Raw genomic sequence first — 72,089 nt, 5'->3', positions numbered from 1 at the left:
TGACTGGAGCGTAAGCAGTTAAAACATTTAAAGCTCAGTCAAAGATAAAACAGTTTTTCTGTTATGGTCCCAAAACAAACAATCGGTTGTTTCCTTGAATCAATCGGTTGTTTTGGTACTTAACAGTTCAACCATTTTAAAAACAGTTTTCAATCTTTTTCTCAAAACACCTAAGTATAAACAATCGGTTGTTTCGACAAAACAATCGGTTGTTTTAACTTAGTTTGAAAACATTTTACTTTCACAAAGATTGAGAATGCCTATGCTTTAGATTTAATCAAAGGGTGGATTACAACATCCAAACTACCCCAGAACTAAACTAAACCAGCACAACAACATTAAGCACAGCAGAGGCTTCAACATCCTTCAAAGGGTTTGGATTCTTCAAAACTTGAACACCACTTGGTTCAACAGTATAGAAAGAGGTTTCATTTAAAAGATCATTTTTTGCCCAGGGGTACATGGCATTGTAATCCATTACAGTTATATCTAGAACAAAAACACAAACCAGGAACGAGTACAATTCAGGACAGAGAAAATGGACCCAAGGGAAAGCACGGTTTAGATAAATAAAGCAAATTGAAAGAAAATCTAGTTCAGACAATGCAATCAGTAAGTTGAGTACGTATTCGACAATAAAGATTGGCACAAGGGAAATACCTGGTGAGATGGCTGGTTGAAAGAAGAAGTGTGGAGAAAGAGTTCTCTAGTGTGGGAAAGGTTTGAGAATGCAAGGAGTTATGAGGAATGAGGGTTACGTGAAGAGTAAGTGAGAAATAGGTTTTTTGATGTTTAAAGAGGGAAATGAAGCGGCAGTTCTTCCTGGCCGTTGATGCATGTGCCACGTGGACGTCTCCGATTTAGTGTGGTGAGATGTCTTGTTAGGGACGCTTCGGTAGTCGTGCCTCACCAACCCGCTGGGGAAAACGTCTCATCAGTCGCCAAACGTTAAGGAGCCTCTTCGCCAAGTCAAGCTCGGCTTGAGTTCGAGGGGCTTCTGTACTAGACAAGAGTGCTCGGAACCTCGGTCCAAGCATTCGGGCGTGGTCGGCTCGGTTTTGGGCTCAAAGGGCAGGTCATGAGCCCAATCCAATTTTAATGGTAAGCACGGTGAAGGGTAATTAAAGTAGAAAATATTAAGTTTGGTCATACGTAAATATAAAAGTTATTAGTTGAATATATATTAATGAATATATAAGTTGTTAATTAAATATGAGTCAAAGTTGTTAGGAATAAAATAGTTAGCACCCGAGAGTGATGATGCACACGTAGAAAAGAATGTTTTCTTGTTGTTAGTACCAGAAGATAAGAGATGCACGTGAGCAGGTGATTTTTCTGTTATGATTAAATGCTTTAAGTTAAAATCATATTCTCGTGGGTGAAAGATGTTAAAGGGATAACTATAAAAGGGATTTGAGACCCTCATAAAAGGAATGTTGTTTCTGAGTACTAGAGACTGAAACTGATTATTATTTTGTGTGCTCTCACTAACTTGATCGTCGGGGTGTGATTAATAGGTAGAACCCCCTCTATCTCAGCGGAGCGTTGTTCCAGTGCACTAAGATGAGACTGACTAGAAGCGGAGCTTGCCCATCTAGTCAACCCGAGGTCAACCGGCAAAAACATTAACAATACTAATAATATTTAATAATATTAATAATATTTAATAATATTAATAATATTTAATAATATTAATAATATTTAATAATATTAATAATATTTAATAATATTAATAATATTTAATAATATTTATAATATTAATAATATTTAATAATATTAATAATATTTAATAATATTAATAATATTTAATAATATTAATAATATTTAATAATATTAATAATATTTAATAATATTAATAATATTTATAATATTTAATAATATTTAATAATATTTAATAATATTAATAATATTTAATAATATTAATAATATATAAACATATTTAATCATATTTATAATATTTAATAATATTTATAATATTTATAATATTTAATAATATTTAAAATATTTAATAATATTTATAATATTTAATAATATTTTTAATATTTAATAATATTTTTAATATTTTTAATATTTAATCATATTTATAATATTTAATAATTTTTATAATATTTAATAATTTTTATAATATTTAATAATATTTATAATATTTAATAATATTTATAATATTTATAATATTTAATAATATTTATAATATTTATAATATTTATAATATTTATAATATTTATAATATGTATAATATTTAATAATATCTATAATATTTATAATTGTTCTTGCCGGTTGACTTGGCCGCCGGTTGACTCTCGCGACTGGTTCAAGCTCCGCCTTTCCCCTCTGGAATCTGCTCTTCTCTTGGTTGTTGAATGCTTTTACCTGTAGAAACAGAGGACGCCCTTACGGTCGTTTGCACTCCGATGCTCAAGTTAGTAAGGGTTCACAGAAGCAACAATAATTCTCAGTGTAGTGTGTAAAAACAGCGTCTAAAAACAGCGTACCTTTACCTAAGGTTTTAGCCCCTTTTTATAACCGCACATGTAGCAATTGCCCTTGAGATAAGCAAATAACTTGACTCCAGGTCCATGGCTGAGTTGACCTCTACCCTACCCGAGAACCGAGTAGTAGCTGGTCCAAGACCGAGAACCGAGTAGTAGTTGGTCCAAGACCGAGGACCGAGCTCCAGTCTGGTACAATAATATTTATAATATTTAATAATATTTATAATATTAACAATATTTATAATATTAACAATATTAACAATATTAATAATTTTAATAATATTAATAATTATATAATATTTAATAATATTCATAATATTAATAATATTTAATGATATTACGAATATTTAATAATATTAGTAATATTATAATAATTAATAATGTTATTAATTTGAATAATAATAATATTAATAAAATTAATAATATAAAATATATTAATAATATTTATATTATTAATTATATTAATATTGATAATCATATTAATAAATATAATAATAATTCTAACACGAGAATAAAACTCGGTGTAATGTAAAGAATTTTAAATAATATGTTTCTCATATTTAAATTATTAAAAAATTAGTAAATTTATCGAGATTCATAAAGCTCTTTAGAAATCCCAAATGAATTTCTTGAAAGTTTGTATCTTCTTTTGCTTCCTTACATAATTTGATGTCTTTGTCTCTTTTTTTGTGTTCTCTTTTCTCAAATGTTATAGAAGCTCTTTCTTTCGGTTGAAACCTCTCTTTCAAATTACACTTTTTTAATAACAGAATTATAACTTAAATAACCTTCAATGATTTTAATTTAACTTGAAACTTAACCATTACATTCATGATTTCTTATTAAAGTCAGTGTATAGTTAAGTTAATATTAACTTAAAAGAATCTAGCGCTATATATCCGGACAGATAATAGGTTTTAATGAGTTTTGCCCGAAATTCTTGCTAAATAATCCTACCAACGACTCCACTGTCAAGTAGTACCGACTATAAATATTATATTCATATTTATGAATGTATCTTTCAAAACTTAGTTCGAACGGTTTATATAGTCGATTGTTTATTAAATAATCATATTGTAATTTTCTTCAATTTTTAGTTTAATTAAGATTTCAGTATTTGAAATTTATTACAATTTGTGTTCTAAAGTTAATTTTTTTTTACTTAAAATTGAGAAAAATATATAATTTCATCTTTGAACAATAAATTTGAGAACTAAAATAAGCTTTTTAGAATTTTAGTATTTAAAACTTAAGGTTTAAAATACTTTTAATACTTCAAATTTAGTGTTTAGAAACTAAAACCATATACTTTTAAATTTGACGAACCAAAAGATCTTTTCAAAAACCAAAATCAGAATTATCCCAAAATTTCAAAGGTTCAAATTATAATTAAACCTAAAATTTTACCGTAATAACTACTTTGTGTATATTGAAGTTGTATTCATTGTGAGAAATAATTGATAGTTATATCATGAACCATATACATACAAAATGATATACTTAATTTTAGTGTATTATGTTAATTTTTATCTATTTTATATTTAATAAAATACTTAATCTCAAAGTTAAAAAATAGAATTAAATTTTTTTTTATCTATATGAAATTGATTTTCATTCCTAATTCAAACTTTAAATATTATGCATAATTTAATAAAAAAATTATGAAAACAAATTTTTGACAAAAAAATTTACATAGTAAATAAATTTTAAATATAAAATAAAATACTAAAATATTTTATATTTACCTCATTATATTATAATTTATGCTGAAAATTTATTTATTATTTAAAAAAAAATTGATAACAACTCATTTTATTTCCTATAAGATTTAAACTTTGGATTAAAAAAAATAATAATTTCACAACATATCAAAGAAAAATATTTTTAACCCTTAAAAATATAAAATTATTTTTGCTTATTTGTTTAACACGCGAAGTTCGTATTGGAGTCACAGAAAAGTACACAAAGAAAGTCTCAAATGCAATGCAAAAAGCACATGCAGCCATAAAAATAATGTTGAAAAGATTGAAAGATCGTTTAGAAGAAGCAGAAGCTGCCTTAATTGTTGCCAAATATTTGGTGAGCTTGTCAACTTGAGACATTATCCATAATTGTGAACCGTTGGATATCCACGTGTACCGACTTAGTTCAACCGTTAATAACCTCCATTAACGGCTACATCAACGAACAACACGTTTCTCAAATTCAATTTCCTTTCACCACGATTTTGTAGTATTTTCTTGAAAGAGACAACGTCGTCCTTATACGGCTACATTAACCTACCTATGTTGCCCTAAAGATCGAAGTGGGTCCACCCATGTGCTTTTGCCCCCTTAGTAAACCCTTCCACCAAACACGTAAATGATGTTAATTAGTTTAAAAAGTGACTTATTTGTTGCATTTAACTCTTCAAATACATGTTTGTTTATGTTTTCTTGGTGATATTTGATTTTTTAAGATAGTAATTGTTCTTGCCAGACTTGCTCATCGGTTGACTTCGTCTTTTCTTAAATTTGTTCCCTACAAGAAATAATAATATTAGTCTCCCCAAAAAATTCACACAAAAAGTAAAAAGGAGACACTAAATGATACTTAGAGCGAATTTAGTATCTCATTAAGTTGACACTAATTCAAAGGTTGCTAATGAATTAGTGGGGACTATGGGGAACACAACTATTTTTTTTTTTATGATTTTAGTGTCCGTTTAAAACTTATTTGTCCACACTATAATTAATATTTAATTTTGTGTCTCAATTATGTAGGATTTGGGGACACTAACAATGTCCCTTATTTGACCCTCACTTTTTTTGGCAGCTAATTACAACTTTTCTTGTAGTGGTTATGCTGGAACATAGCTCCGTTGAAACAGAGGGGTACCTACCTGTTGATTGCACTCCGACGATCAAGTCAGTACAAAGCTTATAAGAATTTAAGAAGTAGTAAGTTTCAGTCTTAGAAACAACGTATATTTACATGGGGTCTCAAGTCCCTTTTATAGTTTACCTCTTACAACAACTTTATATCACGAGAATCTAATCTCAATTGAAAACATACACAACCGAAAAATATTCTATTCAAGGACATACCCTCATGGTGTTGCAACAAAATCGAATCTTTTCTACAGGGAGCGCATAAAATAATAACAGAATAACCACCAGGGCACCAACTCATGTACCAACATTAGGGTCCAGCCTGTTTATGTAGGCACCTTCTCTGTGGTGCTACGCTACTTTTCATTATACATGCAACATAACCACTACGTGCCCTAAAACACATGAACTTAGGTTCAAAATTAAACTCTTACTTAACTTAGACCCCTTATGCACTAAACGTACCCACAGGTCCACAATTACCCTTCGCTAGCTGCTTAGGTTTTACATGCGAATGATTACCTTAATTATTCAAAGATTGAATTACTTATACAACCGGGGCCCAATCACATGGACCATTATACTAGTCCAATAGCTGAGTTGATATGCTTCTTGTACCATATGTACGGAGATTCGACCATCTAGTGCTGAGTTCTGAGCGATCTGGTCCAATACAATACTAAAAAAAATATAGAATTTAGTACTATTTAGATATGTGTAATATTGAAGCAAACCATTTTATGCTGTTAAATCAATTAAGAAAAGGAAAAATAAATTATCAAAGAAAATAAAAATCGTGAACATAAACGGTAGTAATTCTGTATTAATTGTTTAAAAAGAAAATATTCACTTTATATTATCTATGTTTAACATATCTATTTAACGTAATAATCATTATTTTTTTCCAACAGATATTTATATTAAATTTTATTTTACTAAATGAAATTTATTAACTTTAATTTTTTTAGTTGTATATGGCATATGATTGACTTGATCGAGACCGTGATTAATCAAATAATACAATTTAAAATATAATAATAGTTCAATTAACTCAAAGTCATTTATAAAAAATATTTAATTACAAATTCAGATTTATAGATTATCAACAAAGATAATTGTGGTTTTAATAGTTCTTACCACTAAAACAATCAATTCAATAAAATAGGTCGATTTCTATCTTTTTGCATTGGATTGGATTGAAGCAGTGTAAAAATAGATCAGTTTGATTAAATCAGATTTTTTTTCGACCCTTAATCCTAAATATGATATTAATTGATTAAATCAAATTGATTACCTGTATTTAGACTCTTAACCTTAATCACATTAATCAAATTAAAAAATGATGGTTAAGTCCCGATTAATAAGTAGTTGACCCAAATCACTAATACAGGTATGAAAAAAGATAAAGGTGTTCCAAATGAAATTTTGTAGCACAATTTCAAAATTAAACTAAAATATTTTGTTGTCCGTATACGCCAAGTTCGGGTTGGTCCAATAATCTAATTGGTTGGCTTATTTATTTTAAGGTGTATCGATATGCACTTGCTAAATGTATTATTAAGTATGCTCTTTCATTTAACTTTTTCGATTATGAGGGAGTTTAGGAAAATAAATAAAAATATTGAATCCTAATTTTAAAACAACTAGTAGAAACGTTTCAACTAATGATGTTTTCGATGGTGCTTTAAATAGGACTACACTATAGAAATTTTACTAATAGATCTTTACTTGTTTTAACTATATATGTTATGAATATGGAAGACATTAATAATATAATTGTTTCAAGTAATATTTAGTCTAAGATACATGATTTTGTTGTATAATGCATTTTTTTAATATTATTTTTTCAAAATTTTGGACAATCATATCGCATGATGTTTTTGTATGAATAAATTGTATTTTTTAAAAATTTATTAGGTAAAAAATGACATTGATTTATGATCAATATAACATAGAGTTAGACTATATTAAAATTTATGGTTGATTTTAAAATATATATTACTACTAGAAAATTATTAAATAAAAATTAATTTTAGACATAAAAAATAGTTAGTTACTTATTTTGACTAAATTAAATATTATTTTAGAAACTAAAAAGTTATTGGTATCTAAAGTTGTTTTTACTGTTGATAAATAATTTTTAAATTAATATTGAATTAGTTATCAAAATTTTAACTACCAATTTTAGAATCTAAATAATTTATTAATAATAAAAATTATTTATCAATAATAGAAGCTAATTTAGATATTAATAATTTTTTTTAGTCTCTAAAATAATATCTAATTTAGTTAACATAACAATTAATTATTTTTTATTTCTAAAATTGATTTTTATGTAATAAATTTTTTTAATAATAAACTTGATTTGATTCATAATTTTTTCTTTTAATTTGATGGTGGAGCAGGCTGAGCCAAAGTCAATGGTAGCCTTACAAATATTAACAATTTGAAATTAAATTTAAGTTCAGTTAGATAAATTTATATTAATAAGTAAAATTAATTATAAATATAGTCTAAAAACTAAAATTAAAAACGTTAAATATGAATAAAAATAAAATCAGTTATAAATGACTTGTAGTTTCTTTTACTAATGATTTATTTTGAAGTCATTATAGTGTAAGATTTTTCTTTTTCTGTTGGTAAATCGAATTTTTCTTGTAATGACGTAATCATAATGTTTGGAAAAATAATATGTAATTAATTAAGGTGTAGGGATAACCGATTATCTTTTAAAAAATAATCTATAATTGATTATTGATCATTTGAATGACTTCAATAATAATTATGAGTGTTTTTCTCTTAATTATTCGGAGGTCATGTGACTTTGTTAAAAAAAAAATAAAGGATACCAACATAAATGACTACGGGTTTTCGCTACTTTATGCTCATTTCTTTAATTATATGTGAGGATTCTCTTTTCAATTTTATTAGTTTTTTTCTCACTCACAAATGAACGCAAATAACTGGATTCAAATATAATAAATCATGGCCAATAAATCGGGTGAACAATATTCACCCGAATAAAAACTCATCTGAAAAAGAACATACCGTTTTTAATTTTAGTTTGTATATGCGGGTGGGTAGTGTTTTATAATCTAAAGGCATGATTGCACCTTCCATAGACGATTTTGGAAAAGGAAAATAAAAATAAACAAAGGTTTATTATTTACTAATTTAAAATATACTTAATGAAAAAGTAAAATATTATCAAATTAAATTTAGGCATCGTGATTTTATTTTTGAAATAAGAGTATCTTGCGTGGATTAGCAAAAATGATTAAAAATTCATACAAATTTCTACATATGTATCAAATCTCCTATATAATGTCCTTTCTCATTTTTGTCTACAATTTTTCTTAGGAATACCTTAATATATAGAGTAGTTAAATAAGTGCAATCAGATAAAATTACTTATATGCTACCAGGTTCCTCTAGGGGTTCCTTTCATTCTCTACCACATTTTTTCAAGCAAAACAAGCAAATAGAGTGTGTTTTTTTTTTTTCAAAGTTAATTTGTTTCATCAAATTTATCATAACTTAATTTTTCTTTGAATGATCTTACAGACATATTTAGACCCATTTAGAATGTTGTTTATATTTCCAAGCATTTGCAAAACGGAAAGAAGTTCTTTAGAAAAATTGGCTTAGACCATCTTCCCAATTTGCAATAACAAAAAAGTCTTATACAATTAGACTTTTAAGTATTGGTCTAATATTCAAGCACGAATAATTATCATTTTGAATAATATGTTTATGACATTGGAAATCTTCAATAAGATATTGTCTAGACCATGAAGGGTGATGAATACCTGATAGATACCACAAATTCAAACATCACATTTGTCTTATTCTTTGAAGAAAGTGAGGCACAAACCTCTCTCTCATGGATCAACAATATTCTTTTATATTGCCCAGTGGAATAATTTTACTTGGGAGCAATTAAGAACCCGGTTACTTCTCTATAAATACCACACTAGCCATTGCAAATACATCACACCATATTCCACAGTTAGCTACAACCTACCAAAGAAACCAAAAAAGATTGCAGTGATTTGTGAATTCTGATAACATGGCTCTTACACTTCAACGTGCTTTATTTGATCTACTTACCCTTGTAGCTATACTCTCAGTATTCCTAGTAGTCCCTTCCTCTTGTTTCAACCCCAAAAAGCTCCTTAACGCTTCATATTATTCTCCATCTGGTTCAGATTGGTCACCTGCAGTGGCCACTTGGTATGGACCTTCTAATGGAGATGGAAGTGAAGGTAATAAATAGCTATTAGCAGTTTCAATGATTAGTATATATTAATAAGACGTTTTTTTGTCAAATAATGCTTAAGTTATGATTGAAATAGTTAATTTCTATGATTATTATATGTTTTGTACTTACATATATATATATATATATATATATATATATATATATATAGGTGGAGCTTGTGGATACGGCAACGCTGTTGGGCAACCTCCATTCTCTTCATTAATATCTGCAGGAAGCCCTCTGTTATATGACTCCGGCAAAGGGTGTGGTTCTTGTTATGAGGTGAGAACATTATTACGTCTTTCACAAGAGGAAGGCTAGCACAATTCTAACACTATTTCATGACTATTCGGGACAAGTGAAATGATGTGTGATGATGACCCAACTTACAGTTTTATTAAGTTTAAGTAAACTACACCAACTAAATTACAAAGTGAAATTTTTTTATTATCAAATTGTTAATCCCAATATTACTTAATTCAAATATATTAAAAAGAATTGGTTTTAGTATTAATAAGATAAAAAAATAAGAAAAACATAATTTTAAAGGAGAAATTATATTAAATTTGACTAGTCATATTTTTTTACCAGAGATTATTGTTTTCAATAAAATTAAGAAAAAATATATATACTAAAAATTTATTAATTTTTAGCTTAACTATCGTAAAAGTGATACTGTCACACTGCTAAGTTCTCAATTTTGAAATAGAAAGTGATCATGCATGCAAAGGAGAATCATATTCACAAGACTATGTCCATGAAAGAAAATTATTTTAAGTAGTGCAGTTTTTGTTCTATTTTCAGGTGAAATGCACAGGGAATTCTGCATGCTCAGGCAATCCCGTGAAAGTAGTGATCACTGATGAGTGTGCTGGGTGTGGCTCAGATGCTCAATATCATTTTGATTTGAGTGGCAGTTCTTTTGGAGCAATGGCAGATTCAGGTCAGGATGAGAATCTACGCAATGCAGGAAAAATAAACATTCAACATAGAAGGTATGCTCTCCAAATTCCAATAATTAATTAATTCCATTTTTAGACAAGCAGACTAATTAATTCTCAGTATCCTTATACTTTTCTATAAATATTTCAACATTATTGACTTTCACTTATATTCTTTTGACATTTATTTGGTTTATGTTTTTGTCATTACCATATTTTATTTTCAACCTTTAGGTTACAATATTGTAACTGACAAATTAGAGACGGGTTTTTGCTGCAGAATTGAATGCAACTATGGTAGGTCAATAGCTTTTCACGTGGACTCTGGCTCAAACCAAGAATATTTTGCTGCCTTGGTTGAATTTGAGGATGGGGATGGTGACCTTGCCAAGGTTGAACTCAAGGAAGCACATGATGATTCAAATTCATGGGATTCAATGCAACAATCATGGGGTGCAGTTTGGAAACTTGACAAAGGCTCACCACTGAAGGCACCTTTCTCTATCAGGCTAACCACACTTGAGTCTGGCAAGACCATTGTGGCCAGTAATGTGATCCCTGCAGAATGGACTCCTGGTCAGACATATAGATCAATTGTGAATTTTTGAAACCTAAAGATTTATGTGACCATCATTTTGTAGCTATCCTACTTATCATATTATATATATAACCCAAGATATGTATCTAATCAAATGTCATCCTGTTAGTGGACTTTCGATTGTCTTCTATAATCTACTATGAATGAAATTGTGCTTGCTACTAGCCATTTTAATTATTATATATAAAATTCATTAGTCAATAAATAGACCAATTAATTAGATAAACTTTAAAAAAGAATTAACTTTAATTATTATATATAAAGAATTCTTTTAAAAAAGAAAACAACCACTACAAGAAACAGTAAATTAGCATATGCCAAAGCAAAGTCAAATGTTGGATTATGGAGGCATAACTTGGACTGCTGAGCAAAAACTAAAAGGATGGAAGCTAATCTTCATGCGAGTGGTTGCTGCTACTAGTGTAGGTTTAACCCTCTCTAGTTTGAAGCTAGTAGAGACGACCTAACTCTCACTGTTAGAGTAAGGTTAGAGTCATTTCATCGTTGTTAAGAGCAAGCTTCCTCTTAAAATAGAGAAGGTGAAGCCCTCACTTAGTCTAACCTAGAGAGGGTTAGACCCTTACTGAATTGTAACCCATTATGAACATGCATGCGCTAAACCATAGCTAAAGAATAAAAAGACAAGCTAGAGAGGGTTAAACCCTCTCTAGTTTGAAGCTAGTAGAGACGACCTAACCCTCACTGTTAGAGTAAGGTTAGAGTCATTTCGCCGTCATTAAGAGCAAGCTTCCTCCTAAAATAGAGAAGGTGAAACCCTCACTTAGTCTAACCTAGAGAGGGCTAGACCCTTGCTAAATTGTAACCTATTATGAACATGCATGCGCTAAACCATAACTAAAGAAAAAAAAAGACAAGCTAGTGGGAGCTAAGCCCTAGCTAACTCATTGCGACTTAGAGAGGGCTAAACCCTAGCTATTGTGAAAGTGGACTTGGTGAGGGATTGGCCCTTGCTCCCACGTATAGCATAAAAAAAATAGTTGATGATCCTATTTAGAATCTCATTCTCACATTCATAATAACTTGCACAATTCCATTATCACATCTAAAATAACCTATCCATATTTCATTCACATTTAAATATCGCCTATCCATCCATTTAAAAATTTACCATGCACCATTTACAAATTTACAAATATCCAACATTATGCATTTTCAATCATCAAATCATTGTTTTCAATCATCCAATTACAAGAATGTAAGAAGTGTTTTTTTTTTCAAGTGAATGTACTAATTGAAAGAAGTACGAATATTATGTCAATATTACATATTTAAAAAAAAGTATTCAACTTAATACATATGATGTTTCCCAAGAATAAGATTGAGTGAACAATGGAAACAATGGAAAGTACCTGTAAAAAAAATAACAATAATTAAAATGAAATAAAAATTATATTTAGTAATATAGAATATAGAACAAAATGATCAAGTAATTTAACTTACAGTAGAAATGGTAATCAAGGAACATGGTGATCATCAAAGTCTTTGGCATAGTGGGGGTGAACCTGACTAGTACTTGTTGAAGTGTCTGCATCATGTTTTTCCATCATCATAGCTAATTGTTGTTGCATCAACCTCACTGTGTCCTCTAACTGGACACTCCTCTGATCAACCATGTCTGCTTTTGCATTTGCCTCTAAGATTTGTTGTTAAAGTTGTGCATTCTCAGCTAGTTGATCATCATGATCAATACTAGAAGCTAATACAGAGGGTTGAGTGAGGGATGAGGTACCATGGCAAAAGTTAGCAGCCAAATCCCCAGTCTCATAAAATCTACCTCTACTATTCCCTCCAACAACATCTTTCTAGCACTGAAGCTTTATCGTTGCATCAATATGAGAGATACTAGAAGTTGATCCTTCTAAACTCCCTGATCGCATAATCCTTAACCGCTTATGATAGGTTTCCTAAGAGTAAAGGAAATTGCAAATGTTCGTAATTTACATTTAAAAATTTAATGAAGTATTAAATTTTAAACAAAACAATTACTTACACAAGTCTCTCGAGAACGATCATCTACCCAATCACCCTTCTTGTTTGTGTGAGTAACGAGGAATAATTCATCCGGTTCAACAAGTCGCCCATATTTACGTTCCTGATAAAGGTATTATGGTTACAAAGAATTTATGTCTTAGACTATTGAACAAGATGCTTTGATGTCTCCAAATCCTAGTGGAAAGCTTGAAGACCTTGCTGTTGTTGTGTGTGTGTCTAGTTGTTTGAAACTTGTTAATTCACTCCTTAAGTTGATCCAAGCTCAATTGAATCTTTAACATTTTGAAAAGATGGATTTTCTAAAAGGAAGTGAAATTTCAATAGGTTGAAATTTCGAATCAACAGGTTGTTTGACACTTAGTGGATTTCAAAATGATTTGGAAAAGCTTTGTCTTTGCCTTTACCGTCAAACAAATTTCATCAGGTTAAAATTTCGAAATAATAGGTTATTTGACACTTAGTGGATTTTTATGCTGTCAAATAAAATTCAATCAGTTATTTCGAAAAATCAACCGATTGTTTTGCTGAAAACTTTAACAAAATTCTGTTAAATGGTTTTTCTGTTTTAAATGAATCCAACTGCTTTTGGGCTTTTGTTGTAACTATTTTAACCATTTGATTGAAAGATAAAAATGTGGTTTTACGCTCCTATGCATTAACTAAGTAAAAGAGATAAAATAAAAAACAGTTTTGAAGTTTTGAAAGAGCTTTGGATAATCTCAAGTGTGGAATAGGATTGGGTCTTGTATTTTGATATTTGATCTTGTGATTTACCCAAGTGTATTCTATTCCCTTCCTTCTTAATAATTGTATTTCTGTACTAGAGTTGTCAAGAAGTGTTGTGTGTTCTTGAGGGGATCAAGTTCAACATTCTTGGAGTGGTGTGGTGTTTGCCAAGAAGTGGTGTGTGTTCTTGAGGGGTTCAAGATCATTACTCTTGGTGTGTGTAGTTTGTAATATGTGATTGATTACATAGAGAATTCTCAGTGGTGTCTGAGGACTGGATGTAGCTCAGGTGTTGAGTGAACCAGTATAAACATTCTGTGTGAATCTCTTTATCCTTACACTCTTTAAATTGCTTTAAATCTGTTTTGATAAAACTGTTGATAAAAACAACCGGTTATTTAGTAAAAACAACAGGTTGATTTTTTGCATCAAGCTTAAAACAGTTTTATATTTGGCTAGACAGTTTTTCCATTGATTAATTCTTCATAGCCTTTCACTTTACCTTCAATACTTGTGAAAATATTTCAAAAACAATTCACTCCCCTCTTATTTTAGCCTTATAATTCTAACTATCCCGACCAGTCCTCGGTCATCGACTCAAAGACTGACGTGAGGTGGGCCCTAAATACACTTACCAGGGGTTTGGTTAGTCTTTGATATTGCTATCCTTAGCCCGATGTTGGAGATCGATATCGGACCTCGCCAGTAGAGGGAGAAGATCGGACATCGGTCGTTTGAACGTTGTAAAGGGCCATGTAAGGTGGGTCCAAGAGTCATGATAAGTTAATAGCTAAATACATGCACGTGGTGTGTATGACGCAAGAAGGCGCAACACGTATGGATAATCCTAGGAGGCGTTAAGGCCCATTAGGGTTAGGATTTCCAGGGAAAGCTGCACCCACGAAGCAGATGGCGTTAGAAATTAGGTGCACAAGTTGGTACCCAAGCGACCACTCTGTTATTCGTTGCATTCCAGTTAAGGGAAATTCATGTGCCAGATACGCTAAGATTCTATGAATAGCGGCGCAAGGACATTCTCTAAGGAACCCTAGACAAGGGTAACGACACAAAGGTAAACCCTAGTTTTAGCCTATATAAAGGGTGCCAAGAACCCTAGTAAGGTACGCAGTTTCTAAGATTGAAGCTAATATACACACTTGGTGTTTCTTTGCCCTAATACTGACTTGAGCGTCGAAGTGCAAACGGCTGCTAGGGCGCCCCTTTGTCTTTGCAGGTGAGAGGTTTCTTGATCAAGAAGGCAGGTATCTCAGGCGGAGATAGAAGGGCCAAAGCAGCTGTTAGAGTCAACCGACAGGAACACTAACATAGACATCTAAATTGAATTACATATAATGTCTTACATATAAGGAATGAGTAATATTTATCAGGCCTAATGCAATATCCAAGTGTGATTTTGGGCCACTTAAATGCAATGCTTCACCTTTAAGTGAAGATCGATTGATTTTGTTTTGGGATGATTTGTCTTTGAACTTTTCAGTATCCTAATAGTTCAAAAGTTCACCCATGCTTCTTCTCCTCTCCAAGTAGGTCTAGTGCCCTTTACGCGAGCTTTACTAAGCATGTCACAAGCATTTCCTGACTTTAGACTTGTAAATCTTTCTAATTTGTCACTCATCATGAAAGACCCAAGTCACTCTAGTTTAAAAAAATAAGAACAATTATATAAATATCATAATATTTAAGCATGAATAAATTGTTATTCATTGTAATTAATAATAAAACTGACCTTAAATTCAATCACTTTAGTATAAAAAAATGAAGAACAATTATATCAATATCATAATATTTAAGCATGAATAAATTGTTATTCGTTGTAATTAATAATAAAACTAACGTTAAATTTAGTCCACAATTTAAGTTGGGTGTCCTCACCCATTGCTTCATAATGATGGTAGGACCCTTTGAACTGTGACCTAATTGAATGCCCAATGGCCTCAATAACATAATGATTAGGTGTCCATCTACACATTATATAAATGATTATTTTAAGCATATCATTTTTAACCATCAATTACAATATGAATAAAAAAATTTGCATACCATTTACCCACTGGTCGAATGATGACCCTTCCATTAGCATCACGCTGCACTTCCTCATGAGGGAGATCATGGTTTGCACTAACAATAGTGGAATGGACTGAGGCCTCATGGATGGGGTCAGAAGAGGGAGCAAAACTAGTGTGGACTGGGAGAATCGAGCTAGTGTGGATTGAGGGAGCATGACTCGTGTGAACTGAGGTAGCATGAGTCGCGTGGACTGAAGAATAGGACTATACTAGTGGACCTGGATTGGGAGTGACTAAAGGTAATGGAGCAATGGTGGCATGAAGTGATAACATAACTGTGATTTTGTGATAAATTGGATGGCGGGGGTGATTAAAGGTAGGTTGTGGTAAAACATGTTCCCTAACAGCGATACAAGGAACTGAAGTGGTGCATTACAAAGATGACTGATCAAATAGGTGTTGCTCACCCGATGAAGGGGGGGGGGGATGGTGAAGGTGATGTGAGTTGATTTTAGATTGACACATTTCAGAGGTTTCACTTTTGATTAAGCATTTTAAGATTAACAATTTAAGGTGAGAACCAAAAGAAGATCCCCACTGGACATGAACTTATGGAAGAAGAAGGGTTATCACACCACTTGGAGAAAGAAGGCATTCCAAGATGAGTGGTGAAAGAGCCGCCACTTGAAGTGCTCACACACTCAAGATAAGACCCACTATGAGAACTCTCAAGTCTCACAAAAACAGTCATGCAAAGTTTCTTTACTATCCAAATTCAATGTGTGAAATACATGAGGCTTATAGGAAAGAGTGTCTTGGAGAATAAGTTAGAGGGGTAGGGATGTCATTTGTGAGAATCCTTCTAGAAGGTAGGTCAAAAAAACCCTAAACATAGAAGCACTTGTCATGAAAGGTGGGTTTGGCACAAGCCCAAATTACTGAGCATACCCTACTCAAATTGCTAAGCACACTCTACTCCTATTATTAAGCACACCCCACTCAAATTTCTAAGCACACCCTGTAAGAATTGATGGCTTAAACAAGAGGGCGGGGGGGCGAATTGTTTGTCAAAGTTTTTCACAAAGATTGTTTAAGAATGAACCTTTATCAAACAATCACAGATAAGCAATTAAGGAAAGCAATCAACCAACGATACAGAAACTGTTTTCAAAATTTTAACCGATTGAAATTGCGTTTTAATCGGTTGTTTATATCAGCAGCAGAAACGTAATTAAAACAAACAGTTATAAGGAGTTAGAGATAAAGAGATTTACACAGAGAATTTTATATTGGTTCACTCAACTTTGAGCTACATCCAGTTCTCAGAACAACCTCTGAGTTCCACTAGTAATCACTTATAGATTACACCAACACACCACAAAGAGGTGACCTTGAAAACCACAAGACCCACTCACCATCTTTGCAACACCACACACCTCAAGTCAAAACACCCTCTGACTTTGCAGGATTTCACACACTTACAAGTTTATGAAAGTACAATTACAAGAATCTTGAAAGGAATAGAAAACACCTGAGATTACAGAAACCAGGAAGTCATATGATCAGATCTTATACCAGTGCAAAGCTTAACAACAATCTTGCAAACCTTTTGAAAACTTCTTTCAAAAACTGTACCGACCAGTCCTCGGGCGTCGTTGAACACTAGTGGTGAAGAGGCCACGTAAGCTGGGTCCCACGAGCGGCGCGGGTCAGTGTCTCGGGAGGCACGTGCGCCAAGGTACCGAAGAGTGGTCAGACATTGGTCACCAGGATGTATCGATGTGTCACTAAGAAATGTAGAGAGGTCGGACATCGGTGACTCGAACAACAGAGCTGGGCCACAATGGATCCCAGACCACACACCAGTTATCAGTTAGGGAGAAGCCTAGGTCACGAGAGTCCATGCGTGTGGTGTGGATGACGCGTTCAGGCGTAACACAAGTATAGAGCCACTGAAAAATATATGACCTGTGAGGGTCACGTTCCAAGGGTGAGCTGCATGTGTGGCACGTGAACAGCTCAAGGCGCTCCCAAGACGGGTGACCCCAGAGATCAGGTGCACAAGGAGGCATCCAGGTGGTCATCCTATTAGAGGTTGCACTCTAGTTAGGGAACCCCACGCGCTAGGTTATCCTAAGAGTGGGTAACAGTGGCGCTGGGGCCCACGTCCTCAGGAAGCCTATTTTGGGTAACAAAAGCAGTGGAAACCCTAGGCTATATAAAGGGAAGTAAAAAACTTAGTAAGGTATGCTATTCATTTGCGCCGCTTAACACACACAGTGACACAGAGCTTTACGTTTAACAATTTTGGTGTTTCCTAGCCCTAAGATTGACTTGAGCTTCGAAGTGCAAACGACCTCTAGGGTGCCCTTTGTCTTTGTGTTTTCAGGCATTCGATCAGAAGGAAAGCATGTGCAAGCGCAGGGATTCTGGGAGTGAAATTGACGTAGACGCACAAAGACGTTTTTGGTCAACCGGTAGGAACATTTGACACCTACCGTGGGGCACGATCTAAAACACTGTCCCACCAGCAAGAACTAGAAAGATCCAGAAAATGAGAAATACGAGGCAAGCACCTGTTGCACCAAACGGAGGGGAAAGCCTCACCCTGCAACAGGTTATGGAAACAATGCAGGCCCTTCAAGAAGAAGTGAGCCGTCAAGAGTGAATCAAGAACGCATCCAGGCTGATTTGGCTGCGTCGCGGGCGACAAACGAAGAACTACGTCGATCAAATGAAGAATTGCGCAGGGATCTGCAAAATTAGGCAGGCGAACGTGGGGAGGAAGATCAAGAACCTGCGATGCCGCCCAGGGAGTTCCCGATGCCGTTCTCGCAAGAGATCATGGATGCCGTGATACCAGCCACGTTCGTAGGACCCAAAGTTACCTTCACTGGTACGGAGGACCTAAAGGCCCATCTCACGGCTTTCCATACGCAAATGATGCTGGTTGGGGGCTCCGACGCGGTGAGATGTAAGCTGTTCATGACCACCCTGGTGGGAACAACGATGGATTGGTTCATCAACCTCCTTGATGGCCACATGACGTCGTTCCCACAACTCACTAAGTTGTTCAGAGCACAGTACATCGCGAATCGAGCCCCCCCCCCCCACCTATCTCTTATGATCTCTTTGACATAAGACAATATTAGGGAGAGTCCCTGAAGGAGTTCCTTCACCGCTTTGGAGCACAGGTGGTGAGGTTGAACACCAAGGAAGAAAGGATAATGGTGCACTCGTTTAGAAAGGGCATTATGTCAGGATCTTTCAGTGAATCACTTATCAGGAACCGCCCCAAGACTTTCGCCGAGATAAGGCGTCGTGCGGTGGCTCATATTGCGGCGGAAGGGGAAGTTAACGAGAAGCGCACGTGTGTGGTACCCACGCGCCCGCGTGCATCAGGTCGACCTTAACCCCTAAGGGTGCATGAGGCGACGACAGAGAAGAAAGCCCTCGCGAAGCAGCAACCCTACCAACCAAGAAAGCCTCCAACCAGGGGGCGCGAGAGAGAGAATGTGCCGCCGAGGCACGACTTCATGGTAGAGTTAAAGGATCTCATCGCTATCCCCAACATAGCGGAGAGGCTGAAGATACCCCCTATGACCGACAAGAAGCTCGGGCCCAACAAGAATGCCAGGTGTGAGTTCCACCAAGCGTTCAGTCACCCCATACGCAACTGTCTGGCGCTGGGACACCAGATAGATGAGTTGGTGAAGAACGGTTTCCTGAGGGATTACTTGTAGGAAAAGAAGAGTGTCGAGGACGTGGCGGTGACAGGGGGTGAACGGGGGCATGAAATTCCCGTACATGGTGAAATCCACACCATTGTGGGAGGATTCTCAGGAGGAGGTTGCACCGCTTCCCAACAGAAGAAGTATGCGCGGGCGGTGATGTCGGTCGTGTTAGAATGCATGGCTTTAAACTAGAGGGGGGTGAATGGTTTAAAGAGGGTTTTCGCAAACTTTTTAGTCTAGAATGAAATTCCTTCGAGAAAAACTTGATTTAGAATTCAGTTTACCAAAACACAAAGCAATTTAGCACAACACCAGAAAAACAATCGGTTGTTTATACCAGTTAACAAATATAAACCGAAATTAAAGAGTTTAAGGGATAGAGAGTGATGGAGATCAAGCTCAAGAGGACATGGAGGCCAATCAACAAGATCAAGAAGAGGTAGAGGCACAAATGGAGGACGCCCATGGAGGTCAAAGCCCACCTCAAAGGCTTACAAGAAGCATGTTCAAAGCTTTAGGAGCTAGGGGACATTTATTTTCTCTTTTTGTAATTTCTTTAGTTGAAGGTGCTTAGAGGGAAACATTAGAAACCTCTTTTGTTATAGCATCTTTTAGGATTTAGTTAGGAGCTTTAGGGGGGTGTGTGTTAGTAGATAGGTGTAGAAGTAGAAAAGGAGGTACCAAAGTGAAGGAAGAGGTCACACCTTCCTCATGCATGGTTTTAGGCGCCGGTTCTAGAATAGGTTTAAGGGGAAAATTTGAATTTGTTTAGCTTGCATTTTCAGCACCTTAGGCTATAAATAGAGGTGCTCTCTTTGTAAATTTCAGATTTGAATTTATCTAAAGAAACTATACTCAAAATTGGAGTGAGCATTGGAGAGCTTTTGAGCCTTCTTCTCTAGTCTTATCTTGAAGGATCTATGGTGTCCTCAAGTGGCGGCAGCACACTCATCTAGGAGCAACCACACTTCTAGTGGCGTGATCATTCATCATTCATCCATCTTCATGAGCAATTCTCTTCTCCTTCCTTTCTTCTTTGTTAATTCCTTGTCTTAGCTTGTTTCCTTGTTGTTTTTGGTTCGGCTTTTTCAGTTTTAATTTGTGTAGCTTCGGTTCTTTTATGTTCCTTGTTGTTCTTCATCTTATTCTCTTCTTTTTCCAGCTTTTGTTCAGTTCAAAGTTGTTTTCATTCAATTCTATTCGGTTCCTTTGGTTTTTACCTCTTTTTGTTGGTTCAATTTGACAATAATTGGAACTTCTATATGAGTTTGTGTTTTGACACTAGTTTTGGTGAGTTCTTGTTCATAGAACCTTGATCCATTTCTATGATAAAGTGCCTAGCTCTTAACCAACTCAAGATGATTCCTAAGAATTTCAAGAATCATTCTAATTGTGCTAGTGGAATCACATCATAGAGATTGCACACACAAGTTTATATTGGTTCACTCTTAATCCAAGAGCTACATCCAGGCTTCCAAAAAACCACTAGGGAATTCACTAAGTAACCAAACCTAGATTACTTACAACACCACCAAAGAAGTGACCTTGATCCCCTCAAGACACACACTTCCTTTGGCTCAGCACAAACACCACCAAGAATGTTGATCTTGACAACCTCAAGAGCACACAACACTTCTCGGCTTCACACACAGAGTTTACACAAAGTACAGAAGGATTACACTTGTTACAGAATGATCTGAAATCAATACAAATGAAAATCCCATTCCACACTCTCTTGATCAAAGCAATCTTCAACTCTTGAAAAGAAAAAACAGTGAAAAACTCAAATATGTTTTTTTGTGATTAAATCTCAGTTCTTGTTTTTTTACATAATCTGAAAAAACACTTTTATTGTTTTCAAAGACTGGTCAAAGTATTTAAAACTGGAGCGCATTCAGTTATAAAATCATTTAAAGCCCAGTCAAAGCACAAAACAGTTTCCTGTTATGATTCCAAAACAAACAATCGGTTGAATGCTCGAATCAATCGGTTGTTTTGGTTTGACAGCAAGTCAACCACCAAAAGTAGTTTTCAACCTTTCTCAAAACACCTAAGTATAAAACAATCGGTTGTTTCGACAAAACAACAGGTTGTTTTTCACTTAGTTTGAAAAACACTTTCAATTAAAAAGGTTTGAGAATACTTAAGCTTTGGATTCAATCAAGAGTGGATTTATACAATTGTGATTGTGGTGTGTCAAAGGAAGTGTGTGTTCTTGAGGGGATCAAGATCACTTCTTTGGTGGTTTTGTGTTTGTAATCTGGTTTTTGATCACTTAGTGGATACCAAGAGGTTTCTGGGAACTGGATGTAGCTCTTGGTATAAGAGTGAACCAGTATAAAACTTCTTGTGTGATTCTTTCTCTCCCTTAACTCTTGTATATCTATTTTTAGTTGTTTTTATACTCTGCTAATAAAAACAACCGGTTGAATCGCATAAACAACCAGTTGAATTTCTGGATTCAACTAAAGTTGTTTTATAACTTGTTTTCTTTCATTCCTTTGGCTGTGATTCTTCTTTGACTTTCATTATACCTTCAAAGTTTGTGAAAATCATTTATAAACAATTCACCCCCCCCCCCTTGTTTAAGGCCCTCAATTCTAACAATTAACACAACTTGTAATTTACAAAATCGTATTTACATAAAACCATGGCAAATAAGACTCCTTATGAAGTGTGTCTAAAGATTATATAGAGTATACAAATCTAGAACTGAAGTGGTAGAAGAGGTTAATCATGTGAGATTTAATGACTATATGCCTAATAAGAAATTATCAAATCAAGAAAACTCCTTTGGTTTTAACTTGCAGAAATTAAAGGAAAACCTACCAGACGATAAAGATAAAAGGCAAGACAATCTCACAGAACCTCTTGATGATCCAAAAGAAAAATCAAATGATTCTACAGATGATTCAATAGAAGAGATCAACATGGAGGTACTCAACGCTTATAAAGAACCACCATGTAGACGCTATCATTGGTGGTCAAAGTAGAGGTGTACCAATAAGATCCAAATCAAAGAATGAATTCTCTATGATCTCATAGCTTGAGCCTAAGATTGTTAATGAAGCTTTGGAAGATGAATAGTGGATAAGATCAATGAAGGAAGAGCTAGAACATTTTTAAAAGAAAAATGCCTAAATGCTCATTGAACCCGCACTGGGAAATCAATCATTGGAGCTAAGTGGATGTTCATAAACAAGTTGAATGAACAAGGAAGAGTTGTGAGAAAGAAAGCTAGACTTGTGGCTAAAGGCTATTCATAGAAAAAAGGTATAGATTATACTAAAACTTATGCTCTCGTAGCTCGATTACACGGTATTCAAATTCTATTATATTTTGTTGCCTTCAATAAGATAAAATTGTACTAAATGGATGTTAAAAACGCCTTCCTAAATGGATTCATCAAGGAAGAAGTCTATGCTGAACGACCCCTAGGCTTTATAGACAATGCCTTACCATAGCATGTCTTCAAACTCAACAAAGATTTATATGGACTAAAGCAACTAATTTGTTGTGCAAGCAATTTGTTAATTTTATGCAAAGAGAATTTGGAATGAGAATGATAGGAGAACTAAATTTCTTCTTAGAACATCAAATCAAGCAGTCAGACGATAAAATCCTTGTACATCAAACCAAGTATGTCAATGAATTGTTGTATAAGTTCTGATTATACGATGTTATGTCCATGATCAATGAAAAGCATGCCACAACATCCCTTGGACATAAGAAAGAATCTAAGCCAATAGACATCACTGAATATAGGAAGATGATTGGATCCCTACTTTATCTTACAACATCAAGACCTAGCATAATGTTTAGTGTATGTCTATGTTTTTTATTTCAAGCTGACCCAAAAGATGTTCACCTCAGGGATGTGAAAAGAATATCCAACTGTCTCAAGAGAACTTCTAATCTTGGCCTCTACTATAGAGCTTAAGAAAAATACAACATGCAAGGTTATTGCGATGCTGCCTATGCTGGAAATAAGGTGGAATGAAAGAGCACCAATGGAGGTTGTGACTTCATCAGAGGTAATATCGTTTCATACACTAGTAAGAAACAAGAGATGATTGCTTTGTCCATAGCAGAAACTCTGAATATGTGTTAGTAGCAAATTGTTGCACACAATTGTTGTGAGTCAAGAATTAACTTTAGAACTACGATGTTCATGAGTCACACATCCCTCTTCTAAGTGATAACAATGGTGCAATACTTTGTCCAAAAACTCTATTTTACATTCAAGGACTAAACATTTTAAAATTAAACATCACTTCATAAGAGATTATGTCTAAATATAAAATGTATATCAGCAATTTGTTCCTACTGGGGACTAACTTGTAAATATCTTCAAAAAAACATCTTGTAGAAGAAAGGTTTTCAAAAAAACATCTTGTAGAAGAAAGATTTTCAAAACTAAAAGATCTTTTGGGCATGAGTTTTACTGAAGGATAATTAAAATCAATTAGTAAAGCCAAAAATATTCGTTTGAGTAAATAGTATCATTCATCAGATGATTCAATTTTTTTTGTACATACATTAGATGATCAATTTTATTGACCATAGAAGAACGTTTTTCTCCAAATTCGTAAATTTTATAAGCGCCTTAGATATACTCATTTTTTCTTTTAATGCAAAAATTTGAATTATTTTTGGGAAAATATGTGTAAATATCTTTTGGGCCAACCAATTGGACAAGGTATGGAAGGCGTGAATGACACATGGCAACACCTCAATGGAGAGTCTTATAAACCAATGCCAACTCACCCCTTGTCAAGGTAGGAATGGAGAGGAATTTCCCCAATTATAGAATGCCATTTTTCATCCTATGAGTGGAAAGGATTTTCTGAATTTTGGCAACAATTAGTAGTATAAATAGAGGTGTTAATCACCTTGTAAATCAACTTGCGTTAGACTAATGAAATATTGTCAAAATTCAACGTCACTTGTCTCCTAACTCTCTCCTAGTTAGCATCTTTGTGAGAGTTTAGTTTGGAACTTCTTAGAGGTTGACCTCAGCTCTTCTAAGCTTCAACATTCATACACCAAATTCACCTTCTTCACACAAAATTCTTCATCCATCAAATCTAGAAAGTGCCTCCATCAATTCGTTCAAAATCAACAAAAACACAAAGATCAGCATGGATGCAATCTCGGATTGCATCATTTTGTATCTAGATCATAGGTTCACAGTCAAGATATGTGCTCAATATTTTATTTTCGTGTTTTATTTGAGATATTTTACATGTCTTAACATTATTTTGATTCGGTTTTACTGATTAGTTTTATTATTTTTATGATTTAATCGGTTTAAAATACATGTTCTTCGTTGAACGGTCCATGCATGCTTCATAGGATCTCTACTTGTGTAGTTTTGAAACATTTTATTCTTAATAGATGTTATTTGTAAGTGAAAGTGTATCAAGGGGCTCAAAGTGTCACTTGCACTTTCACACACTATAAGAAAAAATGGTTTTAACGGAGGTTATTTAGCGGAGGTTAATATAATCCCAGGAATGAATTTAGTTAACGGAGGGTTTTTTATCCTTCATTAAGTTTCAAAGGTTTATTCTAAAACCTCAACAAAAGAATGAAGGCTTTTTTAACATTCGTTAAGTTCCAAATGTTTAATTTAAAATCTCAGCAAAATAACGGAGGTTTTTTTAACCTTCGTTAAGTTGTAAAGGTTTACTCTAAAACCCTAGAAAAATAATGGAGTTTTTTTAACCTTTGTTAAGTTTCAAAGGTTTATTCTAAAACCTCAGCAAAATAACAGAGATTTTTTTAACCTTCGTTAAGTGCAAATTATAACCTTCTAATAGCATCATGTCATCCGAATTGTGTTTTTCTTGAAATTTGAAGGATCGTGGCAGAAGTTGAATGGAAGGAGAGTTTCAAGGATGGCTCCTTTGGAGCTATGGATTCCTTGGAGTTACATGAAGAGTAGGGAGAGTGATGTGTTCGGAGATATCACTTGGAGAGGTGAAGGAGGAAACCAAAGATTTCTATCCTAGAGAGGTTTAGACAACGGAGTTCTTATGCTTGCAAATTGGCAGGATAACACTCATATATTTGATCTACTAATAAATGAGCCAAGCATTCCAATTTATAGGTTTAAGGGTCGGCCATTTACAGGGAAAAAGGGTGGGAAATTCCAATGCAAATTGGTTTGAAAATAGGCACCTAAAGGAAGTCACAAGGCCAACATGATCAAGCATGCACCATGTGACCTAATTAGGTCTAATGACCAGTCTAGGGTTTAATGTGGGCTGTAAGTAAGTCCAATTATACTCTAGGTAGGTTTTAGAAGCCTAACCCTAACCCTAATTTACTTAAAGAAAAAACTACAAGCAAATTTCCAACTCTACTTTTTAAGCAAGCAAACTAAAATCCTACTCTAGAAAATACACTAGGTTATGGCATTTTTGAACATGTATAAAAGAGTGTCTCTGCCATCAGTAGCAGATTCCCAATCTTTTTGTATCCTCCTTTCCATAGCTCTAGTGGTTGGTCCTGAGCTGTGGCCTCTGCCATCACCTTTGCTTACTAGACAAATTAAAAAAAAACAAAAAACTATGCAAACTGCATTAACATGATACAAAGTTAGTTATTTTGATTTTAGATTCATTATCATGATTTAACTTTTTGTTCCACAATCTTGTGTCCATTAGTTTTGTTGATATCATATTATATTCAACATTGATTATCTGGTATGTAACATTGATTATCTGATTTTATATTGTAGGTTTCTGATAAAGAAAGTATCCCAACTAACAGAACAATTTTTGGACATCAAGAGGAGAATATGTGATAATTTCAAATGTGAAAATGATTTGTCTTATTAAATTTGTGAACAAATGTTAGTGATTTTAATGTAATCTCTTAGTCAAACTCATTTATTGTGCCACACATGTGCAGGTGATGCAAGGTGAATAACGACAAAATGATTTCTAATACTTCCAAATATAGCTTCTTTTTATCCTTAGACTTCTTTACATGATCTAAATCACTCAATTTTTAATTTGTTTTCTACTTCTGATTGTTGGTAAGATTCACTTTGTGTGGCTAATACTTTGTGTGTTATTTGATAAAAAAAATAGATATAGGGGAAGTGTCATCTCGTGCTAAGTGAAATCACTAATCGCCCAATAGTTAGTTGTCCGTAATAAAAGTTTTACTTGAAAATGGTATGTTAATTATTTAGAAAAAAAGATATTTTTGTAAAATACAAATAGAAAATAAAGTGGTAGGAGAATTCAGAGTTCAATCTTCCAAAATGGATGTAAACAGTTGTGGTTGGAAAAACACATGAATGCTTAAATGATAAATAAGTAAAAAATGTTTATTTTGAAATTATGGTACTTTATGCAGGTTTTGAAACCTATGATATTTTATGGAGATTTTGAAACCTATGATATTTTTCAGAGGTTTTGAAACCTATGATATTTTACAGAGGTTTTGAAACCCATGGTATTTTATGGATGTCCTAAAACCCATTGTATTTACGGAGTTTTTAAAACCCATGATATTTTACGAAGGTTTTGAAACCTATGGTATTTTACAAAGGTTTTGAAACCCATGGTACTTTACGGAGGTCTTAGAATCCAAGGTATTTTACGTAGATTTTGAAATCCATGGCCTTTTACAGAGGTTCTTAAACCCATGGTATTTAACAAGGGTTTTTAAAGACTTTTCCTGGGGTTTAAAAAAATGGGGAACACATTCCCCATGGATGGTTTAGCGGGGGAAACAACAACTCTGGGTAATTGACTTAATGGAGATTTTAACCCTTGGTAATGTAAAAATAAACTCCGTTAAAACCATTTTTTCTTGTATTGACATAGGACACGTCTAGTTTACTTTCTTTATAGTTTCTTGCTTTTCTTTACTTCTTATTAGACAAAGGACCATCTAGCCACCATAAATTTCTCTAGCATCAAAAATTTGTGTAGAGTATTGTAGGTTTTAGTTGATTGGGCCAATTAGAGTATGGTGTAAATAGGAAAAGAGACTCTAGCTATAATTACAATTAGGCCTCCTTGGACCCAATGCAACTCTAAGGTTCACAAATAAATGTCTAGAGTGCAAATAGAAAGCATGGAATGGCAAGGAAGGCACGAAGGTCCACATGTCATTCCCTCAAATGGAAAGGATTCCCACCAGTGAAGGAGAGCCACTTGTCAACCTCTAATTTGATAGGATTTCCTCCAATGAAAGGAATATATTTGTCACCATGGGAGTGAGGAGTTTTTAGGGTTAAAAATTGCACTTTGGTTGCCTTTAACACTATAAATAAGTGTGTTAGGCCTTTTCTAAATACAACTTGAATTGAGTAAGAAATTTATGTCAATACTATTTGTTTAATTTCTTGTTTTCTTTTATTTTATATGTCTCCATGATACTTAACTTGTTCTCTCAACTTTGTAGTTGACTTTTCTTTGGTCTCTAGAAAACCTGACAAACACACATTTAGGGAAAATTGTTTTGAAGTTTCTTTTGAGGAAAATAGGTATTTGAGGAATCCTTGGTTGACAAAGAAATTGGTACTTAAGCGGTCCAATTGACTTGCCACTCTTTTTTGGGAGTGAACTCAAAGAAACCATGACTATTTGACCTTGATAAAAACTTCCAACTTTAAAAACCTATTTGTGAAAATTTTATCAGTCATTGTTGAATGCAATTTTTTGTGAAAACCATTATTTTTAATTCAAAATGAGTGATTGATGACTATTTTATGGCAATTGTACCGAGTCATAAGTAATAAATTGTCCATAAGGACGAATATCAAACCCACAAGGAACAATTCTAAAATCTTGAGTATAATATTCACTAAATATGAAAATATGTGTCAAAATCTGTTTGAGAGATTGTTTGTATCATGAATTTTTAATGAATTAAATAAAAGTAAATTAAATGATTTGGATGAGTCAATTGGGAAAATTGGGATGGGGGTTCATCTTTCTCACTTGTTTGTATTTTCAATGAATAAATCTTGATTAACATTGATACAGATATAAAAATAATTCATATAGATTCCTCTCATACAAATTTATTAAGAATGTTTCCTAAATATCGATTCCTCGCATATTTATAAAATCTCTTATCATTACGAACAAATGTTATAAAGAAATTAACATTTCAAATTTATTCCTAACATTCAAATATGTTAAGCATTATCATTTAGGTAAGATGCTTAGAAGTACGTTCAAATCTAAGGATCAAAATCATGAATAAAGATTCAAACTTTAATAATAAAATGATAATACCAATCATCAATCAAGAACATAATATTATAAGTAAATATCACCTCAACACATAAGAGTTTGAACAAATTACTCTCAATCCCAAAGGAAAGAATTAGCCACTCATGTTGTCCATTACAAACATGGAAAGCAAGAAAGGAAGATTCAGGATGTTTCTCCTTCACGGTTGCTTCCTCTAGGGTTTTTTTTTATCTTTTTTCTATTCTCCCAATGGTGTCTAGGTTACTTTCATGCCTTTTATTTAACCTAATTAGGCTTGGACTAAGTGACATCTCGCTTAAGCTAGACATTACTTTCTTAAGCGAGTTTTACGAGAAAAAATCCAACTTCACTGGAGTGAACTCGCTTAAGCGAGCCTTGGACGAGTCTTGGGCGAGTTCCTATGGGGTGATCATGCTTGGGCGAGTTTTCAATGTTTCAACCTTTTCTTTATATCTTGTCTTTAACTTGTCCTCTTTATCCCTTTTATCTCTATTTTCCACTAGAATCATGAAATTAACACAAATTTGGGAATAAATCATTCAGATTCATCTTATAATCCAAAAATATGTAAAAAGGTTCCAATTTCTAAATTAGGGATTGAACTATAACTATTTTATCAATTAAAATCCATAAGGGTCTATCTTTTTGTATGAAATATTACTGAATTATGACACTTATCAATGATCATATGCATGCATCAAGTGTACAAAGTAGCAATAAGGATTTAGAGAAAGAGTTTGGGTGGAGAGACGAGGTGAGATGTATAAAATAAAATGTAGAAAAAAAATAAGAAAAGATGGAAAATATGAATAAAAAAATTGAAGATCTGAGGAAAGATTTGAGGAATGATCTAAGGTATAATCTAAGGGATATGTTTGCACAAATGGCCTTAAATCAAAATATAGGTCAGGACCATAGGAAGAGAAGTCTAGTAACAAAAGTAATGAATCCTGAGCTCAACATTAAGGGTGGTATAATCCTTATAATAATGAAGACTATCATGCACCACACCCAAGAGATCATTATAGGCCTAGATATGAACCTTTCCTTTGAGAACCAAGGGTATACCTTCCTCCCTTTTACATTAGAGATAATGTAGAAGAACTTTTAGATTGGGAGATGAAGCTAGAGTAAATCTTTAAGAGTCACCATATTGATGAAGAAAGGAAAGTGTCCCTAGCTACACTTAACTTTCAAGGATCAATAATGTGTTGGTGGATTTCTTCAGTGAGAGATCCTCTAGTTGAAGTTAAATATTAAAATGAAATTATAAAAGCCCTTAAGAGACTTCATATACCCTCTTATTATGAAAGGGAGTTGATGTATCAACTCCAAAGACTTCAATAGAAGGATAAAATTGTATAGGAGTAAAGGCAGAAAATAGAATTATTAATGTTAAGTGTTGGTATAAAGGAAGACCCTAGATGATGGAGGACCATCCCAACCACCTAAATTATGTGGCTTCCCTGTATTGAAAGATAAGGATCTGAGAACAAATCCTTTTCGAAGATGGAGGGACTGATGGAGGACCATCCCAACCACCTAAATCGTTAGGCTTGGAAGAAAATAAGTGTTAAATAGAAGATTCTCTTTCTGAAGCCTTGTAAGTTTTTATAAAACAATTAGGAACTTCTCATTCAATCTTTAAAATTCTGTATTAGACTTTTTGGGCCTTATATTTGAGCCAATTTTTAGATTAGAATAGAAGAGCTTTAAGGGAAGTCTAAATGGCATCCACATATGCGCCACATGGACACTCATATGGAGCCTTTTCCTTCCTTTTCCTAAAGTGACTAGTCTTCTACCACATGGAGCAAAGAGGTGCCTCCTACTTGCCTTCTCCTCTTTTTGATGCCACTTGTCACATCTTGAATGGAGAGCTTTAAGGTGCAAAGACTACCACATGGCAACTCATGAATGGAGAGTATTTTAGATGCCACATGTCACTCCATGAGTGGAGAGTTTTTAAGTTCAATTAGTCCCTTTTAACTTCTACATCCTCGATAGCATTGACATAACGAGTTCTTATATCACTTTCTTTCATGTATGCATTGTTCACCATTTCGGCTAATGACCCAAAGTCATCATAACACCTGATGTTATCATAACTAGTGGATGCAATGTTTAAGTTAACCTCATTTGTCCTTGCTTCTCCATGATAAACTCATACCCTGTAGTTGGGTTGAAATCCATGTTGAAGCAGACGACTCCTGACATGAGAAGGTTTCATAATTTTCTCACAACAACATTTCACACACGAACACCTTACCCTTCCATCTGGTATGGATGAAACTGGATTTATTGCCTTGGAAACAAAATCATGAACGCCATCTATGAAGGGTTGTCTTAATCTTCTTGAATAATCAAGCATTTTATACATCCAATCTCGATCCATTGTTATGCATGTTGATGATGAAATGATCCACACTTAATGGTATACTTAAACCTTACAAATGATCTAATACATGAATCAAGTGGATATCAATGTCCAATGCACTGCATATGTCACATGTGAACTTTATTGTTTAAACTTAGTATGTAAATAATTAAAACATATTAATTCATGTAATTAATTATCGTGTTAGTGTAAGAATTTTGTGTTTGTCAATCCTAGACGAATAAGATACAATAATGTTCGAGATAAATATAATACAATAATTCATACATCAAAATTAATTAATCGTGGTAGGGTAAGAATTTTGTATTTGTAATTCCTAGACGAATATGATACAATAATGTTCGAGCTAAATATAATACAATAATTCATACATCTAAATTTTAGTTAACGCGCACATATAAATATTATAATTCATACATCGTAATTTCATTTAACGCATATGTATAAACATCGTAACTCATACATCATAATGCATATATCGTGATTTCATTTAACGTGGACATAGAAACACCTTAATTTATACATCGTAATTCATAAATCGTAATTTCATTTAACACGTACCTTAATTCATTTTTTATCTATCATAATTTTTAAAATATTTTAGTTATTCGAAACTTGGGCAATTTGTTTTCTACACCCACTAGTTCACTACTTGCAACATAATAATGAAAACCATGGGCCCATTCTGTTGCCCTTCACTTTTACTCTATGCAGCCCCTATTTATTTTCCAACATATTAATATGAAAAACACGGGCCCATTATGCTGGCCATGACTTTTAGTCTATGCTTCCATTACTTTTATGCTATGAAAAACACGGTCCCTATTCATTTGTAACATTTTCTTGAAAAACATGGGCCCATTCTGCTGCCCAAAACTATTATTACTCTATGCAGCCCCTATTTACACCCACCAGTTCACTATTTGCAACATATTAATGAAAAACATGAGCCCATTCTGCTGCCAATCACTTTTACTCTAACCTCTAGTTTATGACTGTTTCTTCCTGCATCTCCATATCTTCTTCTCCCACCTCCATACACAACATGAAAATACATTTTTATCCTTTTTGTGTCACTCCCATAAACTAATTTCTGGATTATGTAATCCGAAATACATTTGAAAAAAGACTTCCGGATTACATAATCCGGAAGCTAAATAAGACTTCCAGATTATGTAATCCGGAAAGTAATCATGCATATGAAAAAAGGCTTACAGATTACAGAATCTGGAAGCTAATTATAAATTTGAAAAATGACTTCCGGATTACATAATCCGGAATATTATAGAGGAGCATTTTTAGAAATTTAAAAATTTATGGAGGTGAGAGAAGAAGGTATGGAGTTGTAGGAAAAATAAATAAAAAAACTTCTAAATCTACAATGTAGTTAATTATTACAAGATACTCAATGAAAAAATTAAAAATGCAATTTCGCAAATCATTTTTAAACAGTAATAAGTTTCTTTCCAAACAAAATTATCACTTCTTTTATTAATTACCTTTCCTTCTTTTATTAATTACCTTTCCTTTTATCTCCTCTTCATTTCTATTTTATAAGAAAACTTTAACCTTCAAATCCTATCAAAATAGTTTTAATCAAAGTGAAACCCTAAATCCTATTAAATCAATTTTAGTAAAATTAAAATGAACGTTTGTAGATCAATTTTGTACACACAATAATTTTCTTCTTCCTTACTTTCACGCACATAAGCTTTCAAAGTGTTCTATTATAGTTTTTATTTTTATTTTTTTAACTTCAAAAGAGAATTAAGTTTACAATAAAATCATTATGATAAACTCAAGCACAATCACATACATTCACATAAACAATAATAATCACAAAAACAATTAATCAAAAACTCTGAAATTTTAAAAGTTTACCTCAGATGAATGACGTTGGAGCAGCAACGGTGAAGGCACTTGGAGCTGAACGTGGTGGAGCAAGAGGTGGAGCTGGACTTCATGGAATAGCGACAGTGAAGGTTGGAGCTGAAATGAAGAACACCAAAAAAACTTACATCTGAAATGGAGAAGAAGAACAAAATGAAAAACAAAATAAGAGAAGAGAATAGAAGACAATCGGAGAAAGAACACACCAGCGGTGAAGAATGATGGAGCAGTGACGGCGAGAGACGGAGGCATAGGGTGGGGGCAGCAAAATGCGAAGACTGAGGAAAAATTAAGTTTTTTAATTTGGGGAAAGAGGGAAACTGAGGGCAGAGCAGGAAATTTCTATTTAAATAGCATGTTGTATATGTCGGTCACGTTCAACACATAGATGGAAGCACATTATGTGTTGGATGGCCGACGTCAACCCGTACTTATATAAAAAAATTTAATTTAATACATATTTAATTCACCATTTTTGTAATATTTTAAACATTTTAATTAATTCTTAATAAAATGAAATACAAATTTAAAAAATTAATTTAATTTATACAACAAAAAATTAATTTAATTTATACAAAAAAAAATTAATTTAATTTATACAACAAAAAATTAATTTAATTTATAAAAAAGGAATTAATTTAATTTATACAACAAAAATAAATACATAATTCAATTAAATTCTGGTTTGGAAAATCATTTATCCTTACAAGTGTTGCTTCTATATACTATTATCTAAAAATAATCAGTTTATTAATGTCTTGATGAAACCAAAAAATAACTCTTAAGGTGCGATATTGAAAAAAAAAGGTTCCCTTTCAGATCAAACAATTCCATCAAATTAAGTATAATTGTATGTGTGATAACATCTACTACCAATAATATTAATGAACCCTATTATTGAATTGCTCGGGATATCCTGTTTTAGCCTTTACAATCTAGTTTTTAGTTCAACTCTTACCTTACTAACTGCAATAAAAACAAGTACATATGCTCCACCAAAAATGGTAATGGGCTAGGGTTATAAAATTATAATCCAAAATCTGATGATCAAGTCCATTCCATGATTCTATGTTCATTCTATATTGGACCCAATCGAAATGGAGTTATATATGTTACATTTATTAAGAATTAAGTCTAATAAAATTACTATGTCAAAGACCTATTATTCATGCAATGAGGATCGTTTTACATGGTATAATATTTACGTTGCTTAATATGAGGTCAATGACATACAGTATAAGAAGTTAAATATATAGGAATCTGATCTTCAGTGCATTGGGAAACTGTATTAATGCACTTATATGGAATATTGCAAATGTACCATCTCGTTACTCAAAACTTACTACATTATTATGTGCTTAAGTTGGAAAACATCAATTTCTTTTGGAGATCATATTCAGTAAGTATAAGAATTCATGTTTTCTTTTTGTTTATTTCTTTTATTACTATTACTATATTTAAATCAAAAAATTTCATTATTGCATGGTATGAGGTGACTTGTAAAAACACACTCATATTCTAGATTAGTCACATCTTCCTCCATAAGAAAATGGAAAAGAGGTCCAATAATTAAAGAATAATTTTGTTATATATTCAATTTGTATTTATAGAACATGTGGTTAAGTTTGGGATACTTTAGGTATTGTAGTTCTAACTATTAAGAATAAGTTACTCACTCACTAATCTTAATGTTTGTATTATATGTTGTCGATAAATCTTTAAGATGATTTTATGCTTCATTTATGAGAAGTAACATATTTTAGATCACAATGGATATTAAAGGAAAATTACGAATTCTTTCATCCATTACAGAGATATGAGCTTCAAATTTATTTAAGTTATCAGTCAAGAGTTTTATCTCACTTTTTCTTTTCTTAAGTTTACTTTCAGATTTTATGATAAAATTGACTCTTTATTTTTAAATATATCCATTAAATTTTACATTAATTAATTACTTCATGTTAAATTTATATTCCTAAATTTATATATATTTTATATAACATTTACAAAATTTAAATACGTATTTTTTTAGTTAATTATTGTTTTTCTACATTTTTCAATTCTTTCTAAACTTTTTATGATAATTTCTTTAAATAATTTTAAAATCAAACACTTAATCAATTAAATAAATTTAATTTAACTAACTTATATCAAAATATTCAAAATTAAAATATTTACTACAATTTTAAAAAAAATTAAATTTAAAATAAATCAATCTATACAATAAAATTAAACATACAATAAATAATTTAAAATTAAAATGTTTATTAAACTATTATAAATTAAATAAATTTTAAATTTTAAAAAATAAAATATTTTAATATACAAATGCATGACTAGTGACTTTTTAAATTTATTGTCGTCTAGACCGACGCACAGCTTAAGCTCCAATCTTAGATGACACACAAAAATTAAGCTCCAATCCTAATTGACACACAAATTAATTTTAATATTTCTTTTTTACGTGTTTCACATGTAGTGATCTATCCATAAAAATCAATTTTATTTGAATTTTTGTTGGGTTTGGTTGATGAAAACGACGCTACATTACACCAACACAAATGTATGACAGTTAATCATACGTACATTTTTTTTAATGAAAATTAAAATGGTTTAGAGACTTGCGTATGTGAAACCGACGTACGTATGTGTAAGGCCTATCCTCTGTTATTTTTTTTTCTTAACCCCAAAACTTTTCTGGGTTAGAATAAACGCAGTAAGTAATACTTCAAACAAAACGGATACAAAATATAATATGGTGTTCATATTTAGGTTAAAGAAGCAAATAGTGGTACACATTTTTTTTTGCATGCATTGTAATATTTGCTATCTTAGTATGATCCTAATTAATGATTTAATCTCCCTGCACCTCTTGAGAATTAACATAAGGAGGATCAAAGACACTAAACGCTCTGAAAGCTGAAATGACGGCTAAAAGAAAGAAGCAGCAAAATGTGATGGCATGCAGTATCAAAGCCAACTTAACTTTGCTGCAAAACCTGCCATAGGAACTGCAGGCTTCGCTCCAAGAATCTTCCTTTGCACCATTGTAAGCAAGGTAATAGATCTCACTTATTGCACCAACTGATGTCATCGTTAGATATGCCACAATCTGTGAGAAGGATCAATTGTAGATACCTTAATAGATAAGCCGAAATATCCTAAAAGCTATAAGAATTTAGAAAAACAAATTATAGAAATCCTAAAGAACCACATGCTTCTTTCTGAAATACAATGAAAGAAGTCACAAGCCATTTCATGATCATATTTTTTCACCTTAATATCCTTAAGGTGAAATGCTTGAATACTATCAATTTTAACCATCATAAAAAAAAGTGTCAATATTTAAGAAAAAGGGAATTAATTACTAATTTGTAAATTTTTATTATTAATAGAAATTATTTTAGATATTAATAGCTTTTTAGTTTATAAAATGATTTGTATTTTAGTTCATATAAATAATAATTTAATTATTTATTTCATTTAATTATTAAATGTTGGATAATAAAAAATACTTTTTCCTTGATTATTTGTATAAGAGTGAATTTTGTGAGAAAAAATTACTTTTTTTTAAAAGTCTTCTTAACTGAATTTTGATCTAGTTTAATCAGTATTACTTTTTCTAATAGAATTTTAGGTTTTCCTAAAAAGTGGTTTTGTTATCATTATCTAAATCGTAGGAAAAATAATAGATTAAAAAATTGATGTCTAAAGCTGAATGAGTTAAAAATTGTATTGATAAAAGCTAAAATAAATGACTTTTAAGTATAATTACATAAGAATTATGAGGTCGAGAGATTAAATTAAGAATCAAACTGAAACTGAGAAGTAGGCTCTGAGGAGGGGTCCCTTGTTTCCTTAATTCACTTATGAATGGAATTATAAGAGTATAAAACAAAAGTATGAAACCTGATCAGAGAGAAAGAAAATCCATGCTTTGGATGCGTAGTATCTGAACCATGAGCAAGCAGCAGCAACAAGAGCATAACATGCACAGAGGGCACTGACTAAAACCATATACCTGTCAAAAAAAATTGTAAAATTAAGTGCTTTCATCTGCAAATGGAAGAACTCATGAGAATCAGTGGCTTGAAAGTGGAGAGTGAATGTGGTTCTTACTTGAGAGCAGAGAATTTGTAATATTTCAGCATTCCATAGCTGCTGTTGTCCTGCTGGTTAGTGACAGTAACCCATATGGTTGCCACAGATAAAGGAACCGCACAGAGCCTTAGAGACGAATCAAAGAGCTTAAGCATTGGAAGGTGATGTTTCTTCCCAGATGCACTATCTTCAATGCGTTTTCTATTTTATATGCAACGAAGCTGTTTGAGAGATTGTACAACATTCACACACGGAGTCATCTTAATGGGGTTGGTGAGAATAGTGGGAAACGCTTTTTCAGAGTACTTTGTCGTTGCTTTTATCATGTCCCACAAATACCATGATTGTTTCCACTTCTCACTGCCTTTTCTCTCCTTTTTCTTTATAGAAATTATACAATGATTTAATAATATTTTTAGTCAAAGAAATTTGGAATAATTTTAGTTTTTATCTCCTAAAAATATATTTTTTTTCAAAATTTAAAAATACGATATTAGTAAATAAATAAATATTAACTTTTAAAAAATAAAATAATTTTATTAAATTTAGGAATTAGATTTTAAGTTGAAAATTTATGGTCTATTATTTAAAATTTGAATATCTTTTAGTCACTTAAATTTTCTGTTTAGAAACTAATACCATATTATTTGGATACTAAAATTAAAAAAATTATATTTGAAGGACCGAAACTAAAATGTCCTAAATATCATATATTAAAACATAATTAAACCTAATACACTCCATATATTCTTTTTCCACCTCCATAAATTTTCATATTTTAAAAAATTCCCTCAGTATTATTTTGGATTACGTAATTCGGAAATCTTTTTTCAAATTCGTAATTAGCTTCTGGATTACATAATCTGGAAACCTTTTTTCATATGCATAATTAGTTTTTGGATTATGTAATCCGGAAGTCGTTTTTAGCTTCCAGATTACATAATCCGGAAGTCTCTTTTCAAATGCGTGTCCAAATTACATAATCCGAAAACTACTCTATGAGGATGACAGAAGAACCTATGGAGGTGCAGGAAGAAACGGTCTGAACTTATAAACTCTTAACCTAATTCATTCATGCCAAATTTTTCATGCCCATGAATATTTTCTTCTTACACTCCATACTTTTAAAAATTAAAAAATTACTCTTATATTTTATTGTTATTTTCTTTATTTTAAAATATGTAATATGAAGAATTTCTAAATTACAGAATTCAAAAGTTAATATTTATAAATTTTTTATTCTAAATTATATAATCAGAATATAAAATTTGTAAAGATTGTATAATTTGAAATGTAAATTTTGTATTTTACATTCTATAATCTAAAATGTAAATTTATATTATGCTATATCCCAAATTAGAAATAACCAAAATTATTGATATATTTAAAGGATAATATGTAATTAAAATCATGAAAAAAGAAATAGATATAAGATGATGTCAAGAATATATGACTTTCATTTCAGGACAATTAATATTAGAACTTATAATGCCTTCATATAGGATCCATACAAATAACAATAAAATCCTTGTTTATACAAGGAGTAGATACTCTTGTACTCGCAACACTAAGAGATAATAGACCAAAATAACTTATTGATCAAATATTAGCTATTTTTGAAACAAATCTACATGAAAGATCAATACATATAAATAATTATCCTGATTATTTGATAGTTTTAAACAACTTTCATGATATATGTTCTCGTCACTTGATCTTGGTTGGACTAGATGGAGAGCTCGATTTCTGGTATGTCTCCTCTTGGTGCACTGGAGGGGGCTCTACCTGTTGATCACACTCCGACAATCAAGTCAGTGAGAGCATACAAAATAAGTATTCAGTTTCAGTCTTAAGTATTCAGAAACAACATACATTTCTCGGGGGTCTCAAGCCCCTTTTATAGATATCCCTTTAACAACTTCTACTAATGAGAATATAATATCAACAGAGAGCATATAATCATAACAGAAAAATTACCTGATAACGTGCACCTCTTAACTTCAGGTGCTAACTACAGGAAAATATTTTGTTTACATGTGCACCATTGTTCTTGGGTGGAAACAACATTATTCTCAACAACTTTTATTTATACTTAACTAATATATGTATTATAACCAAAATAAAATATTTCTTTTATCTTTAATTATTTTTCTCGAGTTAACCATCAGTATCTGTGTCGAGCTCGTGACTCTTCTTTTGGGCCTAAAGCCGAGCTGACCATACCTAAATGTTTTCACCGAGGTCCCAAGCACTCTTGTCCACTACAAAAGCCCCCAGGCTCGAACCAAGCTTGATTACGCGAAGAGGTTTTCTAGCATTTGGTGGCTGACACAACGTTTTCCCCAGCGGGTAGGTGAGGTGCGGTTATCGAAGCGTTTCTGAAGAGATGTCTCACCATACTAGATTTTGGGTGTACACGTGGCATGGCATCAACGACCAGAAAGCACTACCGCTTCATTTCCCTCTTTAAACACTAAAACAAACCCATTTCTTTTCTTACTCTTCACGTAACCTTCATACCTCAGCTCTCTTGCGCTCTCAAACCTCTCATACACCAGAAAGCTTCCCTCACATTTCTTCTTCCCAATCAGCTATCACACCAGGTATTTCCTTCCACTAATCTCTATTATCGAATACTCATTCACCTTACCGATTGCATTGTCTAAACTGGGATTTTCTTTCTATTCGCCTTCTTTGTCTGAACTATTATTTCCTTTGGATTCAGTTTCGTTGTTTGAATAGTAATTTCCTTTGGATTCATTTTCTCTGCCTTGAACTGCTTGTATCTTTTGTATTCATATTCTCTACCTTGAAGTGCTTGTATCTTGTTTGTGTTTGTGCTTGTGTGCTAGTTATCTCTGCGATGGATTATTGTGTTATGTACTTGTACTAGACAGGAATGCTCGGGACGTCGGTCCAGGTATTTGGGGGAGGTCAGTTATGTTAGAATGTATGACTTTAAACTAGAGGGGGGTGAATGGTTTAAAGAGGGTTTTCGCAAACTTTTAAGTCTAGAATGCAATTACTTCGAGAAAACTTGATTCAGAATTCAGTTTGCCAAAAACACAATCAATTTAGCACAGCACCAGAAAAACAATCGGTTGTTTCGCAGAAACAATCGGTTGTTTATACCAGTTCACAAATATAAACTGAAATTAAAGAGTTCAAGGGATAGAGAGAATGCACACAGAGGTTTATACTGGTTCACTCTTAAACCAAGAGCTACATCCAGTCTTCCCAGAAACCATTGGGGAATCCACTAAGCAATCAACCCTAGATTTCTTACAACACCACCAAAGAAGTGACCTTGATCCCCTTAAGACACACACTTCATTTGGCTCAGCACAAACACCACTAAGAATGATGATCTTGACAACCTCAAGAGCACACAACACTTCTAAGCTTCACACACAGAGTTTCTTCAAAGTACAAAAGGATTACACTTGTTACAGAAAGATCTGAAATCAATACAAGATGAAAATCCTATTCCACACTCTCTTGGTCAAAGCAATCTCAAAGCAAACTTCAACTCTTCAAAAGCAAAATCAGTGAAAAACTCAAATTTGTTTTTCTTTGATTAAAACTCAGTTCTTGTTTGTTACATAATCTGAACAAACTCTTTATTGCTTTCAAAGACTGGCCAAAGCATTTAAAACTGGAGCGTAATCAGTTATAAAATCATTTAATGCTCAGTCAAAGCACAAAACAGTTTTCTGTTATGGTCCCAAAACAAACAATTGGTTGAATACTCGAATCAATCGGTTGTTTTGGTTTGGCAGCAAGTCAACCATCAAAAACAGTTTTCAACCTTTCTAAAAACACCTAAGTATAAAACAATCAGTTGTTTCGACAAAACAACAGGTTGTTTTTCACTTAGTTTGAAAAACACTTTCAATAAAAGGGTTTAAGAATGCTTAAGCTTTGGATTCAATCAAGAGTGGATTTACAAAGATAATCTACCCCAGATCCTATTCTAAAACACCTCAGCAACAACAAGCATATCCAGCCTTCCATCAAACTTCAAAGGGTTTGGATTCTTCAAAGCTTGAACACACTTGATTCAACAACTTAGGTGTTTGGGCCCAAGAGCTGGGTCGTCAGCTCGACCCAGATGTTGGTCAGGCCAGAAAAAGGTAATTAAGATAAAAGATAAAGAGATATTTTATCTGTTATCATATTATTTTGAAGATGAAAGATATAATTATTATTGTTTAAATCTGTTATCATATTATTTTGAAGACGAAAGATATAATTATTATTTTTTAAATCTGTTATCATATTATTCTGAAGATAAAGAGATATTTTATCTCTTGTGATAATATGCAAATTAGTTATATATTAATTAATACATGCTAGTTACATATTAATTAATATTGTTGAGAATAAAAGAAGAGCACCCGAAAATAATGGTGCACATGTTAAACAGAATGTTTTCCTGCTGTTAGCACCTAAAGATAAGTGGTGCCCGTTAGCAGGTGGTTTTTTTTGTTATGATTAAATGCTCTTATGTTGAGATTACATTCTTGTTAGAGAAAGTTGTTGACAGGATATCTATAAAAGGGGCTTGAGACCCCTGGTAAAACAAGGTTGTTTCTGAAGTCTAAAACTGATTTGATATCTCTAGTGCTCTCACTGACTTGATTGTTGGAGTGTAATCAACAAGTAGAGCCCCCTCTGTCCAACAAAGTCAAGTTCCAGACTTGCCAGGGAAGACTGATCAGAAGCGAAGCTCTCCATCCAGTCAACTCGAGGTCAACGGGCAATAACATTTGGCGCCCATTGTGGGGCACGATAAAACCTGACCCCATCTACAGTTGTGTTTGAGCTTTGAGCTTTGAGCTTACTAGTAAGGGACACTCTCAAGCCATTCTCACAGGCAATCATGGATGAGGTTGTGCCACCTCGCTATATCCCACCCAAGATGGCCTTTTTCACGAAGGTAGAGGACCCTGAAAGCCATCTTAGGAGGAACGAATGCCATTTGGTGCAAGATGTTAATGGGCACCTTCAATGGTTCAATGGGATCCCCGACGGACACATTACCTCTTTCTCCCAGTTCACCAGGTTGTTCAGAGAACAGTTCTTTGCCAACAAGGTTAAACCTCCAAGGTTGTATGACCTTTTTGGCGTGAGGCAAAGGGAGGGAGAGAGGTTGAAGGAGTATCTGATGTGAGTTGATTTTAGATTTATCCATTTTAAGGGTGACACTTTTTTTATGATTTGGATTTTTGCAAATATAAGGTGAGACCTAGGGAAGATCCCCATTGGACACGTACTTAACAAGATGAGCAAGGATATGATGGTAAATGTGTGAGGGGCTGCCTTTAGGGTTTGACTAGGTCAAAGCCACACCTTAGGGTTCTTCCTCTAGAAGCTAAGTCAACTTTCCTTCCTAAAGGGCTAGGCACAAGCTAAAATGATAACTATGTCCCCCTTTTATGCTAAAGGAACCTATTCTAGCCTATCTTACTATTTGGATTATGTGAGTTGATTTTAGGTTGTTCCATTTTAGAGATGACAATTTACTTATGATTGAGATTTTTGAACAATTACATGGTGAGACCTATGGAAGATCCACACTGGACCCGAACTTAACCAAGTGGTTAAGTAAGTGTGAAGGTTCACTTCCGAAGGCAAAAAGGAAAATCACATAATAAGGTGACAATGATGCATAGTTCAGAAATTAAAAGACATGAGAGTAAACACAATAACATGATGGAAACCGAATTGGAAAATGAAGCAAAAACAAATATAGGAAGCACAAATGAAAGTGGTGTATATGAATGGTAGAAAGGATGAAAGAAAGAATGCTTATGGTGGGAATTGAGAATGAACACGCCACTTGGAGTATGGTTTCTACAAGATGAGTGTAGGAGGGGCCGCCACTTGAAAGCTCTCAACTCATTCAAGATAAGACCTAAAGCTAGAGAACCAAGCCTCACACAATTTGTGTAGAGTTTTCTTCTATATTAAAAAATCAACATGAAAATACAAGGAGTAAGGCACCCTATTTATAGGAGATGGTGCATTGGTAAACAAGAAGCAAGGGTAGGATGGGAAACACTAAAAAGGGGTAGCCTTAGGCATTGACTCAATGTTGCACCCTAAGTCTTATTCTTCTATAAGATAGTTCAAATTCCTACCCTAAAAGGCTATGCTCAAGCTAAAGTGATAAGCACACCCCCCATATTATGCTAAAGGAAACCTATTCTATTGAGATTAAAAATAAAGACACTAGCTGATGCTCAGCTCCTAAGGCCTGTGCTCTACTCCTCGTGATCCTCTGGGGAAGGCTAGGCGTTGAAGCATTGGCTAGAAGTAAATCCTGACCTAGCCCTGTGTCTTGAGTCATGCTTCAAGTCATCCTCCTGGAAGGCTGGGCTTGGTCAGTGGGCGCACCCTCTTCTAGGTCCTCATCATGCTCTCCGGGTGGGAGAAAATTCGTCCACGAATTTGGAAAACTTGTAGAGAAAGGAGTCAGATCACTAGCATTGAAAGAATTACTTCCTAACTATGTATCAGGAAAATCTAACTCAAGCATTTTCATTAATCCTTTTGATACGTGATAGAAGTTTGGACTTCCTTTGAGTAGAGAAGCGATCCTTCCTCAAGTGAAGCCAAACCAAATCTTAAAATTTACTGCACCTTATTCCTTGGACTTTTTAACCTAAAATTTTTACCACACCTTACTTGATGTATTGTGGAGTTGGGATAAAAGTTTGGGATTAAAAATTCATTATAATTTTTCCTCAGTAAATTTTTGAATCATCTCTGCCAGTGCTAAAAAACAGTTTCAATCTCTTAATACTAGTACTACCGTGTTTGATTTATTTCTCTTAGAATACACATCCGTTTGATATAAAATTTGTTTATTTTGATCAAATATTGTGTTGAGATTCTCGCATGAAAGTTTCATACACAAAATGTTTCGAGATGAATTTTCACAAATTTTGGAAGTTTCATTGTCGGATTCATTCTAGAATTTCTCTTTTAAAATCTATTCTAGTTTTATTCTTAGGTTTTCTATTTGAGTGCTCACTGTTTTTGTTATCTTTAATTTACTAAAAAATCACTTTTAGCGACCACTCAAATCGATCGCTAAAAGCACTAATTTCGGTCGCTAAACACATTTGTAATCGAAATAGCTACCAAATAAAGATGATAGCGAAAACCCTAGTTGCAAAGTAATTAGCAACCAAAAAATAAATTGGTTGCAATTTTGCGACCAAAATTTCGGTCATTATTCAATCGCAGAAAATTTGATCACCAAAATTTCGAGAAACCAAATTAGCGACCAAATTTTAATGGTAAAATCGGTCGCTAAAGTAAAAGGTGATAGCGACCACCATTTTCGATTGATAATAGGTTGAAATAATTAACTAAAAAAATAAATTGTAGTAACTAATTCGGTGGCTAAATTGAAGACCTATAATGACCAAATTTATTTTGGTGGCTAAATTAAAGTCCTATAGCGACCAAATTTATTTCAGTGGCTAAATATTATTTTTTTTAATTACTATGATCGATATTATTTTTTTGCTAAATGTTGGGTTGGTCATTAATAACAACCACACTCACTTTCAGTTGCTAATGAAAGACTTTCAGATTTATCCACCAAAAACTATATTTATATGTATTATTAATATCTATTTTGAATGCACAACACCTTTGTAATGCACATCCTTATTTGTGAACAGAAATACTAAAAGTTGGCCTTATTTAATGGTTTTATCTCTTTCCGTTCACATTTCTCGCTTTATATACTACTTTGTCATATTCCTAGTTAGTGTTAGATTTCTATCTGTTTACACCAGATTCGTTGGTTTTGTAGGTTTACCATATGATATGAAACTGGTGAAATCGTAGCAGCGTTTAGCATGCGCAACAAAAAATAAATAAAAGAAATGATGAGGTGAATGAAATATGTAATAGAGAGTAAGATAGGAATGTAAACAAATAAATTACAAATGATTTTTAGTAAATACATATATAATACCTACATATCATTACACCTTTCTTTTGAATTGTCTTTGAAAGCATAGAACCCGTAACAACTAACAAGTAACTCAATACACAATATTTTGGGTGTTACATATTAGCTGTTGATAATGATGGAAGAGGGCCAAGCACATCTAACCATGAAAGCCAAAGCCCAACACTAGACCATGAAGAGCGTCTAGACCATGATGAGCGTCTAGCTAGAAGGATGGAGCGTCTAGGACGTCAAGAGGAAAGGCTACCCATGGAGCGTCTAGGAGGAGACCTAGACCGTCTAGGACCTATCACAAGGTCAATGGCTAAGCATATTCAAGCCCAATTGAATGAAGCCACGGATGGAAGAGAGAAAGCTTTGTACATGTTGCATAAAGGCCCATTAGGGGTGCTTAGTAATTAGAGTAGTGTAGAAAGCATATTTGAGTGAAACATTCTAGAAACTCTCTAGGTTTGGCCGGTCATGAGCACATGGCACATGGCTTTGTGAATTGCATTTAATTTGGTTTTCATTTCATTAGGCATTAGCTTAAAACTTACGACCAATTAGCTTATAAATAGGGAGGCCTACACCTTGTATTTGCAAGTTTATTGTAAGTAAAGTTATGTTGCCATTTTGTGCCAAGCTTTGCTTCTTCCTAGAATTCTAGGCTCTAAACTTCATCTCCTTCACCTCTCATTGGGTTGGCCGAACCTCCCTAGCTTCATACACATCATGCACCTTCAAGATCAACACCACTCTTAGGAGGATCTTGCTCACACACCTTCATAGCTTCCGCACCACTTTTTCTTACATGATTCAAGAAGACCTTCTTGAAATGCCATCATTTGGTATCATGAGCTATGGTTCTTCAAGATGAGTTGCTTTTGGTCTTTCATTTTTAGTTCTTCTTTACTTTCATGTTGTTCATCTTATTTTCCATAATTGTCTTGCTGTTTTTTACATTTTAATTTGTTTTGGTGTGCTTTGTGGAAGATCCAACCGAAGCACTTTTGTTCAATTGATCTTGAACAAGTTCTTGTGCAAATTGTGATAGGATTTCATACACCTTTGAGTTGCTATTTTCTTTTAGGCTTTTGAGTCTTTATTGCTTTCTTATTTGGTTCATATTATGCTTTTGAGTCTTTAATTTCTGAATCTTATATGTTTTGTCAAGTCATGTTCATCCACAATGTCAACAATTCTTAGTAGTCCTTTATTTGGCTTGATTGTTTCTTGATTTTAGGTATCTTTAATTGCTTTGAATCTGCTGTTCTTTGATCTTTTGGTGCCTTTTTAATTTTAGTTTGAGTTCATATTGTGTTTAGATCCTACACAATTCTATTTCACAAATTTCCATTGTGTTTAAACTTTGGTATCTTGCTGTTTTTGTTTTCAGTTTTCATAATCCCCTGTTTCAAATTTTCTGTGCTAGCTGTTTTGATCCAGAAAAATATTTTCACTCATAGGAAAATTTTGATTCTCTGGAATTTGCAATTTTGAAGTGTTATAGAAAGGCCAAAAAAAGAATTAGTCCAAAAGAATCAACAGAAAAAAATGATAAATCTTTTAAAATCAGTGTGCAAATATGAGGCGCTCCAGCTGGCGTAATTGAACACCAAAATTGAAAAATTTATTTAAAAAAATTGGTGTATGCGTTTTGAGTGATTCCAATGCCAGAATTTAGCTAAGATCTTGAATATCTTGCATATCAAATTTCAGAATCATATCTTAAAAACACAGCTCAGCATAAATTGGGGAAAAACACGTTTCTGGTCGACAACATTTTCCAGTGGTGCTGTTTTTTTTTATTTGGTCATCTAATTCTAGTGCCATTCTTAGGATTCTTTTGTGTGCCTACCTTTATTTTGGTACCTTTTATTTGCTTGCTTAATATTTCTTGGACCTCTTTCTAGTTGTCATAATCTAACTCCTTTTGGTGGTACTGTTTTATTCAATTAAATTGTTTCTTGCTTTTGTTCTTTGACCTCTAATTTGGTGCTGGAATTTATTTCTCCTTTGGTGCTTAATTGAATGGAAACTTGACTTGGGTAAGGTCTAGTCTTTTGATAGGTGCTGGAATTGGAGAATTAAAACCTTCATTCTAAGGGGAAACAAAGCCAAGGCCGAAACAAACATTCTTGAAAAACACTACAAACACTTGGAGGATCAACAAGCAAAGACAACAAGGAAGTGCATTTAGCAAAAAGAGGATCAACAAATGGAGTTTTTCTTAATTTCCTTACAACTTAATTTGTGTTAAATACTTCTTAATTACGTTTTAGACGGTGAGTGTGTTTTCAAGGGCTCAAAGTGTCCAAGAAGCCTCACCTAAGGCCGACTAGTATAGAATTCTTAATTAGCAATTGTTAATTGTTTGTAATTGTCTCTCTTTTTGTTTAGTAGTGACGCTTTGCATGCTTATTTTTGTGTAAACCGACTAGCTTTGTTAAATTAGTAGCATACATTTGTTTTCTTATTGCATTTGTTTTCTCAACTTACTTGTGTTATAAGTGCTTTACTAAGAGAAAGTTTTGTGTAAAGACATTGGGGATAGTTTTTGGCAAGAAAAAGGCTTGGTACTTAAGTAGTCCTTTGTGACTCACCTCCCTTACCTGGAAAACTATCTTCTTTAACTTTCCTAAACTTTCTCAAGGTCAAACACCTATATACACAAAGTTTTAGCCATGTCTTCTTCTTCTCACTCTCCAAAGTCTATTGAAAGTGAAGTAAAATCTTTGAAAACTCTTTTGAAAGAAGTATCACAAGCGTACAATTGATTTCTTTTAGATAATTGGAGAATGAGAACAAAATCAATGAGATGGCTAAAGCTCAAGAAGAGAAATCACAAAAATCACAAAAATCACAAAAATCACAAAAATAAAAAAAAACTCATACTCATGCGCAAAGGGAGCAAGAGGTGCCAAGGGAAACTAGAGTAGACCTACCTCATTTTCATGGCAAGGAAAATGTAGAAATCTATCTAGATTGGGAGATGAAGGTAGAACAACTCTTTGCTTGCCATAGGGTAAGTGAGGAACGTAAAGTACCCTTAGCCGCCCTTAGCTTCCAAGGGAACGCCATGTATTGGTGGACCTCTCTCGAAAGAGAAAGGCGTCTTCATAGACGCCGACACATACCTTCCTACTACCATAGGGAGTTGATGGACAAGCTCCAAAGACTCCAACAAAAAAACATGAGTGTGGAAGAGTATAGACAAAAAATGGAGCTCTACATGATGAGAGCCTCCATTAGAGAAGAGGAGGATACCACAATAGCTAGGTTCCTTAGTGGCCCATCACTTGAGATAAGAGATAGAGTGGAACTCTTACCTTACCAAGACTTGAATGATTTGGTTCAACTTTGCATTAAAGTTGAGCAACAAATTTTACGCAAAACATCAAGTCAAAAGGTGAGCCCTTACTCTAACTTTTATCCCAAGAAAGAGTTTAGAAGGGAGGGTAGTACATCAAAAGAAAAACCAAAAGAACCTACCAAACCTTTTACCAAAGAAACCTCCACCCCACCCATTCGAGCTAGAGATGTCAAGTGTTTCAAGTGCTATGGTAGAGGGCATGTGCAAGCACAATGTCCAAACCAAAAGACTTTGTTTCTTAAGGGTGTAGACGAGTACACTAGTGGTGAGGATGAGAGGGTAGCTCCACTAGAGGGAGAATTGCTTATGATTAGGAGAACCCTCAACAATCACCCAAGCACATCCATTGAAACACAAAGAGAGAACATATTTCATACAAGATGCAATGTTTTAGAAAACATATGCTCTCTCATTGTGGATAGTGGATCTAGTTGCAATTGTTGTAGTGCTAGGATGGTGGAGAAGCTTAAGCTACAAGTAGTTCCTCACCCAAAACCTTATAAACTTCAATGGCTTAATGAAAATGGGGAACTACATGTAGACAAGCAAGTGGAAATCAAGTTTTCCATAGGGAACTACAAAGATAAGGTTTTATGTGATGTAGTACCTATGGATGCTTGTCATATTTTATTAGGGAGACTATGGCAATTTGATAAGAAAACCTTGCATGATGGTCTCACTAACGAAATTTCCTTCACCCACAAGAATAAAAAGTTTGTACTTAGTCCTTTACCACATTCTCAAGTGGTAAAAGACCAAATACAAATGAAGCAAAAGATGGATGAGGAAAACAAAAAAAAAAGAGCGCTAGAAAAAGAGAAAATCCTTAGGGATAGGAAGACGTGGGAGAAGAGTGTTCCTTCCCACAAGGTTGGTCAACAAGAAAAGCCTCTTGAAAACGTTTTTGAAAACTTGCTTCTTGTTGAACAACCAAGCCTTATCTTTTGTAAAGGAGCACTTACATGCACTGCCACAAGTAGTGAACTTATGAATTTACCTCCTCAAATAGAAAATCTTTTAAGTGAATTTGAAAATCTATTCTCCCATGAGGGGCCCATTGGGCTTCCTCCTCTTAGGGGGATAGAACATCAAATTGACTTCATTCCGGGGGCAAGCCTACCAAATAGGCCTGCTTATAGAACCAACCCCGAGGAAACAAAGGAGATAGAGTCACAAGTTCAAGACTTGTTGGAGAAGGGTTGGGTTCAAAAGAGCCTAAGCCCTTGTGCTGTACCTGTCTTGTTGGTGCCCAAAAAGGATGGAAAATGGCGCATGTGTTGTGATTGTCGAGCAATCAACAACATCACCATCAAGTATAGGCATCCAATCCCAAGGCTTGACGATATGCTTGATGAATTGCATGGGTCAACTCTATTCTCCAAAATTGACCTTAAAAGTGGATATCACCGAATTCGAATCAAGGAGGGTGATGAGTGGAAAACCGCTTTTAAGACCAAATTTGGATTATATGAGTGGTTGGTGATGCCCTTTGGGCTTACTAATGCCCCAAGTACATTCATGAGGCTTATGAATCACACCTTGAGGGATTGTATAGGTAAATATGTAATAGTTTATTTTGATGATATCTTAGTATATAGTAAAACCCTAGAAGACCATCTAAGTCACCTTAGGGAAGTTCTTCTAGTGCTTAGGAAAAATAGTCTTTTTGCAAATAGAGATAAGTGTACCTTTTGTGTAGATAGTGTAGTTTTCTTAGGCTTCATAGTAAACAAAAAGGGAGTGCATGTAGATCCCGAGAAAATCAAAGTCATCCGCGAGTGGCCAACTCCACAAAATGTAAATGATGTAAGAAATTTTCATGGGTTAGCTAGCTTCTATAGAAGGTTTGTGCCTAATTTTTCTAGTCTAGCTTCTCCTTTGAATGAACTTGTTAAAAAAGATGTTGCATTTTGTTGGAATGAAAAGCATGAGCAAGCCTTTCAAAGGCTAAAAGCTCAACTCACCAATGCACCCATTCTATCTCTCCCAAATTTTTCCAAAACTTTTGAGATAGAGTGTGATGCATCGGGGGTAGGCATAGGTGCAGTTTTGTTGCAAGGTGGACACCCCATTGCTTATTTTAGTGAAAAACTCCATGGTGTCACCCTCAACTATCCCACCTATGACAAAGAGCTTTATGCTCTTGTGCGAGCCCTAAAGACTTGGGAACACTACCTTGTGTCCAAAGAATTTGTCATCCATAGTGATCACGAGTCTTTAAAATATTTAAAGGGCCAACACAAGCTCAAAAAGAGACATGCTAAATGGATGGAATTTCTTGAACAATTTCCTTATGTAATCAAATACAAGAAAGGAAGCACCAATATAGTGGCCGATGCTCTTTCAAGACGGCATACACTCTTTTCAAAATTGGGTGCTCAAATTCTTGGATTTGATCACATAAGAGAACTTTACCAAGAAGATCAAGAACTCTCATCCATCTATGCCCAATGTCTACATAGAGCGTAAGGAGGTTACTATGTGTCCGAGGGATATCTTTTTAAAGAGGGAAAACTTTGCATTCCCCAAGGAACACATAGGAAACTCCTTGTCAAAGAATCACATGAGGGGGGACTCATGGGCCATTTTGGAGTTGATAAGACTCTAGATCTTTTAAAAGCAACATTTTGTTGGCCACACATGAGGAAAGATGTCCAACGACATTGTTCTAGATGCATCTCATGTTTAAAAGCAAAGTCTAGAACAATGCCGCATGGACTCTACACCCCTTTGCCGATTGCAAATGCTCCTTGGGAAGACATTAGCATGGATTTCATTTTAGGACTTCCTAGGACTGCAAGAGGCCATGACTATATCTTTGTGGTAGTGGACTATTTTAGCAAAATGTCCCATTTTATTCCATGCCACAAAGTAGATGATGCTCAAAATATTTCTAAACTCTTCTTTAGAGAAGTGGTGAGACTCCATGGTCTCCCTAGAAGTATAGTGTCCGATAGAGATCCCAAGTTTATAAGCCACTTTTGGAAAACTCTTTAGGGTAAACTTGGAACAAGACTACAATTTTCAACTTCTTGTCATCCTCAAACGGATGGGCAAACCGAGGTAGTCAATAGATCTCTTGGAACTATGCTTAGGGCTATCATGAAGGGCAGCCACAAATCTTGGGATGAGTATCTTCCCCACATTGAATTTGCTTACAATCGAGTGGTTCACAAGACTACTAATGCTTCTCCTTTTGAAGTAGTATATGGTTTTAATCCTCTCACACCCATGGATTTGATACCTCTTCCTAATCCACAAGATTTTGTGCATAAGGAAGGAGTAATCAAAGCTGACTTTGTAAAGAAAATGCATGAGAAGATTAAACTCCAAATACAACACCAAAATGAGAAGTACACAAAATACAACAATAAAGGGAAGAGAGAAATAATTTTTGAGGAAGGAGACTTAGTTTGGCTTCACCTTCGCAAAGATAGATTTCCAACTCAAAGGAAGTCCAAACTAAGTCCCCGAGGTGATGGACCCTTTCAAGTCCTCAAGCGAGTCAATAACAATGCATATAAATTGGACCTACCTCTTGAATATGGAGTACATGACACTTTTAATGTAATTGACCTTTCTCCATTTGTAGGTACCAATGACGATGACGAGCTGGATTTGAGGACAAATCCTTTCCAAGGGGGAGGGGATGATGGAAGAGGGCCAAGCACATCTAACCATGAAAGCCAAAGCCCAACACTAGACCATGAAGAGCGTCTAGACCATGATGAGCGTCTAGCTAGAAGGATGGAGCGTCTAGGACGTCAAGAGGAAAGGCTACCCATGGAGCGTCTAGGAGGAGACCTAGACCGTCTAGGACCTATCACAAGGTCAATGGCTAAGCATATTCAAGCCCAATTGAATGAAGCCACGGATGGAAGAGAGAAAGCTTTGTACATGTTGCATAAAGGCCCATTAGGGGTGCTTAGTAATTAGAGTAGTGTAGAAAGCATATTTGAGTGAAACATTCTAGAAACTCTCTAGGTTTGGCCGGTCATGAGCACATGGCACATGGCTTTGTGAATTGCATTTAATTTGGTTTTCATTTCATTAGGCATTAGCTTAAAACTTACGGCCAATTAGCTTATAAATAGGGAGGCCTACACCTTGTATTTGCAAGTTTATTGTGAGTAAAGTTATGTTGCCATTTTGTGCCAAGCTTTGCTTCTTCCTAGAATTCTAGGCTCTAAACTTCATCTCCTTCACCTCTCATTGGGTTGGCCGAACCTCCCTAGCTTCATACACATCATGCACCTTCAAGATCAACACCACTCTTAGGAGGATCTTGCTCACACACCTTCATAGCTTCCGCACCACTTTTTCTTACATGATTCAAGAAGACCTTCATGAAATGCCATCAGATAATCTGCAAGGCAAGAAGACGAATTTAAGAGGAAAAAATAGTATGTTCTAATCAATGACGTATGTGCCGCCAAATGAAGAAGAGAGCACTTTCAGCTAACAGGGTAAAATTACAATTTGAAGAAATTGAATTAAAGAATTACCTATTCATCGCCAGCAAAATCGTTATCGGGAGTGAGAAATAGCATGCACTGGCATTCCTTCCTATCAAACAAAATCAAGAATTGAAAATCAATACCTAAGAGGCACAATTTAGGGCTAAATGATTTCTCATCCATGTTTCATAACCAAAAACAATCAATATACAAGCGTTTTCATAGCACAAAAGCAGGCAAATGGAGATATTATTTTGTATATATAACTCAAGAATCAAAGTTACACTGCATCTGACAAAAATATAAACAAAGGCAGTCAGGTTTTATACCTGATAAAAATATCCCCACAACAGTTTTTAATGGGGTTGATAGCTTTTATATCTGACACACCACAACACCCCAACTAAGTACTTGGATGAACCACCCCAACTGAGTACTTGATTAAGGAGATATAAATAGCATATCAAGAACTAAATTATCTCAAAAGCATAAGCAGTTAGGCACTTAGGCCCAAGCCTATGGATGAATGGATTTTACATATAGCAAGGTTGTGCTTCATCCCAAAATATAGCTTTTGTAGCCTAATTTTACCAAGGTCACTTTCTTTGTTGAAGTGGATTTAGGCTTAGCTTTGAGATTGTAGAAATATAATTATAAATGGTTGTGATCAATGTTGTCAAGATCGGCGAGTGCGCTTTTACGATTTTTTTAGGCAAAAACGAGTTGGATCGGACCCTCTTTGGATCGGAGCGATCCAGTAATCCAAGGGTTGGATCGGACGATCCATGGGCTTCCCCAATCCATGACGCGACCCAAAAAAAACCCTATTGCGCCGCTCGTGCTCGTTGCTGCCTTCTCATACCGCCGCGAACGTCGTCATCGCCTTCACACACCGTCGGGAACGCACGTTGTGACGACGGCGAAGCATGAAGAAGAAGGAGCTGCGGTGGCGGCGCCGCGCATAAGAAAAGAGGAGTTGCGACGGTGCTGCGTATAAGGAAGAAGATGTCGGCACTGTGGAATGTGGTGTGTGGTGTGCTGAAACCCTAAATAAAAACCTAATTCAAAATTTAAATATGGAATGTGGTGTGTGGTGTTCTGAAACCCTAAATAAAAATCAGAGCTTACTTAAGAGACATAACTTTGGACCAAAGCACATTTCAATTTTAACCTAATAAAACCTAATTAAAATTTAAATATGGAATGTGTTGTGTTCTGTGTGCAGGTGAAACCCTAAATAAAAATCATAGCTTACTCAAAATTAGGTTTTTTGAGCCCATTTAAAAACTTACAACTATTTTCATCTCCAACACATTTTTTGATCCTATGATTAATATGAATGATTTTGTTGGATAATTTATCTGTATTAAACATTATCTTGAATCTACTTTTAATTATGTTATGTATTTGAACCATTTCAATGAATTAGGAATTCATTTTTAATTATTTTATGTATAGTAACTCGAATAGTAACTCTTTCGAGTCGAGTTACGATCTCCGAGTTACGAGATTTTTTTCCCTCTCCGATCTGCCTCCGAGTTACGAGTTTGACAACATTGGTTGTGATTCTTGTGAGATCACAACAATGTCTCTCTGAAAGTGAATTCAAAGAAAATTATAATTGTGATTATGAAGAAACTAAAGGTAAACAACCTTTAAAGGTAAACTGTGATTATGTAATTTGCTTGAGTTGATTTGACACTTTACAATTTCTTTACATTCTAGCACCTTTAATTCTTGTCTTTAAATTCAAGTATTTTTTACTTTCATGTCCTTAAATTCAAGTACCTTTACATTCTTGTCTTTATTGTCTTGCTTTTTATTTTCCAGCACCTTATTTTCTTGCTGAATTTTTTTCAGCCTTTCTTTATATTCATAACATTTTTCGTTTTGAATATGTTTCTTATTATGTCTTCTATTGATCTTGCCTTTTACTTTGAGTCTTATGTTCATTAATGTTCTAGATGTCCTTGTTTTGATTCTACTTACTTGCTTTTAATTGTGAAGTTTACAAATTAATTAGAAACTTGTTTAGTAGAAGTAGATTTAAAGTTCCAAACACATGATTTCAAGTGTTCAATTATATTGAATCCAACTAAACTTTTTTTTTTTTTTGTGAAAATTGAAAGTTCTTGAAAATTTGCATGATGCAACCTATGTTCATTCTTTGCCATAAGTCACATTAGTATAAAAAAAAAAACAGTAACAATTTTCAAAGAAAATTCGTTAAAAACAAAAAACAGCAAAGAACATTTTACAAAAGAATCTTTGGTTATCACTTGGTAAAGAAAATCATTTTCCAAAAAATTATGGATTCAACTTGATTGGCAAATTGTTTTTAACATTGTGGAATTTTTTATTCTTTTGTTTTAACATTTTTCTAAATAAACATGTTTCATAGTTAAAAGTTTAGTGAGTTTCTTAGAGTCTTCTTTTGTACTTTTTCTTGCTTGTCATTTTTTTTTCAAAGTTTTGTCATATCTCTTTTCCAACTTTGGTTTAGCCTTTTCTTGTTTAAGTTTTTCTTGTTTGTCTTTTCTTTCTTTCCTCAAGTTTTGTGGTGAATTACCTTGAGAAAGTGTTGAGGCTTTGGCATTATTCACTTGAGAGTTTGTCAAACCACAAGAAAGACCTTGGTTATGGGAATAAATTTTTTCTTTGAGTGGTTGAGTGCTTTTATTCAAATTGTCGCAAGCTTTACATTTCTTACTAACTTCTTTTCTTTAAATTGTTTGTTCCTTGTGTTTCTTGTTTGTTATGACTCATATTGCAAGTGGTGCATCTTCCAAACCGCAACCCTATCACAAAGTCCACCTTTTGGGAGAACTTGTGGAGGTCAAGAAGTGCCTTGTCCACAAAGAAGAGAGAATATGCCAATTTGCGAAAAGATTGCAAAGACTAGAAGAAGCTCAAGCGAGGCACAATTAAGAAGAAAAGGAAGAATGGATATTGCACACTTTTCACAAACGGCACCATCAACACCAACCACAACCACACCATTCTTTTGCTTTTGTAAAGTTACCTAGTTTTAGTGGGTCCAATGACCCTTCTTTTTATTTAGCATGGGAAGCTAAGGTTGAACATCTCTTTAATTTGTATATGGTCACCGAGGACCAAAAGGTTAGATTAGCTTCCCTAGTTTTTTTAGACTATGTCAATCAATGGTGGCAACAAACTGTAATGGACATTGAGCTAAAGAGGCCAACCGTGGTCTTTTGGTATGATTTGAAAGCATGTATGCATGCACGGTTTGTTCCTCCTCCTTATAGGAAGGAACTCTTGTTGAAGCTCCAACGGCTTCATCAAGGACATATTACAGTAGATGCATGATAATGAAGAGTCAAAGATAGTTAGGTTTGTAAGTGGTTTAAGGTGAGATATTCAAGATATTGTAGAATTATATGAGTATTCTTCTTTCAAGAAAGTGGTTCACCTAACCATCAAGGTGGAATCACAACTTTTAAAGAAAATCTTTTCCAAAAATAGTCATAATGATGACTTCTACAAATCTTCTTGGAAGGATACAAACAACAATTCTACAAACTCTTCTCCTTCCAATTTTTCAAAAGAAACCAATTCTTCCCACAAAGTTTCTAAACACAATCTTTTTCCCTCTGCCCCTAAGTCACCCACCAAAACTTCAAGAACAAAATGTTTTAAATGTTTAAGTTTTGGACACATAGTTACCAATTGTCTAAATAAACAAACCATAATGTTACAAGAGGTAAAACAAGACCAACTTACATTAAAAACCAAAAGTGAAAATGAAAGAGAAAAAGAAGGACAAGATAACATGGGTCTCATCCCTTCACCTCCAAGTTGTTTTTCTTCCTTGTCTTTTTCATTACCTAAACATTCTAAATACCTGACATATTTGATTAAGAAGTTTAGGGATGGTATTCCAAAACCTCCTAAAGGTTATCATATGAACCTTCTAAGAGGATTTTCCAAAAATCATTTCATCCCCAAATACTCTTTCCAAACATGTCATGTAGCTAGAATTCAAACATGTCATCTCCCTAAGATTCATGAACATAAGTTTGATTCACACCTACCAGATACAACTCATGTGAACAAACTCACTATGTTATTTGCAAAAGTACTAAATTCGAGGACGAATTCTTTCGCACCTAGGGAGCATGATACAAACCCAGAGATGACTCAAGCCACAACTTGCAAATCCCAAAAGGGTCAGTCATCTTAACATCCAAAGTCGGGCCCCACCAAACCTCGAGACAACATCAGTAGAAGAAGAAGCTATAAACCAGAGCACCTAAAGTTCTTCCTGTTAGTCTTCTCAAATGTTTAGAATATGTTTGTAAATAATTTGGACTCACTTAAGGGGTCCAAATAGCTAATATAGGCTAGAATAAGGTATCATTAGCATAATAGGGGGTGTGGGTATCATTTTAGCTTGTTCCTAACCCATTTGAAGGAATTTTGACCTAGTTTCTAGAAGGACAAGTCTAGGATGCGGGATTGACTTAGTCAAACTCTAAGGTTGTCCATTTTTTTCCCTTTTCTCATCCTTCCCCTTTAGCTTGTTCTCCAAGGCTCTTTCACCTATAAATAGGAGGCCTACCTAGTGTATTTTACAAGTTGAAAATATAGTAAAGAAATTCTGCACAATTTTTGTGAGTAGTGAGTGAGTGTTCTCCTCCAAATTAGGTCTTATCTTGTGAGATATGAAGCTCTCAAGTGGTGGCCTCCTTTCACTCATCTTGGTGATTCCATCCCATCAAGTAGCGTGATTCATCCTTGTTTCACCATCCATAAGTTCTTCTTTCATAATCTCTTCCATTATTCCATTTCCATTTCATCATCTTAAACATGTTCTTAGTTTTGCTTATTTGAATTTCAATTCAGTCTTATCTTTGTTTCTTTATTGTTTGTTCAATTTCGCACCATATTTGTCATCATTCTCACCATATAAGTGTGTTTTCTTTTTACCTTTGTGAAATGAACATTCACATCTACTTAATCATTTTGTTAAGTTAATGTCCAATGAGAATTTTCCTTAGATTTTCACTCTTTAATTGTCTTAAAACCTCATTCATAAATATTAAAGTGTCACCTAATGATCAATCCTAAAATCAACTCACATCAAAACTTGAAGGAAGACAATCAAGAAAAAGGCACACAAAAAGGATTCAAAGATACTTACTAAACTTTTAACAATGAAACTTTTTCTTTAGAAATTGTTAAAGCAAAAGGATAAAAATTCCACAATGGTTGAAATCAATTTTTCCAATCAAGTTGAAACCCAAAATTTTGAAAATTTTTCTTTAAGAATTGATACCACAAATTTGCGTTTTCACTTCTTCCTTTTTTTTAATACTAGTTTTTGAATTATGAAAATGAAATGTCCATAGTTTTAATCATGCATAATTTCCAATAATTCCAATTTTCACAAAAAATTTGGGATTCAATATAATTGAACACTTGAAATCTTTTGTTTGGAACTTTAAATCTACTTCTACTAAAACAAGTTTCTAATTACTTCTCAAACTTTCAAAATTAAAAGCAAAGTAAATAGAATCAAAGTAAGGACTCCAAGAACACTAATGAACATATGACTCAAAGCAAAAGGCAAGAACACAATAAGACACAAAAAATAACAATCCAAAAATGAAACAAAGCTATGGAAAATAAAATGGCTGAATGAAAATTGCAAGGAATGTAAAGACAAGAAATTAAAGGTGCTTGAATGTAATGAATGTAAAGTGTCAATCAACTCAAAGCAAAATAAGCTCAAGAACCTAAGCTCTGATACCACATGATGTGAGTTGATTTTACGATTGTTCATTTTAAGGTGTGACACTTTACTTAGATTGAGATTTTAGGAATTTAAGAATGAATACCTTAGGAAAATCCACATTGAACATTAACTTAACCAAGTGGTTAAGTAGATGTGAAGGTTCATTTCACAAAGACAAAACGAAAAGACAATTATAAGGTGAAAATGATGCTAGAAGGTGTGGAATTAAAGAACAAGGAAAAGAAACCAAAATAGAATTGTCGAATGGAAACAAGGAAAACCAAACAAGAACATGATACAAAGAGTAAAAATGGAATGACAATGGAAGAATAGATAAAGGAAGAAGAAAGCTTATGTGATGGATTTAAGAAGTGGAACACGCCACTTGGAGTGTGATTGACCTCCAAGATAAGTGAAGATAGCCGCCACTTGAGAGCTCTCAATACTTACAAGATAAGACCTAAATGCTAAGAGGAATGCAAACCTCACTAACACCTCACACAATTTGTGCAGAGTAACTCTTCTCCTATTAATTTCAACTTGTCGAATATAGTAGGTAGGCCTCCTATTTATAGGTAGAGGAGCCTTAGAGAACATGTTAAAGGGGTAGGATGGGAAAAGAGAAAAAATGGGCAGCCTTAAGGTTTGACTAAGTCAAACCCGCATCATAGGCTTGTCTTTCTAGAAATTAGGTCAAAATGTCTCCCAAAAGAGCTAGGAACAAGCTAAAATTCTACCCACACCCCCTATTATGCTAAAGGTACCTTATTCTAGTCTATATTTGTTATTTGGACCCCTAAAGAGAGCCCAAATTATTTACAACATATTTGTATCTTATAGGAAGACCAAAAGGAAGAATAGTTGGTGTGATGGTTTATGTTCAGCTCATCTGGTGAGGTCCATGTGATCCTTGGTGGGGTTATCAATTGGTCGTTGAGATGACTGTTCACCATGTGCTTTGTCTTTTGCTTCCTTGGTCATCTTTGTAGCTACTTGGGTTGTATCAAAATATAAGGAATAAAATAAATACAGGACAAATGATATGGACTTCCCATGCGTGGAAGAAGCTCTTGCACAACACCAATTTTGCTAAACTAGTTATAGCAAGTTTCTTTGGCATCAACACAAATATCCCTTACTTGAAAGTTTTCTACAATGTTGGAGATCCCACATCGACTAGAGATTAGAGCCTTTCATTATATATAAGTGGGTGCAAACCTCAACCCTATGAGCCGGTTTTATGGGGTTGAGTTAGGCTTAAAGTCCACTTTGTAATATGGTATCAGAGCATGTTTTCGAGTCTATCCTAGCGAGTATTTGTTGGGCTTATCGTGCCACCCGCTATCGGACCGCTATCGGATCACCCATAATATATAGTCCCACGCTCGAGTTGGCAGTCTCGACGTGAGGGGGGTGTGTTGGAGATCCCACATCGACTAGAGATTAGAGCCTTTCATTATATATAAGTGAGTGCAAACCTCAACCCTATGAGCCGGTTTTATGGAGTTGAGTTAGGCTTAAAGTCCACTTTGTAATATACAAGATTCAAATAAATCTTTTAAGAAAAAGATGTGACTTTAAATGAGATCCATTTATCTCATACAAATCATCAAACTTGTATGACATGTACAAATTAGTTCCAATAAGCAAGATACAAAATGAGAATATTTAGTGAGTTCTGATTTTAGAGACAGTGAGAATTATTATGGTTTAAGGCAAGGATTCAACAAATCTAGAGTAACGACAATTAAGAAATATGTAACTAACTTATCCTCAAGTGTGTGACCTAATCAAAATTCTAACAGGACAAGTTCAAGCCAAATAAAAGAGAAGTATTAAAGAAGTACCTTATTATTTACAAATAATGTGACAACACTTCAGCATTAGTATATCTCAACCTGTAGCTTTGTCCCAACCCAAGTGAACATCACCAAAAACATACCTGCATTATGATACACCCAAATTTTAAAAGAATTAAAAAACAAAGGATATTATTATGTTTACAACTTAGAAGGTTATGTTATACAAATCTCCAATTAGGAAAGACTAACCCGTAGGTTCATATGGAATATATCATTAGTTTTGATTCTTTCTCAATTTGAAATGTGCGTGTGAGATTACCAAATAAATCAAACCTTGAACAAAGGAGAAAGAAAAACCTATATTCATAGTAGTCGGACCATGCACCACAACGAGCCTTCCCATAATCCAAATAACAATCCCCATCTCTTAAGGGACCCGCTTAGCTGTAACAGAACAAAGTAATTAATTGGAGATTCTCAACTGAAATTGTTTATAAATATAGTCCGAAATACCTTTTTTTACTAACTCTAATTTCGCATCAGGATGGATATCATGCCACATCTCAAGCCATAGTTCCCTCATTAGCACTGGTGATCTAACTATGTTCTTGTGATTTGCTACATGAATATTATGTCAATTTACTTGTATGTATACTTGTAGTCAACTATTTTATGTTAAAATTTAGAACCTTGAAGTTGTTGAGATCAGACTTACTCATCTATGAAAGTATTAATCACTACTAATCAATCAATAAAACAAATTATGGGTTGCAACTTTCCCTATGGATTTTTTCAGTCACCACTTAATCCTCCAAAATGTTTGCCATCAAATTACTCTGAGATATTTTTTATCATCAAATTAGTCCTCAAAGAACCTTTTTATCATCATTCTAGTCTCTTCATAATGACCAATATGATGACATTTTATATCTACCTAGATATAGTCTTCCATAATCATTAAGTTGCTACCAAATTAAACTTTTTCACCACTTTATTCCTTTACAGAGAACCAATACAGTAATAATTCAGATCTTTGAAAAACAAATTTGGTGACAAGATAAAATTTTAAAGAACTAAGATGTTGACAATTTCAATATTTGAGACTTTGATGACAATTGGTTTTAGGGTTAGAATGGATAAGCATCACGCCAGCAACAGTTCTATTGAACCAGATGCAACCTGGCTGGAAACATCTCACTCAAACAAAAACTCAGTGATTGACTGTATCCTTAAACCAAATACCTGACCATCCATTATTTACATAAGCAGAGAAACTAGCATTCACAGTTTAACATGCACAAAGTATTTTATGTTATCTATTATATAATTCTGTTTTGTAAATGTAGTAATAAATGGTAGATATGCATTCAAAAGTTGTCTCCATTTGTATTAAAAAGATCTCATAGATATAGTAACCAAAATTGCAACACAAAACAATAGTCCTCATATAAAAAACCCAAAAACTGCAGCAAGTGATCCAAAATCATAATTCAATTAATCAAAATTTGTACAAAGAATAACCTAAATGGGCTAATCAGAATTTAAAATAATCTCACAAACCATTCTACTCCTTGGTTCGCGCCTTCCCCATTCTCTCCCCTTCCTCCAAACTCAGCCTCCTCGAAACTCTCCGCTCTAACCTCGTCGTCCTCCAACGTTAATTTCCTCTCCAGAGCCTTCGACGACCACGTCCCCCTCTCCTCTCACCGAAACCCTTTCCAAGTATACTCCTTCCTCCTCCTCTTCGTTCTGCTCGCTCTACACTCCAACACCTCTAAGATTCGTTCCCTCTCACATTTCAAATGCTCCATTTCGTTTCTCAACTAGACGGACAAATTATTCACTACTTCTTCTCAGAAATTCTTCAATCACGGAAACAACGCTCTACAGTAAATCACGTTCGTCGCTCCTTCAGATGTAGGGTCTTGTAACGATTAAGGGATTTTTTTGTGTGATGTAATGTTAGGATAGGACATGAAAACAGAAGGCAATTTTGTGCGAACTGAGAAACTAGTAATGGTATTGTACATATGTATTTAATTTATAGTATACATAATAAAAATAATTATTATTTTGTGTGCACTAACTATCACATAGATTTAATGAATTCAAAATAAATTATAAAAGTTATAAAAAAAATTACTGTCGGTTAAACTTACATTTAAATAATATTGTGTCCACTTTGTATGTTAATATTAATAAATATAATTATTATTTATAATAATTATATTTTTTATAAATATGTTTATTAATTAATATAAAATGTTATTATGGATATTAATATTATTTTTATATTTGTTTATTTTAATATATGCATAATTAAATAAAATATAAATGTTAATTTAATTGCTAATTTGGTGACAGAATAACCAATTCCAATTAGCATTAGCCAGCGAAATAAAATTGGTAGTTAAAAAATAAACATATTCGGTCGATAATTCGGTAAAAGAAATAAGGAATTTCACTTAGTGACCTAACTAAAATCGGTGACTAAAACATAAACATATTTGGTGACTGATTCGGTGGCAGAAATAAGCAATTACATTTAGTAACCGAAAGATAATCGGTAGCTAAGAAATAAACATTTTCGGTCGCTAATTCGGTCGCAGATATATTTTTTCAAATTTATTGAAAACAGTCACCACTTTAGCGACCGACAGTTTTGTCACTCTCATGTTCAGTCGTTGATTCAGTTGCTAAACTAACTAACATCATTAACTATTCATCCAATCGCTATTTCGGTAGCAGATTTAAGACTAAGGGTATTCGGTTACTATTTCGATCGCAAATTGCAACCACTCATTTTCGGTCGCTAAATTCAGTGACTAAATTCTTATTTTCTTATAGTGATTGTTGATTTGTGTCTTAAATGCTCCTTGCAATTGCCAAATTTTTTTTCTTGATTTTTTACTTGTTGCTCATAAGGTGAAATTCATAGTGAGTGGAAGTTTGGTTTTGAAGTTGTGAAGTTAATTTCTACTTGATTCATAGCTAAAGTCTAAAAAAACAGTGATTATGTGGAGAGGACAGCAATTGAAGGCAAGAATCAACTTCATATAAAGAGAAGGAAGATTTGAACACTTGAAGAAAATAAATTCTTAAAAAAAATTGTTTTATTTTTAGCTTTGTATCACGGAATCTTTGTGTTCAAGTTTATTTTCCTTGCTTATTTTTGCTTACATTAGTTGGTGGGGAAAATGATTTCAAAGAAATCTCATTAAAAACATTGTAATAGCTAAATTCGTTCATTAGTAGTGAAAGTGTGTCAAGGGGCTCCAAGTGTCACTTGCACTTTCACATAGGACACGTCTAGTTTATTTTTTCGCCTTTCCTTCTTTATTTTCTTTGTCTTTAATTCTTTCTTGTTTAATTTCTTGCTTTCCTTTATTTTTCTCAGTCTCCGTGATACCTAGGTGATTGCTCTCCGTTTGTAGTTGATCTTCCTTTGATCCCTAGGATGCCTTGCATACATCACGTTTAGGGAAAATTTGTTTTGAAGTTTCTTTTGAGGAAAAAAATTGTTAAGGCAATCTGAGGTAAGCTATGGCTAAGGGAGGAATTGGTACTTAAGTAGTCCCAGTGACTCACCTCTCTTTCCTGGGAGTGAACTTGGAAACAGTTTGACTTGTTGACCTTGATTGAAACTTCACCAACTCTAAAACCTATTTGTGAAAATATTTTATCACTCATTTGAAATAATTTTTTTGTGAAAATAATTTCTTTTTAATTTCAAAATGAGTGATCATTTACATGCATCAAGTGTATAAGGACGTAATAGGGAACAAGAAGATGCCTATGGGTGGAGAGAGGAGAATATAACTCTGAGAGAAGATAAAGATAGAAAATGGGATGAGATAAAAGAAATGTTTGGAAAAATGGTTTTCAACCAAAATAAGAACAAAAGGTTTGAAGAAGAAAGACATATTCATAGAAGAAAGATTTATAACTCCCATTATTAAAGAATGGAAGAGGTGTGTTTTGAGCCTAGAAGTTTATATTATTCTATAGAGCCTAGAGTATACATTCCCTACTTTGATGGAAACAAAAATGTTGAAGAATATAAAGCTTGATCAAACTTTTAAGAAATACAAAGTGGATAAACATAGTGGATTTTTCATGGCTACCCTATTTTTCAAGAATATGCTAGGTCTCGGTGACAACATAAGCAACTTGATGATAGAATTGGTACAAAATCAAAAGTAGAGTATTAGAGTGATTTAAAGGCATGTATAAGAAGAAAATTTGTTCCGCCACCACATGATAGAAAAAGGAAGCTTAGAGAAGAAATGAAAGAGCTTGTTAAAATAAGAAGAAAATTTGTAGATGGAGAAAAAGAATATGTTAGAAGAGAAAAAGAGTTTAAAGAAAAATTGCAAGCTCTTGTTAGAAAGAAAGAAAAGAAAGAAAAAAGAGAAAGAGGGGAGAAAGAAAGGAAAGATAAAGAGAAGAAAAAAGAGAAAAAGTAATGATAGAAAAGGAAAGTACAAAAAAGTCTTTTTTCTGGAGATGAACTAGATATTGATAACATTTTCCCTTCTATTACAAAACCTTGTGAGGATGTGCTTAAAGAAAAATATGTTTCTGGAGCTGAACCAGATATAGAAATAAACTCTTTCTGCACAGAAAAGACATATGCAGGTTTGATTGAAAAGGAAGAAGAGGAAACCAACAAAAAAGAAGAGTCTTTTATGACACTCCCTGCAAGCTAGCCGAGAAAGAACCCTTAAAAGGGGATTGCAATACTTTGAACTCTTCTTTTCAATTATATAATGCTTATTCTTCTTCACAAAAATCTCAAAACAACACTTTGTGATGTTGTTGCCTAGCCTAGGCAATAAACAACACAAAGTGAACAAAAATATTTATGAAATAGCCCTTATGTTTTACATTCAAAAAATTTATAAAAAGCCTTATTTCTATTCTATTTTATTTTGTTTTAATTTTATTTTAATAAATAAAATTATCTCATATTTGTTTGATTTGTATTATAGAATGACATTTGATCCGGGAGGAAAATAACAAATAAATAGAGGTTGTTGTCATTGAACATCATTCATATATGAGGACAAATCCTTCTCAAGAGGGAGGGAATGATGAAAACTCATCCAGCCTCGAAACATTTGGCTAAAGAGGGAGAGTCACTTGTCCTTATATGAGTGGAGAGTTTTTAGGGTTAAAGATTGTACCTTGGCTTCCCATAACACTATCAATACAAGTGCTAGCCCCCTGGTAAATGAGATTTGAATTGATAATGAAATGCTGCCCAAGTTGCTAACTCATTTGTCTTCAAATTCTCACTCTCAAGTTTGCACTTCTATTAGTGTTTTGCTTGAATCTTCTTAGAAGTTGGTCACACCTCTTCATTTCATCTTCTCCACACTTCCATTCAGCCATTGATGTCATTTTCAATAATGTCCAGCTCAAGGTGATTCCTAAGAATGTCAATAATCATTCTCTATATGGCTAGTGGAATCACATCATGTGGTATCATGAGTCTTAGGTTCCTTCTTGTTTAATTGTTGAGTTGTGTGCACTTTAATTTCAAGAACTCTTTAATTTCTTGCAATTTAAGTTTCTGTTTTCGAATTTTGCTTGAGTTTTCTTGCTGTTTTTCTTTTACACCAAGTGTTTGTGAAAAGGTTTATGGCACTCATTCTTCTTATGAGTATGGTTGCTCTTTTGGAATGGCATTATCCTTCCTAGAGTTTACCTTAAGCTTCCTTTCACTTGTTGTTAAAATTTGTGATGTGTCTTTTAATTTTGTAATCATGTCAAGTTTTGTCTTAGTCATGTTATTCCATATATGTCATTACTTCTAGTAGTACTTTTATTGCTTTGATTGTTTCTTGCTTTGGTGTCATATAATTTTTTTCTGAATTGATATTGATCCTTTGTGCATTTTTCTTTTTAGAATTGAGTTCATACTTGTATTCTAGACCTATACAAGTTCCAATATATCATTTTCCATTATGTCTTTGCTAGTTCATAATTCTGTTTTTCATTCCTATTAGGATTCCTCTGTTTCTGAAAAAAAGTGCTTACTGTTTTTCCTTATTGCAATTGATTTACGTACTGGAAAATTCTGAAATTCTGGATTTGAGATATTCAAAGTGTTAGAAAAGAATAGAAAAAAGAATCATTCAAAAATTCGAAGTACACAAAAAATGATAAATAAAATAAAAAAAGTGGACAATTCTGCCGAAAAGAATACGGTAATCTGGCAGCGATTTTAAAAAATTTATCTCAATTAATTGGCTTACTGTTTTGAATTTATTCCAGTGCCATTATTGAGTTAACATCTTGAAGTTTCTATGGTTTAAATTTCATAATCCAGTTCGCTCTACATCATTCCAGTTAAATTAGTGAATATCAAGCACAGTTTGCATTAAAAAAAATTTCCAGTAGCTAAATTTTTGTTTTCTTCATCTACTCTAGTGCTTTTCCTTAAGTATTCTTTTGTGTGCCTACTTTCTCATTGAGTTCTTTATTTTCTTGATTGTCTTTCATTCCTTACTCTTTGAGTTTGTCTTACATATAGTTTTCCTTTTGCAATTACCTTTCTTTGCTTATACCTTTTCTTGTTTGTCTTTATTGTTTCATTGGTTTTGTGGTGGTTGCCTTTGAGATTGGTGTGCTTGCTTTGACATCTTTCATTTGAGGATTCCAAGACCTCAAGATCAGATTGGTGCAAGGACATTATTTTTTTGAGAGTGACCTCTTTTTCTGCCTCAATTCACTTCGTCATTTTGCTTAAAACACTCACTGTTTTTGCTAATTTTGTTTCTTGACTTGTTTGCTGTTTTGTGTGTTTGCTGTTTTTTAATTTCAAATAGCTAGATTTTCAAGTGATGCATCCTACAAGCAGAATTCTCCTTCCAAAGCTTCAATCCTTGGTGAATTACATGAAGCACAAAGAACTATTAGACGCTTGGAAGAGAAAATGCAAAAGATGGAGGTCCAACAAGCTAGACCATCTCCTTCTATCCATGATGGGCATCATTCTCATAGACCATCTTCAAGAGCCTCTTCAAATGATTTTGGCCGTGAAGAAGAGCATAGGAGAAGGAGGAATCCACCACAATTTCATGGACAAAGACCTCATCATCAAGGAGAAAGACATCACTACGGCAATGGTTACTACCAAGATGCAAAGGTTAGGCTACCTTCGGTCAAGCTTCCTTGTTTTAATGGCTCTAGTGATCCTAATGTATATTTAGATTGGGTTTGGCTTCACTTGAGGAAGGATCGTTTTCCTACTCAAAGGAAGTCCAAACTAATGCCTCGAGGGGATGGACCTTTCCAAGTCCTCAAGAGGATTAATGACAATGCTTATGAGTTAGATATGCCTGATACATTCTTAGGTAGTCATACTTTTAATGTCAGCGATCTAACTCCTTTTTCTGTAGGTCTCCAGAATTCGTGGTCGAATTCTCTCCAACTCGGGGAGTATGATGGAGATCAAGCTCAAGAGAACATGGAGGCCAATCAACAAGATCAAGACGAGGTGGAGGCACAAATAGAAGACGCCCATGGAGGTCAAAGTCCACCTCAAAGGATTACAAGAAGCATGTTCAAAGCTTTGGGAGCTAGAGGACATTTATTTTCTCTTTTTGTAATTTCTTTAGTTGAAGGTACTTAGAGGGAAACATTAGAAACCTCTTTTGTTTTAGCATCTTGTAGGCTTTAGTTAGGAGCTTTGGGGGGGTGTATTAGTAGATAGGTGTAGAAGTAGAATAGGAGGTGCCAAAGTGAAGGAAAGGGTCACACCTTCCTCATGCATAGAATAGGCGCCGGTTCTAGAATGATTTGGGAGGGAATTTTGAATTGTTTTAGCTTGCATTTTCAGCACCTTAGGCTATAAATAGAGGTGCTCTCTTTGTAAAATTCAGATTTGAATTTATCTAAAGAAACTATACTCAAAATTGGAGTGAGCATTGGAGAGCTTTTGAGCCTTCTTCTCTAGTCTTATCTTGAAGGATCATGGTTTCCTCAAGTGGCGGCTTGCACACTCATCTAGGAGCATCCATACTTCTAGTGGCGTGATCATCCAACCATTCTTCCATCTTCATGAGCATTCTCTTCTCCTTCCTTTCTTCTCTTGTTAATTTTCTTGTCTTAGCTTGTTTCCTAGTTGTTTTGGTTCGGCAATTTCAGCTTGTTTTGTGTAGCTATGGTTCATTTGTGTTCTTGGCTATTTTTCATCTTTTCTTCTTCAATTCCAGCAATTTGATTCGGTTCCTTACTGTTTTGTATTGTTAATTAGTGTTTTTGCCTTTCATCCATCTCTTTTGGTTCAATTTGACAATATGTGGAACATCCAAATGAGTTTGGGATTTGGTACTAGTTTTTGGTGAGTTCTTGTCTTAGAACAATGATCCAACTCTAAGAAAAGTGCCTCAATAATGTCCAGCTCAAGGTGATTCCTAAGAATGTCAAGAATCATTCTCTATATGGCTAGTGGAATCACATCAATTCTTCCACAACATACAAAACTACAACAAAGAAGAAGCCAAAACAAACTAGTTTTGCATCAGTTATCAAGTAACCTTCAAGCCCAACATATGTGAGATATGGTTGCCCAAATCACAGGAAGTATTGTTGATTAGTAAAAGAATCAATGATGTTTATCTTCTTGATATCTCACATTCTGCATCTATTGGTTGCATTCTCACCAAACATGAGGAATCATTGTTATGGCATAAAAGGATAACACATATTCACATGCATCATCTAAATAAGCTGATCTCTAAAGATCTTGTGGTGTGTTTACCCAAACTCAAGTTTGCAAAAGACCATATATGTGAAGCATGTCAAAAGGGGAAGCAAATCAAACATTCTTTCAAACTGAAAAATGTTGTTTCTACTTCAAAACCCCTTGATCTGCTACACATGGATTTATTTGGTCCTTCAATAACTATAAGTCTTGGTGGAAACTACTATGCTTTTGTTATTGTTGATGATTTCTCTAGGTTCACATGGACATTGTTCTTGGAATCCAAGAGTGATGCAAATGTGATTAAAAAAACTTGCCAAGAGATTACAAAATGTGAAAAATAGTAACATTTCCCATTTGAAGTGATCATGGAGGTGAATTTCAAAATGAAAAATTCAGTGCTTTTTGTGAAAAAATTGGAATCTTTCATAACTTCTCTACTCCTAGAACTCCTCAACAAAATGGGGTTGTGGAAAGGAAGAATAGGTTTCTTCAGGAACTTGCTAGAACCATTTTAAGTGAGTCCTCTTTGCCAAAATATTTTTGGGCTGATGTTGTTAGCACAACTTGTTATGTGATGAATAAGATCCTAATTAGACCAATTTTGAAGAAAACTCCTTATGAATTGTTTAATGGGAGAAAACCCAACAATTGGTCATTTAAAAATGTTTTGCTGCAAGTGTGACATTTTAAACAATGGAAAAGAAAACCTTGGCAAGTTGGATGAAAAAGCGGATGATGGTATCTTTCTTGGTTATTCATTAACTAGCCATGCATATAGAGTGTATAACAAGAAGCTTATGACTGTAGAAGAGTCTATTCATATTGTATTTAATGAGACTAACCATGCAGAACATGAATCTATGAAGAATTATACAAAAGAAGATGATCAAAACATCACTCTGTAGAAACTAAAATCGTGCCCAAAAAACAACCAATTGATTATGCGAAACAACCGGTTGAAATTCTGCGACAAAGTGATCTTCCCAAATAATGGAGGATTCATATAGATCTTTCTATGGAGTATATTATTGGGCAGATTAATAAGGGGGTTTCTACTAGAACCCCTGTCTCTAATTACTGCATACATATGGATTTTGTGTCTCACATTGAACCTAAATTTGTATGTGAACCACTCAAGGATGAGAGCTGGATTGCTGTTATGCAAGAAGAGCTGAATCAATTCACTATAAATGAACTATGGACTCTGATTCCTCAATCCAATAGTATGAATGTAATTGGAACCAAGTGGGTATTCAGAGACAAACTAGATGAAGCTGGAGTGATTACAAGAAACAAAGCTAGGTTGATTGCCAAAGATTAAAATTAAGAGGAAGGTATAGACTATGATGAAACCTTTGCACCTGTGGCCAGATTGGAAGCTGTGAGATTACTATTTGCCTTGAGTGGTTTCAAACTGTTCCAAATGGATGTGAAAAGTGCCTTTTTAAATGGGTTCATCAATGAGGAGGTTTATGTCTCACAACCACCCAGTTTTGAGGATCATCAACATCCCAACCATGTTTACAAGCTGAAGAAGGCTTTGTATGGCTCAAACAAGCTCAAATATAGTGGTATGAGAAACTTAGCAATTTCCTCTTGTCTCGTAGATATGAGAGAGGCAAAATTGATAAGACTCTTTTCATTAAAAAGGCCAAATCTGCTATCATTTTAGTTCAAATTTATGTTGATGATATCATATTTGGTGCTACTAATGATAGTTTATGTGAAGAATTTGTGGCAGCAATGCAGGGGGAGTTTGAAATGTTTAAGATGGGAGAATTATCCTTCTTCTTAGGGCTGCAGGTTAAGAAATCAAAGGATGACATATTCCTTAGCCAAACCAAATATTGTAAAGATATTTTCAAGAAATTTGAAATACAAAACTACAAAGAAGCATCCACACCAATGTCCACAAGCTATTATATGGATGTTGACTTGGCTGGAACAACAGTAGATCAAACAAAATTCAGAGGATTGATTGGTTCTTTGCTTTATCTTACTACTAGTAGGCCAGACATCATGTTTGCAATTTGTCTTTGTGCTAAATTTTAATCCAATCCAAAAGAATCTCTCTTTAAAGCTGCAAAAAAGAATTCTGAAGTATCTCAAGAGCACAACCACTGTTGGTTTATGGTATCCCTCTCACTCTTTTATTCATTTGGTTGGCTATTCTGATTCTGAATTTGCAAGGGTTAAGCTAGATAGAAAAAGCACAAGTGGGACTTGTTATCTTCTTGGTTCAACTCTCATATCTTGGCATAGCAAGAAGCAAGCTTGTGTGGCACTTTCCACTGCAGAAGCTGAATATATAGTTGCTGGTAGTTGTTGTTCTCAAATTCATTGGATAAAACAACAACTAAAGGACTTTGGATTGAAGGTTAACAAGGTGCCTTTGCTTTATGATAACACAAGTGTTATTAATCTCACAAAAAATCAGATTCAGCATTCAAGGACAAAGCACATTGAGATTCACCATCATTTTATAAGAGATCATGTGAGCAATGAGGATTATTAAGTTCAATTTATTGAAACTGGAAGCAACTTGCAGATATCTTCACCAAGCCACTGCCCAAGGATTTTCTTCATAAGAAATGAGTTGGGTTTCTTGATTCTCATGCTCTTACTTAATTTTGTTCTTAGCTACTTCTTCTACTCTATTTGCGAAAACAAATAGGGGGAGAATTATTTGGTTTGTATGCTGCTACATGTCTA

At 33.9% G+C, this 72,089-nt stretch overlaps 2 protein-coding genes and 1 long non-coding RNA gene across 3 annotated transcripts; 1 reads left to right on the top strand and 2 right to left on the bottom strand.

The window, feature by feature from the left end:
- The first annotated feature begins 9,421 nt into the window (after nucleotides 1-9,421).
- On the top strand, nucleotides 9,422-11,326 carry LOC137826499 (putative expansin-B2). The gene is made up of 4 exons (XM_068632476.2): nucleotides 9,422-9,627; nucleotides 9,793-9,905; nucleotides 10,428-10,618; nucleotides 10,845-11,326. Exons 1-4 carry the CDS (start codon nucleotides 9,432-9,434, stop codon nucleotides 11,170-11,172), a joined length of 828 nt encoding a protein of 275 aa, XP_068488577.1. The 5' UTR covers nucleotides 9,422-9,431; the 3' UTR covers nucleotides 11,173-11,326.
- Nucleotides 11,327-35,937: 24,611 nt separating this feature from the next.
- Nucleotides 35,938-37,589, bottom strand: LOC137826481 (CASP-like protein 2D1). Its single transcript, XM_068632456.1, has 3 exons — nucleotides 37,315-37,589; nucleotides 37,105-37,216; nucleotides 35,938-36,307 (listed from the first exon to the last, which is right to left on the bottom strand). The coding sequence occupies exons 1-3, from the start codon at nucleotides 37,449-37,451 to the stop codon at nucleotides 36,050-36,052; spliced, it is 507 nt and encodes a 168-aa protein (XP_068488557.1). The 5' UTR covers nucleotides 37,452-37,589; the 3' UTR covers nucleotides 35,938-36,049.
- A 1,220-nt stretch (nucleotides 37,590-38,809) lies between these two features.
- Nucleotides 38,810-62,658, bottom strand: LOC137826136 (uncharacterized). Its single transcript, XR_011083415.2, has 4 exons — nucleotides 62,222-62,658; nucleotides 61,019-61,105; nucleotides 60,707-60,801; nucleotides 38,810-39,081 (listed from the first exon to the last, which is right to left on the bottom strand). It is a non-coding gene; the product is annotated as an uncharacterized LOC137826136 (long non-coding RNA).
- Between the last annotated feature and the right edge of the window lie 9,431 nt (nucleotides 62,659-72,089).

This window comes from Phaseolus vulgaris, chromosome 8, assembly GCF_051622355.1.
Source record: "Phaseolus vulgaris cultivar YP4 chromosome 8, ASM5162235v1, whole genome shotgun sequence".
Taxonomy (NCBI): domain Eukaryota; kingdom Viridiplantae; phylum Streptophyta; class Magnoliopsida; order Fabales; family Fabaceae; genus Phaseolus; species Phaseolus vulgaris.
Note: the sequence above shows the minus strand (reverse complement) of the source record. Positions and strands in the feature narration are given on the sequence as shown.

Coding starts and splice junctions, on each gene's coding strand:
- LOC137826499 (XM_068632476.2), top strand. CDS start 9,432: ATGGCTCTTACACTTCAACGTGCTTTATTTGATCTACTTACCCTTGTA. Junction 9,628..9,792: donor TAATGGAGATGGAAGTGAAG/GTAATAAATAGC, acceptor ATATATATATAG/GTGGAGCTTGTGGATACGGC. Junction 10,619..10,844: donor ATAAACATTCAACATAGAAG/GTATGCTCTCCA, acceptor TTTTTGCTGCAG/AATTGAATGCAACTATGGTA.
- LOC137826481 (XM_068632456.1), bottom strand. CDS start 37,451: ATGCTTAAGCTCTTTGATTCGTCTCTAAGGCTCTGTGCGGTTCCTTTA. Junction 37,217..37,314: donor TACAAATTCTCTGCTCTCAA/GTAAGAACCACA, acceptor TTTTTTTGACAG/GTATATGGTTTTAGTCAGTG. Junction 36,308..37,104: donor TTTTCTTTCTCTCTGATCAG/GTTTCATACTTT, acceptor TCCTTCTCACAG/ATTGTGGCATATCTAACGAT.